Source organism: Motacilla alba, chromosome 1, assembly GCF_015832195.1.
Source record: "Motacilla alba alba isolate MOTALB_02 chromosome 1, Motacilla_alba_V1.0_pri, whole genome shotgun sequence".
NCBI classification, from domain to species: Eukaryota; Metazoa; Chordata; class Aves; order Passeriformes; family Motacillidae; genus Motacilla; species Motacilla alba.
The window spans coordinates 49126703-49198791 of record NC_052016.1 but is presented as its reverse complement, the minus strand read 5'-3'; the positions used below and the strand labels follow the sequence as shown (position 1 = coordinate 49198791).

Genomic DNA, 72089 nt, shown 5'->3' with positions numbered 1-72089 from the left:
CTCTGTGTACCAAAGCCAGGGAGTTGTTGATTTTCCTTACAAAGAGAGGGCAGAAATATATCACCACTATCTTTTCCCCACTTTTTCTTCTCTGAAAAAGGGTCACAATATTAGTCCTATATTTAAACATCTTCTTTTTGCATATTTTGTATCAGACTGCTGAAGTGCAGATGGTCCTCAGGAGTTCACTAATGTATACTCCTTGAGTGCTTATTCTGTTAATTATTCACCTTGATATTTCTTGGCTCTTCTTCTTACTGAATGGGACTTCACAGGGTTTCCATTTTTGGGGTATCAAACACAAAATTCAGTCAGTAACTGAGCATTTTACAGGGTGTAATACTGCATTTGAGGAGCTTATTAAAGGTTTCAAGGAGGGAAAAGGAAAGCTCAATTTCAGAAGGAAATTGTGTGTGCTTATCCAGAAGGATATATTGACCAATAATATTGTTGAGGTGACTTTGGAGGTGCATGGGTGCATGTGTTAAAATTAGCAATGAACAAGCAAAGGTTTGCCTGCAATTTTGATTTTACTCTGAGAGGGATGATCATGACAAATCTAAATGCAGTTTGACATAAATAGTTTGAAGTTAGGATATTTGGGACCCACAGAGACCTTGATTTCTGTTTTAGGTGTATATGAACATGTGTCGTGTATGTGAGCTACCCATCAATATATTTCACTTTGAAAATTTTGCCTAGTGAAAAATCAGGAGAAAAATTTGCCTGTTGTAAAAGTCAGGAATTTGAAGGGTTAAGCCTTACTGTGTGGGGTTTTTTCTCATGCAGACACTGAGGCTAAGGCAAGGAGGGAAGCTATTAATATGTAAGATTTAGAATTTAGCACTGTTGCCTATCAAGACCTCTGTTTTTGGCATTAAATTCAGTATTTTTTCAGGGCTGGCAGGCAAAGAAGTTCTGTTGCTCTCTTAAAAGCTGGGTAAGAGATCATGTGACTTTTGCTTTTGTAAAAATACCTTTTATTGCAAAATCAATTTCTTCCTTTGTCTGTTGTTTATACTGTTTATACAAAGCTTATGAAGTGCTGTAAAATAAGGTACCCAAATGTCATCTTCTATTCTGTCTGACAAGCATCCTTCATTGCATAATCATGGATCTTAACCTAGGCCATTTGAGAGACTGGCAATCTAAACCCTGATCCAGTCTGGAAGGGTGGAGAAACTGCTCTGGTTTTGGATTTGTTTACTAAATTTATGAGGCTTTTGCTGAACTGCAGTATTTGTTCTTTGACCTTTATGAAATGCCTTATTTGCTTGTGAACTTATTTTAAACCATTAAACTGGTCTAAAAATCCTATGCAGATTTTTTCTTGCTATTGTTTTTAATCATATAGGGAAATCTAGTCTATCCTGTTCTTCCTAGACAGGGGAGGAAAAGGTGGACTCTGCTGTGAATTTGCTTCTTCAGGACTTTGTAGAAGTGAAGTCAGTTCCCAATGGAATCACAAGCTTCTACTGCAATCTAAGTGAGTGATTTAACACTAGACCACAAAGGGCAGAGAAGGTAATGCTGTTGGGCTGAGGTGACCAAGATCCAGATTCTTAGTTGTATGTCTGAGCTGCCAATTTGGAAAGTCCCACTCTAAGCAGAAAGATACCTAAACTATCCAACAGGAAACAAAAGGACAAAAGGACTGACAAGAGGACAACTTCCATATGAATGCTGAGAACTGAGTCATGCCCTCAAATTGAAGTGTTCGTGATTTAAATTAAAAACTCTGGCTGCTAATTCTCTGGCAGAGCAATTTTATGCTCTTCAGCTCAACAAGTATGGCACTTCTACCCAAACACACACTTTCAACAGTGAGGCTGATGGACACCTGTCCTATACTGCCCTCTGATCTGGAGGTTGTAAAAAGCAATACATGAATGCATATTTCCCCTATAGGTAAAACCCACACAGATGAAAGGAGAAGGGTTACACAGCCACTGTGTCTTGTTTCATGCAGGATTCTCTCTACCAGGACACCTCACAAAATGCTTATTGAATTGAGCTTGGGAAGTCACATCAAAGAGGAAAGTCTACACTTTGAATCCTGATAGGTCTAGGACAGATATTCTGTGAAGTCAAGTTTAAGATTGTTTTAGACTTGTCCATAAAAATAAAGAAAATACCAAGAAAAGTCTTTTTCAGGAAAATTTTTCTCCCTTTAAATTTTCCAGCCAATTATCTTGCTGTTTCCCTTCACAATTATGATTTCTACAGCAGCCAATAGACTATCAGCCAAGACATTTTTTTTTCTCAAAGTGATGCCGGAACCTCCTGCAATGGAAAAGGCAGAGATGTTCCATGCGATTTGACTCAATTTTGTTCAATGTGAGATAAAGATTCTTCCAGAGACCAGGAGATAATGGGTTCCTTGCTAAGCATCAGGTGCTATGACTGTCCTAGTTCACCTCTACAAATTCAACTCCAGGACAGGCAAACATGTCTAGGGACCTAAGTATAATAAGTACAGGGGAACAGAATGTGCTCATGTAAATGTCTAAAGGAAAAGGTTCTTGTTATTCTACTTAACCTAAGAGACAGGCTGTAGCAATCAGGAGTAATTGAAGAGTGAGGATAGCCTTGCAAGGATATCTATTTTGAGAGTACCAAGGCAGCACAGCCTGAAGTCAAATACAGGGTCAATTTAGGAAAATGGAACAAATTTTGGAAATAGAAAAAACAACAAATTTTGTTTTGTTGTCAAAACAAAAATGTCACCTAATCTAATGAAAACTTGACATTTCTACATTTTCTATGGAAGAAACAGGAAACAGGTAAACTTTTTGGTTAAGTTCCAGGAATTCTGCGGTTAATTCAAATCTGTCAGTGGCTCTGGAACTTTTCTTCAGTGTTGCAAAAGGGTTTCCAGGAGACAGGGAAACCCAACATAGTCTCCCAGGGCAGAGATGAAAATCTAAAACTTGGACTCCACAGCTTATGATAGAGGCCACCAAGTGTCCAGGCTTCTCCCTCAGTGCAAGACTGAAGTTCTCATTAGTGTTAGAAATTTTAGGCTCTGAGGACAACAATATAGAGTTTAGAAATCCAGATCTATTTGCACAATAGAGCTATCTTGAATTCACAGAACAGGGATGACCCAGGTCCTTATTATTCTACCAAGCAGGAAACTAGGAGGGGTTTTAGTGAGAATTCAGTGTTTTGGTTTTGATTCATATAAATTGAGATTATATAATGCAAGTCTGCTTCTCCAGAACTTACAGTTACACAACAGAATAAAATAACATATCAGTCAATGTGATTGCTACATTATCTTTGCAAACTCCTCCTTCTGGATCAGCTGGTGTTTTTCTTCCCTACTTTCTATTCTAAGCGTCTGTGTGGTTGCTTTATAGTGTTAAATAGTAATCTTCTGACAGCATTGAGCTTCAGAATCCACGTTGGAGGAGGCAATTCCTCTCACCAGAGGCAGGTTCAAGGCTTGTTTATGGGCATGAAGTGTGTGGCCTACATCTTGTGTATGTCCTCTGGTAGGAGACCAAATCAGAGAGCTCATCACTTTGTCTACAGATGCCAGAAGATAAAAGGATATGTACAGTAGTTTGCTTCTGTAATTTATCTGGTGAGAATAAATTTGCACCTGCAAATTGAACAAAAAGGCTGCCACCGATCCACAGCGACTAGAGCAGGATAGTATTCTTGCAAGCGCAGAAGATTCTTCTAGAATCTGTCTTTACATTGTCTTCCCCACAAGGTGTTTGCATCTCCTTTCAGTCCTTGCTCTTACAAATCATGCTCTGTAGTTATGACATCGGCATCAATCTTGGCTTCCCTTTGACTCCATTCTGAAAGGATCAGTATGAATGAGAAGAGCATCCTCTTAGCTCTCCAGATGAGTGTGTACTTCTCAGTTACTAAAACAATATTGTCCCAATGAGGAAATGACAAACTCATTCTAAGATATGACTCAGTGAAGAGTCTCACTTGTGTTTTGTGCTGTACTGTTTCATTTGAATAAAATAATGTGAAAATGCTTTCTTAAAATGAAGAAGATATTCATTTTACTTGGAATAGCAAGAAGCCAAACTGAGCCACAAACTATGAAATTGAGGAAAGTAATCCATTCTATCCCCTGCAAAAGATACTGTTCAAATGTCCTTTCTGTTCAAATGACATGATAAAGAACTAATAGTCTGCTTTTATTCCTTAGCAATGAGTTTGAAAGAGAAATGGCAGCATTTTGCTTTTGATTTTAATACTTAGTGTATTTCAATGTCTAAATTAAAATTACCCTTGCTAGAGCTCAAGCTAAGAAACAATTCTAAAGTTTTCAACTTACAAACTTAATAATCAGAAGTCCTGGCAGAAGGATGTGAGGTTTTTCTTCTGAGGGGTGCATGATTTACAGTGCACAATCTGGCTCACAGCAGGAACAATGGGATCACTGCCATTTTCTTTAAAGCTGCAATTCTCTTCCTATTCATGTTGTAGTTCAGCTGAGGAATATTTAGACTAGAGTGGTAAATGTTTGGGTATTAAGGCCCTCTTAGGAAAAAAATGCATAAGGGACATTTAGAGAACATTTGGAGAACTAACATTTAAAGAAATTATTTATATAACAATAGACCAAGAGGTCCTTGCCAAAATATAGACTAATTGTGCCAGACATGTGCATACAATAAAAGAGTTTATAATCTGGAGGAGAGGTGTAAAGGGTTTTCAAGCTGTATCCAAGACACAGCAAGTAGGGAGAGGTTAACATGCTCTTAATAAAACCATAACTTCCTTCAGAGCTTAATCTATTAAATGCTCTCAGAATAGTACACAATCTGATACATCACAATTCTATTTAGAGATCTCCACACATTTCAGAAAGTGCTACTTAATTTTCTAGAGAGCTTGTAAGCATTTCCTTATTTCATAAGCACAAAGAAATACAATGATTTTTCCGAAAGGCTTGTGAGAGATCTTCATACGTGAATATCTTGAAATGCAAAATGATCCCTTTTTGTGGATACTTAGGTTTACAATCTTAATACAAAATGTTACAGAACAACCTTTTTAAAGTTAGATGTAGAACACATTGAGAGTTATTAAGAGAATATACAAGTGTTCAAGGAACAAACAAGGGATCTCAGGAAGCAATTTTTCATACTGATATATCTTTTTATTTGTCATCATACAATCATCATACAATTAGATCTCTGTTGTCAGATATCCTGAGAACTGTAATTTTAGCAAATCATCAGGCTCAAGATGCCATTACTGTTGCCATAACTGAAACTTGGTGGGTCAAATTCCATGACTAGAATGTGGCTGTTGATGGCTGCAGGTTGTCTAGGACAGACAGGCAAGGAAGGAGGATCAAAGAGGTTGCCCTCTACACCAAGAGGAGTGTGTGTGATAGAGCAGGAAGAGATCTCTCTGAAGACTAGCCATGAACAGATTGAAAGCTTATGGGTAAGAATCAAGACACTGAGACAACAGAAGGAACCTCATGGCTGGTCTCTCCTACAGCTTGCCTCATCAAGGGAAGCCCATTGGTGAAGCCTTCTTACTCCAGCTACAGGAGGTGTCACACAGGCTCTTGTCCTCCTGGGGGACAGTAACATAGACACCGGGATCAAGAACACCCCCAGCAAGTTTGCAGATGATACCAAACTGAGTGGCATTGTTGACATGCCTAAGGAATGTGACTCTCTCCAGAGGGACTCTAACAAGCTCAAGAAGTGGGCCCATATGAACCTCACAAAGATCAATGAGGCGACATGCAATGACCCAGCAATGTGCATTTGCAGCCTAAAAAGCCAATCATATCCTGGGCTGCATCCAAAGCAGTGTGTCCAGCAGGGTGAGGGAGGTGATTCTGCCCCTCTGCTCTGCTCTTTTGAAACTCCACCTGCAGTGCTGCATCCAGCTTAGTAGTCCTCAGCACAGGAAAGGTGTGGACCTGTTGGAGTGGGTCCAGAAAATGGTCACAAAACCAATCTGAGAACCACACAGCCACTCACTCATCCCATCCTAGTGGGATAGGGAGAGAATCAGAAGAATGCAATTGCAAAAACTCATAGGTTGAGACAAAGGCAGTTCAATATGAAAAGCAAAAGCCACACATAAAAGCAAAGCAAAACAAGGAATTAATTCACCATTTGCCATGGACAGGCAGGTGTTCAGTCATCTCCAGAAAAGCAGTAACAGTTGTGTGTAACAGTTACTTGGGAAGACAAACAACCTCACTCTGACATTCCACCCCTTCCTTCTTCTTCCCCCCACTTTGCTTACTGCCATTTGGTCTGGAATATCCCTTGGGGCAGTTGGAGTCAGCTGTTCTGATTGTGTCCTCTCAACCTCTTGTGCACCCCGAGCATCCTCATTGGTGGAATGGGCTGAGGAGCAGAAAAGGCCTTGACTCCATAAACCCTTCTCAACTATGATGAAAACATCTCTATGTTATCAACAGACTTTTCAGCAAAAAATCCAAAGCATAGCCCCATTCAAGCCACTATTAAAAAAAATAACTGTATCTCAGCCAAAACCAGCACAATGACCTTTAAAGGTCATGTGCAACCCAAACTATTCTATGAACCTGTAAAAGAAATTTGATTACATTGGAGCACTGAAGGTCATCATATATATGTAAGGTGGTCCCTGCATAAAAGTATTCAGATGTTAACAGAAAAACTTCTAAGTCATTGGCATCAAGTTCCCTAAGGTAATTGAAAACATAGTCAGAATTAGCTTATTCCTGTTCATTATTTGGTTAGCAACCAACTAAAAAGGCTGGCAAGCTACACCTCTTCCTCTCTGGGCAAAAATAAAGTGAATGCCCTTCCTAGGATCATGTTTATTTTTAGTGTCTTCCTTTATTCCAGACATTTATTTTAGCAAAATCAACATGTTGACTATGTCCTAGTGAAGCCTTGATAGTAAATGTGAACACTCTCTGCAACATTATCAGAACAGACAGATTTCTCAGACTCTCATCCTGTCATTGGACGAAAGCCCTCAGCTAGACAATACAACTGCTTGATTTGTGGGAAAGGCAATGTTAAGATCCGTAAATTGGCATTAAATGGAATCAGAATTGTTTGCTCCTTTTCATCTCATTGAACATACAGACTGTTTGGCTGTGTTTATACTGCTGAGTTGATTCAAGCCTTGAAGCTGAATAGCACTGACTGGCTTGTGTCCACACTCCACAGGGTCAGCTCCCTGTAAACTGGCTTCTCTCAGTGACTGCCGAAGGGCTCCAAAACAGAGTCAAGGAGAGCAGTAAGAATGAAGCCATGTAACAGTAAGTGTGAATGCCTGAGCTCATTACCTGCTCCCCTTTGGTTTGGTGGTATAGGTGGTATTTCCTACAGAAAATATATCCAGTTGCTGTGCAAACTTATGAGCAAGTGACTGGAGCACCAGTGATAATGCATCCATCTGACCAACTCCTTGTCCTGCACAGGACCATTCCCAGGAATCACACCATGTGCCTGAGAGCATTGTCCAAATGCTTCTTGAACTCTGTCAGGCTTGGTGCTGTGACCACTTTCCTGGGAAGCCTCTTCCAGGGAGTCTGTAGGAGTAGATGTCACAGCCTAGAAAGAAGGCTCCTCAGGGAGACTCTTCAGAGACTTTCAGGGGTATTCATGTCTGGAGAAATAAAGCAGAGACCTGCTTCTCAAGACCATGGTCACGGCAATCAGGAATCACAAAGAATTCTGATGAAAGCTGGGCTTTCAAGGATCACATGTACGTTGGTATAACCTAGGCAGCTGTGCCTGCTTGCACCCAAGGGTTGGTTGCCCCTCCTGCATGTATGCACACAAACACACAGCTGGGACACGAAATTCATATACATGGACATACAGATAGGTCTGTAAAATAAAACTGGCACTAGTCCTGTTTGAATAAAACCAGACTGTGCTATGACACTCAGCGTAATATTAAAGTGCTGCTAAGAAATCTTCCCAACAATGGAGACATTGATTTGCTGTGGTCCTTTTAAGATGTTGCCCTGGGCTGCTATTGGGAAGCTGCTTTGCAGGCTGCCAGATATGTCTTTTTGTTGTGTAACACCAAGGGTGGCTTAGGACATGAGGCCATCTGAAATACTGGTTAGTCTGGGAGAAGCCAAACCCGACATGAGTCACACTCACACTGCATCTTCATGCAGTATGGGGGTGGGACACTGGCACACACTATCTCCTCCTCTCTGGCTAGTTCTTACCAGCCCATAAACAACTAACCTTTTTCCAGATTTAAGCTTGGGGGTGAACTAACACTCAGGTAGCATGAACAATCAGGAGATAACAGGCACAAAAAATCCAGCAGATACCAACAAGATAGTATAGATGTACTTTGTGTTTACTAAATTTGAAATAATATTTTCCTTTGTGTTTAATCTTCCATCTAGAGTAACTCAAACTTTTGTAGTGGAATTGGTTAGGTTGGATTGGAATAATTATTTAGGTAATATTGAAAACTCTGCCTTGGAAGCTTGAGTCTAGAGAGTATAATATTAAAACTCCACCAATAGTGAATATTGAACATGCTACTGCAATATACTGATTTCTCTTGATATGCTCACAAGGTGATATGATATTGAAAACACAGCCAATTGTCCCTTACTGATGGCCAGATTATCTTTGTGGAGGTTAAACCATGTCCTAGACACACAGACATATGATTTGGCTGACTGATGGAAACTGTAATCCAAATTCACTGGACAGAATGTCTGAGCCTATGTATTTTATTAGACTCTTAAACTACCTCTATAGCTATCCTCTATAGAAAAAAAGTGGGATAAGAGGGAATGTGTTTGGGCAGTGACCTACTGACAGTCTGTACATTTTAACTGGTAGCACAGTCCTGGGACTCTTCCCCAATGCCACATTAATAAAGCTGCCTGCTCTAGGTGAAAGGAGAGTTTTGGCTGTGTGGTTGCAAGCTGTAGTGTGTCACTTGTTTTTTGGGGCCAGAGAATTGTCTCTGATCCATTTTATTTACCGACAAATATAGCCAACTGATCCATGCAAAGCCAGCTTAGTTTCTGAACACCTAGTGTCCCAGTTGCACGGGACAAATCAGGAATTTGGATGCAGATATCTCAAATTTTCTTGTTTTAGGTTTGGCAACACAATTTCTCATTTACTTTTGGAATTCCAATGCTTAAGTTACTTGGATGAAGGAGAATTGGCTACAAGTGAACAAAGTTTGTCTACAGGAAGGAATTCAGTTTGGCCCAAGATATGCCACAGGCCCATATGCATTGGTAGTCATCATGTTTGCGTGTTATATGTCCTTTTATAGCCAAATTTGGTCATCTCAGGTTGAGATCTATTTTTTTTCAAAACAAAGCACAATATACTAGGAGGGAAAAGTGAAGAAGTCAATAGACCACTTCTGGGTCTGCCTCCAATGGCATGCATGTCACCTAACTTCTACACAGTGCTTATGGCTGAGCTCATCTGTAACCCCTCTTTCAAGTCATTAGAAACAAATAAATATTTTTAGGGACTGATTCATCTGACCTATTTCAGATATATAGGAAGAGGTGGATCATACCTTAAAATTGCCTGTTTCTCTCCAGTTGTTATAAAGGAAGCACTTGGCAATATTTTCATGCATAATTTCTTCACATTTACAGGAGAAGTACATAGCTTCTAATTCCTCACTCTACAATGGTGCCATACAATTATTTGTTACATTTTCTTCACCCTTTCTAAATAAATTCATACACAGCAGAAGTAGTCTATCAAGGCATAGCTTTTGCTCATGTGCAGTTCTCCCCATGGTGGTAAGGCAGTGAAGGGTAGGAGCGCAGACCTCAGTGGGGTGTAGGTGACACGTGGTGGCCCGGGGAAGGGGGGCAGCTTGGGGGCCCTCCTCAGCACACAGCAAACACAGTGGCTGTGGACATGGTGGGACCTGGACTCTGCTACAGCTGCAGATTTACAGCGTGGTAAATCTCCGGCTTCTCAGCTGCCAAAGGAAACATGAGCAGCCACAGGAGTCGCGTTCTTTATAGGAAATGAATAAGCACAAAAGGGCCATCTGATACCCCACAGGCTAATGTGTGAGCACTGTCTTATTAAGGACAAAAGAGATCTGAGGAATTGGCAGAGATGTCAAATTTAGTACTCTGGCTTTTTAAAATATGTTAATAACTTTGTCTTCTCTAACCCTTCAGATTTTTTCTTCTCCAGAAGAAACAAAAAAAAACCCAAAAAACCAGTAACTTTTAGATTAATTTGGTTTAATATATCTTGCATTTTATAGTACCAGAAGGATTTTAAAATGCTGTATTAATTATGGGCCAGATGTTATATGCAGGGCCAAGCTAAATTGATAGGAATATTCAGGGCTGCCACAAAGCTGTGTGCTTGTTGTCAGCTCTCAGGAGAAGGGTAACATAGCTGACAGCTATGTATCACTGAACAAGAATTTTGACTGAGAAAATCTGTATGCTTTTGAGAGTTTTATTGTCTTTTAAAGTGTTTTCTGCAAAATTTCTATAAAGGATTTATACTTTGGTATTCAGAAACTGAACTAAGCATTGTCATTGGATTATTGGATTCACCTCAATTTGCTGCAATGTGCTCTGTGCATTTATTGCTCTTTTTGGGTGCCATTTAAATACTTGTGTGCTTGATAATAAATCATACCTGAGATATAAAAATCTTTCCAAAAAATGTGGACACATAATTTCCATTAAAATTACTGGGAACTTTGGATCCTGTCCCTAACTTGGACTGTTATAATGTACAAATAATTATTCATCTCAGTATATTGAATACTTTATTTCAGCTTCTCTCCTTTCAAAATTAGTAAGAAAAATAGAATAAAATAAGCACTGCTGATAAGGATTTAATTGTAACATATTTGTTTTGAATATGGATTTTTATCAATACCACAAAATCCAAATTAAAGTATTTTGCAGGAAGTAGTCCCACTTTTCAGAATCATCTTGCTTCTACATTCAAAAGAAAAGTAATCTCCTCCCATGTTTTCTATATTCCTAGCTCCATGCAGCAAGGCACAAAACTCAAGCTTTTCCTTGGCTTCTCATTTTGCAGCAGACTCCATATAAGTGTGCAATGATATTTTTAGCAACATATAATAATAGATATATACAATTTAGTATATATACACTATAGTACATATAGTGTATGTTACATTATGATTTAGTATATATACACTATATGACATATCTTGATATAATAATATAGGAGTATTGAAAAGTAGCTTTCATAATGCTCCCCTCCCTGTGATACACATCCCCAGTGTTTAAAAAACCTGTGAGTAACAGATTCTGAGCTATCAGCATGCTGAATTAGTAGGGACATCTGACTCCCCAAATGGGCTCTGATCTATTTTATCTGACTGTTTTAGAATATAATCATACTTACACAAATTGGATGTAGTGTCTCATGATAATATCCTTCATCAAAACTTTAAATCAAGAGATTTTGTCTTGCATATAGTTTAATTTACCAATCTTCGGTATGACCAATAAGAATCTTGAAATATGTTTCGGTGGAGTTGCCTGTTTGTGCAAATCCTACTAGCCAACAAAGGCCACTTGAAAAGATAGATGAAAGAATTTTAGTATTTACTTCTCTTGGAAAAACTGAGCCCAGATGACAGGACCTCAGAAAATAGAGCTGTTAAGTGTTCTGCAGGAAGATGGTACTGACTTTCTTCATGCTGTGCTGGTGTTGGGTGGAAAGGACGTTTTTCTTTTGTGTGGGGTCTCTGTTCCTCCGTTAATGGCAGATTCAGAACAAGTTAGAACTGCTCTCAACATTTTTTTGTATTGGATGAGGAATGGAAATGAACCACTCTCAAAACAATTTCAGTGCAATTTTCTGTATGATATTCAGGCAAAGCTTATCCTGATGATGTTCTCATCAGGAATATAATGCAAACTATGGAGACTTACAAGGTGTCTGGAGAGGAACTTTTCACAAGGCTATGCAGCCATGGGCAGCCATAAGAAAAAAAGAAATGGCCTTAAACTGAAGGAGTGTAATGTTTAGATTAAACATCAGGAAAAATATTCTCTACTGTGATGATGGTGAGGCACTTGCACAGGTTGTCTAGAGCGGTTGTGGACTCCCCATCCTTGGAAGTGTCAAATGCCACTTGGGATGGGGCTCTGAGTAACCTGGTCTAGTGGAAGGTTTCCTGCCCATGGTAGGAGGTTTGGAGCTAGGTGGTCTTTAAAGCTCCTTTCAATCCAAACTATTCCATGATTCTTGATTCTCTGATATTTGTACAGAATCTTTCAAATGACATGTACCCCACAGCATTCTTAGGTGAAAGAAGAGATGAGACTGAGTCTGCTACAAGTGCTGATAAAAAGTAAAACAAAACTAAGGGCATTATGCTCTCTCCAACTCATATGCACAAAGGACAGTTGCATTGGACCTATACGGTCAGTAAAGTAATACATTTAGGCTACAGCTGTGCTGGAGACAGTTCAGGAGATCTTGCTGTTCAAATTACCATGTGTACCCAAATGGCTTTTGCACCTTGCTGCAGGGTCTCCTGGGAGTGGTAATGCCATATTTAGCTGAGTTTGAAACTCTTTTCCCTTTCCTCTTCTCCTTTGCAGCCTGCCAAAGCTTGGATCCAGAAGCTTCTGGCCCTGCAACCATTTTCCTTAGGTATTGATATGGCAGTGGATTTTATAACACCAACAGAGCAAAAAAAAAATTAAAAATAGGCCTAAACTGAGAAGAAAACAGGAATATTTTAGTATTTTAGCTGCAATCATAAATCCCAGAGGCATTAATCTGTGTAGCCAGCATTTATGTATCTGTGTAGCCACTATGCAGTGCCAGGAGCAGTTTCCTTGTTGGAAATTATCACTGTGTAGTGTTTATTGTTATAGTGCCATTTCCTCTCCTTTCCTATCATGTGTTCATGGCCAGAAGAGCATAAAACATCTACCGGATCCCTGAAAACAGGAAAGGTGGGTGAGTACTAAAGCATACAGGGGGTCTCCCTTTTGCATGTATTTTCTGACCAACTATTTCTTCTTTGAATGTCCCCTATGTAACAGCCCTTGAGGATGGCCTGGAAAACACTTGTTTTGCTTCCAGTGCTGTCCATGACAAGGCTCATGAGTCAGAGCCCTGAGGTGTCTCAGGTCCCAGCCCTGGGTGTTCATTAATGTGTTTTGGGGCTGTGAAGTTCAGCTGACATGGGGATGCAAATGTCCAGAAAAGGGGAGGATGGACAGATCGTGTCTGTGACACTTTAAGTGACTCAATGGCTTGATTCAGGAATCTTAAGTGATTTTTTTAACCTAAATGACCCTGTGATTTTAACATGAGCTATCAGAGCTTGTGAGCAAGGAACCTAATAGGGGTTCAATGGCACCGAGATCGAACCATGTGGTTGTACCATTGCAAAAGCAGGAGACAGACTCAGGACACAGATATTCATTTATAGTATAATGTAACCTCAGCAGGGTTGGAGAAGTATTTCATATTCCTCTTCTCTCTCCTAATAATTGAGATAATGAGGCAGCACAACTGCTATAACTATTGGTCTACATAAGGTAAAAACACAGGTGCAGTACCTAATCCATATCCAAAGTTTGGTTCTCACCCATGAACCGAAATGCTACTGCCTTGAGTTAACAGAATACCTGGGCATCAGTCATTGGTTCAAGGCATTTGATACTCCAAATCTACTTGTCCCTGAGTGCTCTGAAAAATGAGGTACCTGTAGAGTACACGTAACAAATGCAGCTAATGGGGAACACACATTTCAGAGCAAGGTAAGAGGTGGCGGGCTGGCCCTGGTAGCCTATTGTGTAGGGGTCTAATCCTCAGACAGTGAGTTTGCCATAACGGTTTGCTCTTACCAGTAGAACCCTTTCCGTCAAGTTTACCTTTTTTCAAAATCAAAGTATGGGGATCTAATAACGTGTGTCTTTTCATATTGACTGAGTGTGTGAATACAAAATATGATTTAAGAAAACTCACTGTGGAGTTTGTTTCCAAAGCTGAGGACAGAAGCTTTCTCCTAGAGTTCTCCTGCTTGACCTCAGCCCTGTTTTCTTACTCTGGCACCAGGTCCCCAGAAACCTGGAAAGGGCAGTTTTCAGAGGGGAGGCTGGGTGATCCTGCAGTAAGCACTGCATTGGGTCTGAATGGCGATGAGACTAAGAAGGTAAACACAGAAGGCAATTGAAAACTTTTTTTCTGTTGTGAAGATTTAACATAAGATTCATTGTTTAAAGCACTGCCTTGTCAGATCATTGCCCTTTAACAGGGCTTTAATAACTGGAATAAAACAAACTGTTGGGATTGTCTCTCCACCTCTTCATAATAAAGTAAGCATAAATGCTTGAAAGCAATTGCACTTGGATAGGAAACTTGTAAAGGACAACTTTCTTTCTAGAAAGTAAGATTTATGGGATGTGTGGCTTTTGTGGGAGATAAAGAATAGTTAAAACATTTGGAGGGAAAAAAAAGAAGGAAAAGTTCACCTTTTTCTATCACTTAACACCAAGCATTCAGCCAAAGGAAAAAAGGTATGGATTAAACAGAAGACTGCCAGAGTTAGTTAAAGCTTATCATTCACACGTTGCCTAGAAAATGTCATTAATTCCTATCCTGATTATTTCAGATTTGGCCTGTCTGGCATTCAGTGACAAGTCACTAGCAAGCTAGACAAGCTGCTATTGCAGTGCAGTCTGAACTCTTCTGGAAAAACATGCAAAACATTGAAAGGCACAGAAAAAAGTGAGCAACATGTTCCTATTTCCCCAGGCTTATCAGAGAACAAGGAATAGGAAGGATAGGAAGCAAAACAAAGATCACCTGAATCCATTTCAAAATGTGTTGGAAAAATTACTCTTGTGTCACACTGAGTCCAGGAGTTGATTAGAGGATGTTGTATAGTTTCATTTAAACTCTACTGGGAGTTCAGGCAGAGGAGACCAAATGGAAGGTCTAGCTGTGGTTCCACTACAGGATTTAAGGAAGACTGTTGCTGTTCATTCGACATGCAAAGACTCAGCTGTTGTGCCTTTACTGGGTCCTATTGTCACAAACTGAACACACCAAAGGTGTGCTGTCAATCTGTACAACATCCACTGTCCTTCGTGCTCCTGTATTGCAGAGTGTTTCTCTATGCACAGTCTGGCCAATCCATGCTCTTTACAACAGGAGATACTATTTAGCAGCAGTTTTCTGTGATGTGGAGCTGGCTACTGTCTGAAGGTTGGCCTGACATGATTCTGATGCACTGTCTCCTCACCTACTCTCGGGTGCTTAATATGTGGAAACTTCCATCAAATTTGGGGTTGAGGGGCCTCTCATCTGACATGTGCATCAGCTGTCTGGGAGAACACAGCTCACGAGAGTATTACTACAGCACTTGATATTTGACAGGACCTTGAATAACAGGCTAATAGTGCTGTGTGTTTATTTATACCAGCAACAGCACAGTAGTCAATGCAGGTGAAATTGGGAAGTCACATGCCGTGATAATGATAAGCTGTCCATGTTTCACATGAGTATGAGAAAGTGGTGATGACAGCTGTGTGGCACTTTGAAGCCAGATGCCTCCTGTATTCCAGATACAGTGCCCTTTAATCTCCTAAGAGCCATGCTGGATTTTGCTGTGCTCTGCATGATTTCATGTCTTGCTGTGACACTCCAAGACAGCCTCCCGCTGAGGTTCTCTGAGCAGAATTGGTCTGCAGGCTTGAGAGCTGCATTGTGAGCACAAACGGACAGGTCAGTCTATTTTCTAGCACGGTGAGCGTGGTAAAGAACCTCCATTTTCTTTCTGCTGGTGATCAGGTCAAATTGCCTGGCAGCATTACTGACATATTAATTAATGTGCTGTACATCTTCTTCTGGATGCACAATGACTGCTTGGCTGTCAACGAAGAGCAGGTTCTCAGCACAGAGGCTCTGGGGCAGCAGGAGGGAAAGTAGCTCTCAAGATATTATTGTTATTTCACCTTCTGTTGGTTCTTCTGCACTGGAAGAACGTTCTTTTGGTAATTATGGATGATTTGCAAATATTAGTTATTTTAGAGTGACTCAACCATGAACAAACAGAAATATGTGAAAAGACATTTTAAACCATGTCTCCAGAAATCTTTACATGTAATAAGCTTGAGTATGATGTTTCAAGTAATCATTCTGAGACTTATTAAGGCCAGAAACATAAGCTTAGCTAAATGCTAAGACCACTCTGTATGTGACTAGTTATTTTCCTGAGAACTTTCTGACCTAACTGTGTGACAGAAGCTTTCTTTTTTAAATAACCTTATGAATGTTTGCTGGCATGGCAAAGCAAAAGAACAAGATACAATAGCCTCTTGGTATAAATCTCTGTTAATGAGATCAGGACTAGAAACCTCATTGTTCAACTCCCATTCTGTCTGAACACAATCTGCTTCTCAAATTATAAATCAGGGGCAAGACACTGTACCATTGTGTAACCCTACACTCTGGCTCTGGAATGTTTCCTAGTCATAAGAGGATTGTCATCATTTCATTTACAAGAGAGCTATCAAACAGGCCTGGGCCATATTTGGTCCACAACCCCCCCTCGAAAGAAGACAAATACCCCTGGTTGCAGCAGGGTATTTTTGCAGCAACAGCACAGAAGCATGCATTATAGTGTGCCACATCCTGGAGTCTAAAAACAAAAGAAAAAAGCACTGTCAGAAGCAGTGCTCATTACTAAGAAAACTTATTTGTTTATGCATACCCTATACATCTGTATGCGTCTTTAAAACAAACACACATATGTGTAATAAAATCATTGAGCTGGAAGGTTTAGTTCTGCCTGCAAAGGCGCATTGTGTGCATGAAGCCTCTGCCATCCGAGGAGACCTTACAGCACATTCTGCTTCAGAAAGAAAGAACGATCTCCTCTGACAATCTCAGACTGACAGAGAGAAGGACTTAGTCACAGGGTGTGGATGGTACAGTCATTTGAAGAGCTCTGAAGGACATAATTGCTTTCACATTTTCTTCCAGCTTTCTAACAATTCAAGAAAATGGGGAAAGACTTACTAATTTTTTACTGGCTTAGAAGCTGTCTAGGAAATCCCAAGCTCACTCATTAGCTCCACCAAATGTAGGTTGTTAAACAATTAACCTAAATGCACAACCTGCCAGCCAAGTCACCTCTTGTCTTTGGTAGGACTCACTCTACAGGAAGGGAAAGAGGTTCACCCTTAGCACCCTGTGTTCTGCCTCCCTAGTTCTGCCTGCTGTTAAGAACAATATCATGAAAAGTCTGTGTAAATATCATCCTACCCCCCATATCCCCACACAGCTCTGTTTGCCAAAGGGAGACTGTGGGCATGTGCTGACTGGACAACACAGAAATCAGTGCTGCACTGTGAATAACCACGAGAGAATAACACCAGCATTCTGACCAAACAACCTTTGAAGGCTGTGTTCCCCAGTGCCAAACCCTTTGCCTACAGCTGAGAACAGAATTCAGACCTCTTGAATAGATTGTGTAAGTTTTGCTTTTTATTAGGTGACCAAACTGAGAAATCAGAAAGGGAAATAATTTCCATTGGCAAGAAATTACCAAATATTCAAGTCAACCTGAAACAAAACACTTCACATAGCTTTTGACTAATCTTTTTAAGCTAGTCTCAAAATCTTATTTTGAAGTGAAAAGTCAAACTTTTAAATATAAACAGAAATATTTGAACTTTAGGTTTTTTTCTTTGATGAAAACTCTGAATATGAATTATTTCAGCAACATTTCCTTTTTTAGAAATATATGTTTTCACTTTTTCAGTTTGCTTTATAGCACAACACTTGAATGATCATTCAAGAGACATGTCAACTGACAGTGGTCCATTCTACTGGCATTTTTACCTAACTGCAGGATGGCCCAACCTTCAAGAGATTCAGCATCTTTTAGAGTCTTATCATGGAACAAGTAAGAAGATCAAATAAAAACATTGCTGAAAATTGAATAAAAAGCATAGAAATTGACCTGACCTTTCCTTTCCTCTCTTTTTTTAATTTTTCTTCCTCCTTTCCATTTTTCTTTCCTTCTTTTATCCTTTTTGTTTTTGTTTCTCTGATAGAGCACAAACTACTAAAGATACAGACTAAATAAAAATGTTAAACAATTGCTTCCTTCTCAAAAAAAGAACAAAATTAATATATACAATAATAGAAACTTTATATGTAGATTCGTGTCACCCACAGACACTTCTGTCACCCTTCTGATCACTGCTACCATTGCTGCTGGTTTGGGATTTATAGCCACTATTGAAGGAATCACGTAGCTATGATTTGAAATACAATTCCAAAAATATTGTGGAGTCATCTCTAGTTACAGGGGCCAAATTCAGTTTGGGTGAATTCTCTCTTATAAAAGCAATAGTATTAGAGAAGGAATCATTATGAGCCAGATGATTATGAATATTATGATGAGGATGAAAAATGGTATGACACCTCCTGTCTACTTGACGGAGCAGGTGTGTTTTAGTGTATTTGGTGAGAAGTCTGGTCATTCCCACACACCACCAGCCATGTTTTAGATGGCACTCTGCCCACCCATTTCTGGCTCCTTTTGTATTGTGCATTGTGATTTCTGTTGTGTCTGCAGAACTTGACACTATCAGTCAGGTTCTCCTCCCAGCAGGGCCTTTACCAAAGATGCTGCCACACAACTCAAGACTTGTGTACTCTATACTGGTCTAACACAGGCAAATGCATATTTTGAGGTAGCCCTTTTGTCTCAAATGCTTTGATGCACCCTCCTAGCAGCCTGTGGTTGTATAGCACAGTAGTGTTCACTGCTGCAATTTTACACACAAGTTGGCTGCCCCCAAACACTGTCATAAGGGTTTTCTTGTGCCTGTTTTGGCTGCAAAACAGAGTGTTCAAAATGCTTGAAAGATCATTTACAGGTGTCAGCAGTAGCTCTGCAAAGGCCTTCCCCCTTCACAGGGCTGCAGTTCTTTTAGCCTGTGAATCTGGTAGCTAATGAAAATAGTTTTTTCCCCATGAAAGCATACTGACCGTGAGCAGTGGCTGGAGGAGGAGGGTCTCTGACTTCTCCCAGTCCCCCTCTTCCCACCCATTACTGCTGCAGCTCTTGCCACTGCCAAGACCTTATCAATGAGCACAGGCAAGGACCTTGCAGTCTAATGACCATGGCTGGAAGAAAGTTCCAGAAGAGAAAGGAGAACCAGAGCCTTGTTCAGAACTCCCAGGCTGCTGTGGCAGCTCCAGCTGCAGCCCAGCCAGTCCCTGTCTCGCTGCCTGTCCCTGTCAGCGCTGAGGACTTGTTATAGTCCCCATGTGTCTCTAGCTGCACCTATCCCTCACATCCACAGCACTGTCATGCCTGTCACTTCTGCCTCCAATGCCAGTGCCAATGCCAGTGCCAGTTCTCAGGTACATTGGCTCCTGCCATCCTAAAGCCTAGCTGCAGGTGCTGGAGAGGATGGTGACTGTTTGCTGTGGTGCCCTCCCAGACACACAGGTAGATAATTTTCTTCCTGGCAGCATTGGAGGCTGATGCACAGGTGATGAAGGAAAAGGCAGACCTTGGGAGGGTAGGGGTGTTTTCACACCCTGTTAAGCCCTGATGGGGCATAAAGGTCGTGTTAACATCAGCCCATTTCTTCTAACCCTGGCATTCTCCTGGCCGTGTCTGCGCTCAGGAGGCTGTTTCTCAATGACACACTCATGAGGCTCTGCTCTGACTTTTCACAAGTGCTCAGAATCCAGCTGCTCCCCTGGGCCCACTCTCAATAGTGCACATTCCTGATGCCCAAGGGTCACCCTGTTTAGACACCTAAACCAAAATTATACTTCACTATTGTCATAAGAGCCAAAGTGACCTCAGAAACAAGGTTATTACCTTATTGAAGGTAGTATCGCCTTAGCTGAAGCCTGTAATGCTAAATCAAAAAACTAACTTGAAATTACTTTCCTGGAAATGTTAAATGCAGGCACCTGCTTTTGAAAGAATGTCTTCAGGTAATTGAGGAAGTTGACTCATGGGCTTTACTTTTGCCACCTAAACTCCCACCCAAGAGTAGAAACCTGGTTAAGCTGCTGCTCTGGCTTGCTGACTAGCACTACCATGGCCTCTGGTATTTGGATTATTTGCTTTCCTCTCTCTTAATCTCTGTTGGGAAACCTTCCCCCCGCTATTTAAATATGAAATCCTCACCATACTGGAATGTCACAGGGGACTGCTGACAAACAGAGATGTAAGGGCTCAGTATTTCAGGGCAAACCAATTTTGAGTTCCAACTCAAAATGCTCCTTGTCAGTTTGTTTCATGCCTTTTGCTGGGAATTCTACATTTATTTGAGACCAAAGACCAAGTAAGTACTGACACATATCAAAATCCTTTAGGCATGTGGACTTCAGCTATAGTTTCCCTTTTCTGACAGAACTGTCAGAACAGATGGCAACAGTGGTCATAAGAAATGAAGTTTCTGCAGTTTTGATGTTTAAGTAGAGTTTATCTTAACAGTCTCCAGACTGAAGTCAGCCCCTTTAAGCCAGATTTTTTCTCCAAAGATGTAGTAATGCCTAGCTAGAGGAGAAAAGGTATTTATTATTTATTATTCCATTCTTTAAAATATTTTCTTGAAAAAAAACAATCTTTCCCTAAACCTTCTTTGCAAAATTTAAGCTGCTATTTGCTGTGTGTAGCTCACCTTAATCTTGGCTGACACAATGCACCAGCAGGTAGCTCTAAAACCTGAGAAACTGTCCATTGTTACAATGGGCACATGTCCTCCTCTTCTCTTTTTCTTACAGCCTGGTTCCTTCCTAAGCAATGGCAACACTTTTTAAAGACAATGATATGATGATCTTGGTATGATAGGGAACAACCAAGTTTTTAAAATACTTTTGCCAAATGATCATTTAAGAGCTTCTTTTGGGAAGATGCATTCCATTTATAGAATACCAGTCTCTAAATGGGGGGAGATATTCCTGTGGTTGCACTCTTATAGCATTGAGTCCACCCCTGAAATAAGGCTCTCCTAAGCTTCCATACACTTTGTTTCAAAGACTAGCAGTAACACTGTGTGGGGATCAGGCACAGCTCTGGTGGAAGTACAGGAGTGCTTAGCCCCCAGACAAACCCTACAATTGTTACTGTGTAGGTATGAACAGAAAATCAGGCATCCAATACAGAGTTATAAATTGAGAGATTTTGTAAATTCTTTTTATTGCTTCTTGCAGCTAATTACAGCCTAAATTTGTTGACTGATTCTGCTTGTTTAACAAAAAAAAAAAAAAAAAAAAGAAAGAAAAAAAAAAGAAAAAAAATGTGGATGTGGCACCTGGGTACTTGGTTTAGTGGCAAACACTGCAGTGTCAGGTTGAACTCAATGATCTTCCAACTGAAATGATTTTGTGATTTTATGATTCTATGAATATTTATCTACTTTTTATCGAAACAGCAGAGGAAGTGAAAAAGAAGAAGTTAAAAACTCACCATTTCTTAGCAATTAACTAACTTCACAAATTGAAGTATCATGCTGGTTAACAAAAGGCCTTTAATCCAGAACTGGCATAACAATTCAGATGGGTTTTTTAAAACTGATTTTACAATAAAGTGCGGAATAAAATAGACTTACTTATCCTAAAAATGCCTACCAGTCAATTGACATTCATTATTTGAGTTTCTACTTTCTTCTTAATTTTGTTGCTAATTTTGTATTGTCAAACATTATACACACTGCATATAAAATACATAAAGCCACAAGATCCTGTAGCAGATAATGTCACTGTCTCCTGTACAATTGCAGTGGATTGCCAGCTGGAGGTACTCTGGTACTGCTGTGAGGCCATTGCATGGCTCACCCAAGGGGAGGACATGCATTGCTGAATACTCCAGTTTAAAACAGACTACAATGAGATATGCATGTATATCTACAGAAATGTGATTATGTATAACATTCAAGAAACATCATTTGATGGCATCATGTGATCTGTTTTCCATTCTATAAACAACTACATACCTTCATCTGGATTTAGAGGTTGGTATTACAGAGTACAAGGTCCTTCACAGAAAATACTGGGTAAATATCCATGTTTTATCTGGACGCTCTGAAACAAGGAGAGCTGAAACAGGTTGTTCTCTTGGTGAAGTAAAAATTTTAAACCCCATTGTTTCTCCCAGTAGATTTGATCTCATTCATCTGTACTTTTTTCTGCAGCTGGATACTTGCATGACAGTTCATTCTTATCATCAAGAAGAATTCCAAGCCAGTGGCTGAGATTTGAATGTATATCTATAGCTGGACACCTGTTTCAATGTGTAAGTATATACTCGTAGTGAAAGAAGGGTTTTAAATGACCAGCAGAGAACTTAAAGTTCCAGAGACTGGACAGCCTGAGCAATATCTAGTGTTTGAATGTTATTCATGAAATAAAAATCTTGTAGATGAATTAGTGGGAGAAAGCTTTGTCACAGACCAGTCAGCCAAGAAAGAATTCTGTCTACTGAAAGCCAGAGAAATGCACTAGTGAGGAAAACAGTTTTTGGTTTTGTTTTTGGGTTTTTTTCGTTTGGTTGGTTTTTTGTTTTTATTTTTGTTTTTAATGTAGGACAGACCATGAAGGACCAGAGAAAAAGCTCAAAAACGCATTATTAAAACACACTTAGATCCAATAAAGGTAACTGTGCAGAAAATAAACATTACAAGTTTTTTAGCCATAAACATCTGCATTTATAAGATAGGAGGCAGAAGAAATGAAACTGAGGTTCCAAGTCACACCTATTACTGAGATTCACAAGAAGAAAGGCACTGATGCACAGTTGTCTTTTCAGAGTCTCACTTCAAAACCAGGCAATCATTTTGAATTTAGGAGCTGGGATGCTTCCTGGGGTGTTTCAGTCTCAAATTCACAGAGCTGCAAAAGTCTAATGAATAAAGAATACTTTCTTTAACATTTTTGGTAACGGCTTATCCAGTAAAGTATATGCAATATGCAAAGCAAATCATCTTGAGTGTGATCACACAGCATGTACAGGACCACCAGGGTATCAGGCTCAGCCAGCATAGCTATAGGAAAGGCAGGTCCTCTTTGACCAACCTGACCTTCTTTTATGACCAGGTGACCCACTCAGTGGATGCAGGAAAGGCTGTGCATATTCTTTGTCTGGACTTCAGTAAAGTCTTTGGCACAGTTCCCCACATCAATCTCCTGGAAAACTGGCTGCCTAAAAAACTGTCTAGTTGGCTGAGCCCAGAAAGTGGTGGTGCCTGGAGTTACATTCAGCTGGCACCCAGTCACAAGTGGTTTTCCCAAGGGCTCAGTGCTGGGGCCAGTTCTTTACCACTGATCCTTATTAGGGGATGAATACACTCTCAGTCACTTTGCAGCTGACATCAAGTTGGGTGGGAGTGTTGATCTGCTGGTGGCTCTGCAGGGCAATCTGGACAGGCTGGATCAATGATGAAAGTTGGTCAAGGCCAACTGTATGAGGTTCCACAAGGCCAAGTGCTGGGTCCTGCACCTAGGTCACTGCAACCCCAGGCAGTGCTGCAGGCTGGGGGCAGTGGCTGGGAAGCTGCCGGGTGGAAAAAGAACCTGGCTGTGCTGGTTGACAGCAGCTGAACATGATCCAGTGTGTGCCCAGGTGGCCAAGAAGGCCAATGGCATCCTGGCCTGGATCAGCCAGGGTGTGGCCAGCAGGAGCAGGGCAGTGACCGTCCCCCTGTACTCAGCACTGCTGAGGCCACACCTGCAATCCTGTGCTCAGTTCTGGGCCCCTCACTGCAAGAAAGGCATTGAGGGGCTGGAGCGTGTCCAGAGAAGGGCAACGGAGCTGGGGAAGGGGCCAGTACATGAATCCTGTGAGGAGCAGCTGAGGGAGCTGGGGTTGTTTAGCCTGGAGAAAAGGAGGCTTAGGGGAGACCTTACTGCTCTCTACAACTGCCTGAAAGGAGGGTGCTGCCACATGGGAGTAGGTCTCTTCTCCCAGGTAACAAGAGAAGAGGAAACAGCCTCCAATTGTGTCAGGGGAGATTTAGACTGGATATTAGGATGATTTTTATCATGGAAAAGGTTGTCAGTCATTGAAACATGCTCCAGGGTGGTGTCCACATCCCTGGAGGTATTTAAAAGACATGCAGATAAGGCACTTAAAGATGTGGGCTAGGGATGCACTGGGCATTGCTGGGTTAATGGTTGGACTTGATGATCTGAGAGAACTTTTTCAACCAAAACAATTGTGTGATTCTATGTTTTTATGTCTATGGTCATAGCTATAATTTTTCTTCAGTGTAAATTTAGAGTATAGAAGAAGACTGATGATACAGTGTTATGAATACTAGCTCCTGCATCATACACTGAACTTTTGAAAGGTAAATTTTATACTTCAGAAATAGAAATATTCATTTCTTTACATTCCAGGTATCATATTTTGTTTCCAGCTGACAAGATCGCCAATACATGAAACAAAATACAAAAAGGTATGTCTTCAGGTCAAAGTAGGAATTCATTGCATTAGCAATTATTTTATGAACTACTATGCATAATTATCACTTTTCTCTCTATGTTGCTAAGAACTACAAATTATTTATGAGTTACATATTCTTCAAATGGACCCTGCTAAATGACTGTTCCTTAAAAGTTCTTGGGACTTCCTGGACTTAGCAAATGTCTTCAAATACCAAAATGGAAATGAAGCCAGAGGATGAGGCAGTCTGATATAAACTGTTAAAGCCTGTTTATAGTAAGACAAAGTTCATGTCTGTTGGGGCTTTTTTTTTACATAAACAGAAAATAGGGCAAGCCAGCTGAACAGATTGATATCAGTATTTTCAAATATACTTTTACACTAAAATAAGCCATAAGGTTAGTTTGTAGAAATTAAAGCTGAGCACATTTAAATTAAATACTTACTAAGGGTTGCTTATCTGCAAAACATGTGAAGCAAATGGGTTTCTGGTAATGGCTTTTTGAATATCTGAAAAAAGCATGAAATTATATAATGAATATTAAATAAACAAAATACTTCAATAAAAATAAGATTCACAGTCAAATATTCAACTAAAAACTTTCTGAAGATTGTGAAAATGTAATTTAGTAACACTGGCTTTATTTCCCCTACCAACAGCTGCTGAAGTATAGGCCATACCTCTATTTTTAAAATTTGCATCTAAATAGTATATGAACAAAAAATTTAGTACCAATAAAAATATCTAAAGCTAGAGAAAAGAATGCCACCTACTCTCCAGCAACCAATATTCCAAATGTAAATTGGCTAGTGATTGACTGCTATTCATTAAAAAGACCAATATAAAGCTACAGGATTTTTCAATTTGGTAACACGTGAAAACAAAGCCAAAAGAAGGGATGCAAAAAGATAACAGTTTAGAAAAGCAATGTACTTGTATGATGTGTAAATACCTGTGACACTTAGTTACTTACAAGTACATACATGATAGTCTACCTGTAAAATTTCCCAGCTTCCTATTACCAATATGAATGCCCAAATAATTAGGCATGCTAATTAAATTTCTGAGATACATGCGTATGTTTATGTATTACAATAACTTTCACAGTTACTTAATTTGCAATCTGTCAATTCCAATGATTCTTTCACTGTTTCTTCCATATTGCTATGTACTTTTCTTACAGTTTTCCTTTTCACATTTTGAAAATTTCAGTGTTCTTGCTCCTAGTTCTTTTGCTGAACTCACCTTTCCCTTCTTTGTAGTTTCTCTGTTACTTACACAGAAATTTAGTTTTATACGCTCATATTTCTCTTTTCATATCTACTTTCTTAACCTGAGCACATCATACTGAAACAGTTTTCTGGTAAAAAATGGATTTTTTAATGTCAATTTGCCGGGAAGCAATAACCACAGGTTATGATAAAATGAAATTCTGAACAACTGTTCGACAGAGCAAGAACTGTAAGCTACAGCTGCCCAAAGTTTCTAAACAATTGCAAAGATCTTTTATTCTGTTGTTGCAGTCTATAGGAAACTGAAGCCTTTTTCCTCAAAGTCAGACTATTCACCATGTAATGTAGAAATACATGGATAGTGTGCAGAAGTTTAATAAGCCCTGGTTTAATTTGATTCCAGTCAATAAGGGGGTAAACTTGGGTAACCTGACCATACATGATGCAGTCCAGAAGGAACAGCAGTGGAATAGTAATGTGAAATCAATGGACTTTAAGCAAACACATTCTAATAAACTCAAATAATTGGCATGTAAAATTTTATATGAAAAAATGCAAGGAAAATGTAAAATTCAGGAGAGCTGGCAATTCCATGCAGAGCACAAATGTCAAGCAGTTATTCCAATCATATAAAAAGCCAATCAGCCAAGCAGAAGAGACTAGGTCATAAGGTTCCTACTGATTTCAAGTACAGGACGGAGCACACAAAATACCAAAACTATGCCAAACTGATGTGAATTTTTAATGGAAGACCTGTATGATCACATCAGTCAAAGCAAATCCTAAAGTCACAAGAGACTCAAGAAGTAAGTTTGTTCTTCAAGTGCAATATCATAGGAGGACTAATGAAAATGTTAGCTGATTAATCACTAGGGAAAAAATTATTAAGAACAAGTACAGACTTTTTCTCCACATTCTTCAGCAAAATGGAAGCTGTGACTGGAGAGTTCATATAAAGAGCACCAGTATAAAGCTAGTAAGAAATATAAGGTAAGAAATCCACCTGGCATAAAGGAAGAACAAGGTAGAGAACACTTAGGTAAGTCTGCCATTTTTTAAATGGTTGCAAAAGTAATATTCATTTATACATTTAGATTTATCTGCAGCAATGTTAGAACTCCTTATTTATTATTTCTAGCCTTTCAGAATTCATGGAGAAGAGGAACATTCTAAAATATTAGGGGTAAGAAAATGAAAAGTCCATTCATTATAAAGGGCTACATTTGCAAAACTATATGACAAAGAGGGCAATAATTTGCAAAAAGAATTGCAAAAAATGAAGATGGATAAGCTTTGGAACAGATTTCCAAGTGAGGCTGATGTACCTGATGCACATTGACAGAACAGTTTTGACAAACATCTCTTACAATCAACAGGTATTTGAAGGTCTCCTCCCATCACATTTAGAGTTATTTTTTACAAAGAAAAAGTCATCATTATTTTAAATTAATTTCATTGACTTAAAGAAGGGTTTCCTGATTTTTGATACACTGTTTGCTACATTTAGTAAATAATAATAATAAAAATAAAAATGACAACAACAGAAAATATTTCTATTACAGGATTCCTGGTTTTAATAAAAAAAATCTATGGCAACAAAACATGAAGTTATTTAATCAATTGATGTAGCGTTATATTTATTAGACCAACTTACTTTGTAGCTTTTGATCCAGACAATCCAGAGACTGGAAAATCTTCTGTTCTTCTATGGAAAGAGTACTCCTGCCTGGACACTGAGCCCTTTTAAGCAGTGAGAGCTGTTTGGTTGGCTTCACAAGGTCCATGGCTGCCAGGATTTCACCGTCTGCAATTGGTGTACTTGCTAGTTTTTCTGCCACTAGAAACTGAGCAGTGCTTTCTGAAACTGAAGAGATTACAGGGGGAACTTCAAATGACAAGGGCTCATTTGAATAAACATTTAAATAAACTGCTCTTTTTCATAACCATAGGTCTGTGAAACACACAAAATTGACTTTAAAAGAAGAAAAAGGTGGGAAAATCAAGAAACATGATATGTTAGAAAATGAAATAATTAAGGACACTAATTCGTCTTACAAATAGCACCAGAGTAGGCACTACTGAGTTGGGAAATATGTAATGATAGAGAGCAATACCTGTTCACATCATACAGTTATATGTTACACATACAGTTAAAAAACCCCAGGAATTGAATAAAAATGGAATATATGTTGTAATGCATTTATAAAACCATTAATATCATCCTATAGGATGCTATAACTTATCTTTACAGGAAAAAAATTGCTGTATAGAATTACCCTTTCTTACTTAGAATCACTGATGTCAAAAGACACAAGCCGTGTTACATAGTGGGTATATTCTGCCATTCTACTTTATGTATAACAAAGAACTGAAGTGATTGTGTTACTATACCTTCCTCAGATTCAGAGATGTTTTTCATCTTTTGTACTGGATCAAATGCAGATTGAATGGGACTCAGCTGGACAGCACATAATGAATTCTATCAAAAATATTGTAAGAGTATTTTAAGTATAATTTACAGTAACTATACTACCTTCTGAACATGTTTTAGTACTTTGCATTACCAAATGTTTTCAAGTGAAAAAAATATTATGGTGCACAACTATAGAGATGTATTCTAGCTGGTTTTATTCTTTTCATTAGCAGTGACAGCAAGCTGACTATGAGCATCGATTCAAAATCACGTGACGATGAACAAATCTTTGATATTCCTGAAACTCTTTCCATTTTGAACATAAATAACATTTTAAAATTTTTATGGTATTTTATATTAACCTGTGCATGATGAGCAGGCTTCCATATTTTAGAGATGACACTTTGTCTTCTGCATTCTGAAAAACCTCGGTGTTTGTTTTCATAGTTACCAAAAACCTGATTTTGTCTTGTAACAGGAACACCACCTTAAATGACATGCAGACAAAAGTAAACCAAAATGTGTAAACAACATGATAAATATAGCAGTAGCAGAACTACCAATGGGGAGTAAATGTCTCTGTCCACATTTAGATATTTACATCTGATCTCCCTAAATTGTCTTGGATGTGGACATAAGCAGCCTAAGTGAAGCCCCTCGTTGAGTCCCAGAAAATAAAGACAGTCTGTACAGGGGTACAAGGTGTTACCAAGTAAAAAGGAGAATGAAAGATGAGCTGTGATATAAAAAAAAAAAAAATCAAATTAGTAATGTTTTAGAAAATAAACTGCATTTAGAAAATAATCTTAAAGCCTAACTGTCCGGCACAATAAAGCACTGTTGATAAATTGTTCTATCTATATATTAATTGATTCAACTTTCATTAAGATTCCATAGTAGTGTGCAGAAAACATGTAATAGTTCACAAAGTTTATTTGATTCACAAAATCACAGAATGGTAGATGTGGGAAGGGACCTTCTGAGGCCATCTGGTCCAATGCCTGCACTCTAGGAGAGTCAAATAGAGCTCATTGCCCAGGACCATGCCCAGATGGCTTTTGAGTGACTCCAAGGATGGAGACTCAAGACAGTCTCTGGGCAATTTATGCCAGTGCTCAGTCACTCTCGCAATAAAAGAAGAGTTTCCTGATGTTCAGAGGGAAATTCCTGTGTTTCACTTTGTATCCACTGCTCGGTGGGCACCATAAGTCTAATAAGCCTCTCTCTAAAAGTCCTCTTTGCACCTTCCTCCCAGGTATTTACAGACGTTGGTAAGACTCCCCATGACTCAGCCTTCTCTTCTCCAGGCTGAACACTCCAAGCTCTCTCAGCCTTTCCTCATAGGACAGGTGCTCCTGTTCCTTTACCATCTTTGTGGCTCTTCACTAGACTCTCTCCAGCATGTCCATGTCTCTCTTGTACTGAGGAGCCCAGAACTGAACACAGCATTCCAGGTGTGGCCTCACAGGTGTTCTGAGGTTTAAAAGTCATGGATTTAAACCTTATTTCTATCGCTTGGCATTTTGTAGTTAATCTTATTAATTCATACATGTTTGTGCTAATTTTTAAAAGGCAGTACTGCTGTGCAGCATATTCTCTCAGCCAGAGAGGTCTAATCTAGATACTGTACCTCAAATTTATCTCAGTTTTGTCTGGTGTAGCAATACATTTTCAAAATGGAAACTTCAAGTTTCAAAATTAAAATTATGTTCTTAATTAAACTTTCATGCATACAAACTGGAGATGCAAATTAGTATTTTCATGTGCAGCTCAGTAATCTACATACTAAGGAAATACTATAGTCTTATTTGTAAACACACTTACAAGATTTGTAAATGGAGTTACTTGATTTAAACTTGGGAACACAAATTACCTATTTATTTACACAATAAATACTTACATGTGCAGTTTAATGAGCAGTTCATAATTTGACCAAGAGTTGCATTACTGATTCTAACACAATTTTATTTATTTTCTGGTTATTGCAGTGACATTAAAGCATAATTCTTATCACTCATAGAAAAAGAAAAGAACTGATCCTAGAAACATATTTGAAAGTAGTCATCTGGCTGCTGTCATCAATAGTAACATGGGACACATTAGCTTTGAAACATTGCCATTTTGTTATATGCAAATTATCGTAACACAATACATGGTGCTGAATAACATCTAAAAAAGAAAAGGAAATGTGATAATGTTATATTAAATATGAGAAAAAAATTTTAAAAAAAGAAAAAGAAAAAAGAACCCCCTTGTTATATTAGTAATCACATAATGTTTTTCTGAAAAAAATAGAATTCAAAGTTGCTCTATATCTATGCCTCAATACTTAATTTATTTGCAAGACTAGATCAATGCCAAGGAGAACATTCCTTTGAGATATATAAGACAAAATAATAATAATCAATAGTATCTTTAGGGAATGAGATTTTGAGCAGTCTACTGCTATTTAACTTTAAGCATGTTACTCAGCCCCATGTCACAGGCTAAAGGTTAAACATTTTTTAAGCCTTTACTGACTGAAAAAGAAAGGTGTTAAAGATTCTAATATCCAGCCAGAATAATATGCTATAATATGTGTCAGGCAGAAGATATACAGCTTGAAGCTTGGAAGCCAAACTAAATTAAGATCCTCATGGACAACAATTGTATTCATCTGGTTCTTACTTTCTGTACATTCAGTAAAGAATTGCAACAGATCACATTTTCTACAGTGTCTTCACAGACCTCATGGAACTCTGCAGATATTTTACTAGGCAGCAGTGCAGTATTCAGTCTCACTGCAAGCACTTTAGGACAAGACTATAGTGTCTACGTGCATTTGCAGGCAATTCAACAAATAACAGCAAGTCAGTAAGAGTTATCTAGAGTATTTAAAGCAAAGAAGACTTTCAAAATACAAAATATAAGCAGATACTGAGAGAGGGCAACCCACATAAATTTTAAAAGGTGGTTACTCAGTCTTTCTCTAAAAGAGCTGGAGGTATGTGACACGGGGGATGTAGCATTTAAAGCTGCAGTGAAGACTCTGTTAGTAGTGCACAACTTGGACCCAGGACATTTCCTGATTCATTGACCTGATGCACAGATAAGGACATTAAGAAACAAAAATCTCTGCTGGAGGCAAGGCGTGGTAAAGCAAGTATTCATTAATTTCCAATGTAAAATCAAATAGGTTAAGTCACACAGATCTTAAACTCATCTGTTTGACTTTGAACTGGAACAGACAAGCACATAGTACTTTCTGTTCCCACCCCTGCTTTAGGCCAAGAATATTCACCTGCTTGCATCTGCTCTTACACAACAGAGCTGTTCTGAATCACTCCATTAAAACTGTAAAAACTGTTAAAACTGTATTACTGTAGATAAAACTAAAAATGTGGGAGGTTTAAAGTTAAGGATAGTCATCATTTTGTTAGAAAGTATCTTTGAATTCCATGGCCAGTCCTTGAGGTGATCCCAGGATGTGAAGCAGTTTGGAGTACTGCTTGTACCTGAAGCAGGGACTACAGCTCTCAGGAGCTCCAGCTGCAGCCCTCAGAAGGAAGCAAATCAGCATACTACATAGAAATTACAAGCACAAGGATGTCTTCAGTGCCCAAGGCACAGAATATAGCTGGGCTGCACAGGCAAATCAAAAAGCCTTCAAATGAAATGTCAATTGAAATGTAAACTCCAGGAGATTAAGGTTTATTCTCCCAAAAATTTCTCACCCATCTTTCCTGTATCTTATCAACCAATTTGTGCCTCATATTGTTCCCAAGGTTAATTTTTAATAAAATGCAGGATTGTTCCTCAAGTTTCTTAAAATTCTTTATAAATCAGATATACCTTGCAGAGAGCAATGTTTGTCTGGCAGAAGCTCTTTAATTTTAACTAATCTTTAATTTTTGCTCAGCTTTAATAGTATTATTGGGATTAAGTCTCAGTAACTGTAGGCATTTAGAGTGTCAGCATTTTAAAAACACAGTAGAACTAAACTTCTTTCACTCTCATGTGGCAGTGACTGTTGGACAAGAAGCTATCACTCTTAGTTACCTTGTAAAACTCACTTGTATAAACTTAGTCACTTCCTCCTATATCATTATTCAAGACCACCTGTCACACCTGCTCATTAGTCATGAATATAATCTCAGGGAAAATACTTCCTTTTCATTTAATATTGCAGAGAGCTATTAGAAATGAGGATTGACGTTTGAGAGGCCTCTGGGCATCACTAGAATAGATATGAGAATGACAAATGGTGAAAGCTTGTTAAAACTGGCTGTGTTAAAACTGGCTGTGAATGGATGAACAGGTTGGATGTTTTAACTGAAAACACATCTGTGATGTATTTGAAGAAGACTTTTGTCTGAACATTCCCCCACCCCAGACCCAGAAACATGACTCTTACCAGTAGCAGCATCTTTTTGAGCTTGGGTAGAATGTGCTCTGTGAGAGAAGGTGCTTGTTTTTCCAGCTGCTGGGATATGATGGAGATGTAATCTGTTTTCTGTGTTAAAAGGTCTTCTCTCAGAGCAAGTTACTGAATGATCTTGACAGGCGCTTGCCTTAACATTATTTACAGAACAAGTATTTTTTGCCCAAGGTTTGTATTTGGCTGTGCTGCAGTCAGGTGTAGAGATGGCAGTAGCCACACCAGCACAACCAGCAATATTCTCACTGTTTTCTGCACTGTTCCTATTTAAAACCTGACTGGCTGGCACAACATGCCTGTCATTGAAATCACTGCTACTAGCACTGGTAGCTTGCAGGCTGGCAGGTGGCAGTGACTGACACCCAGGGCTGGCTGTGTTCTCAACACTTCTGTTTCCTGGCAGAGGTGTGGAAGGTGGGTGAGGTACGAGGTATTTCCCTGGAGCTTTTTGAGTTTTGTTGGCTGCAGTGGCTGACTGCAGTTGCATCATAGTGCCTCTTCTCTTCTTGGGCATAAAACGTGACTGGACTCTTACAGATGTTGCTCTTCTGGTTATTTTTGCCTTATTTTTGAGTTGATCACCTTCTTTAATTTTAGCATTATTGCTACATACTGAGGGTTTACTTGCTTCATCTTTTGATACCATCCAAGCTTTCTTAGCAGAAAAGGATCCTGTAGATGTAAATATATTCTGAGATGGGTATTCTTTATTTGATTTTTCAGTATTAATGTTTGGTTTTGACATATATGAATTTTTCTGATGATTTTTTATGAACATGGGGTTTGAAGACTGAGCAACAATACTTAAATTATTCTTAGGAGCGTTATTTGCAGTTTGAACACATTGCAGTTTTGAAGAACATATTTCACTGATGCTTTTTTCACAGCATTTTTCATTATTTTCTATTATTATCTGGTCAATTTCATCACACCATTTTAGCTTCCTATTGCATTTTTCATTTCCTGCACTCTTCTTTTTTATTTTTGCCAGTTCTAAACTGTCTCTGATAGATGACATGAGTTGAGTTCCAAAACTGATCGCATGGTCTGTAACCACAGCTTTAGAATTACTAGGTTCATAATTAGAACCCTTCTTTAGGATACTTCTGAATAACTTCACTCTTTTTCTTTCAAGAATATTATTTTTCAGGATTTTGTCCTGTGCAGGAGTGTCAGAATTGAACTCTGTATCAGGTAACAGTGACATATATTCAATTATATTTCCCTTTCCTTCTTTATTATTCTGTTGCTTAACTTCCAAAAGAACTGAAGCATTTGGTAGGTCCTGAAATAAAGATGTTTCTGAAATACTATCATTCATACATTTAATATTTTCTTCTTTTGTTTCAGTCATTTTTCCTAAGGTATTTTTTAAAAAGCCTGTACTGACGTTGTTTTCCTTTGGTAATACATCAGCTGTGCTGGGAATGCCAGTGGAACATCCCTGATTAGGCAATAAGATTTCAGATGTTGCAATAGGTTGACTGGATGCTTGCATAGATTTAGTTCTCTCCTGTGGGGTCATTTTAAAACTCTGATCTTGCATCAGATCCTGAATTCTTTCTCCTGGAATAGAATCAGGGCTGTCCCAAGCTCTGCTAGGATTGCAAACAGGATGACCAGTGGCAAATGTGCTGGCTGTTCCAGAAGATGGCTTGCTTCTGCCTTTTATGTTTTGCAGAAAACGAAATGCATTACTTACAGAGCTCTTTTGCTTACCAGAGGCAGAGAATTCTGCAGGTTGTTTTCCAGATCTGTGAGAAGCAGATGATTCCTCTTCTGAAGTGTTTACATGTTCAGCAGGAGTTAGAACATTATGTTTAGCTAAAAGATCATGAATAGGTATGTTGTGGTAGTGTAGCAAATCTACATTTCTCAGACAATTATTTAGATGCACATTTTTAGAAGTACTTTGATCTGTGTGAAGTATACCATTATTCCTAGTCTGGCATTTTTCTGGATCATACAGGGCACAGTCACACTGTGTGGTAAAAGATGATTCATTTTGTGTTGTGCAATTTCCATTTTGTTCTCCAGCCTCAAGACTGTCAAGGCTCATCAGGCTTTCTGAATCATCTGTTTCTTTGACTTCTTGATGAAAATTCTGAAATACAGGCATAAAACCAAACTCTCAGATTTATCAGAAATGTGGTTTTGCTGAAAATAATTTTTCATTAATGAGAGATTAGATGAAATAAATATTGAGCCTAGTGTTTTTATGACTTGGGGTCATATGTCCATGAGTGTTTCCATCAAGTCAAAATTTACCTGTGTTAAATTGTGAAAGAAAATGACATAGTTTGGGAAGAAATCCAGAGGAGAGAGCAGCATGGTTCAACAAATTTAATCTTAAATTATATATAAATCTGCAATATTAAAAAAGGAACTAAATTTATCTGAACTACAGTACTGTTTCTGAATTTCCCTATGAGACTGGGTGGATTTCATCCTCTAAGGGTAGTTGAGTTATAAATTGAAAGAAAATCCATTGAAATGAAGGTTTGATAGGGGATCTACCCCAAACTGCAACTTTTCCATATTACTAGACTGAGTTTATTTATTTTCATACAAAGTGCCACAAGCGATGAGGAGTTAAGCCTTGTCATGGCAAACACAGAAAAGTCTCTTGGTTTTCATAACCACAGTGATTAACAACTCCCCCCAGTGAAACTCCTTCAAATCTTTCAGAAGGAAGAAAATATCTCCTATTCTATGAGGACAGATCCAGTCCCAGGGCATAAGGGACTCTCATCCACTCCCCCAACCTTTTCATTGAATTTTAATGGAGTCATGAATAACAGCAACTGGCACCATCTGAAACATCAGTGGGACAGCTGTGTGCATGTACTATACAAATGTTTTCTTCATTATTACTCCTCTAACCAAACACTGAGAGGCTGACATATTTGAAAATACATACTTTGTTAAGTACAAGACTTCAAAATACACATGAACATAAAGGAAAACAAGCATGTTGAAAATTTTCAGTCTCATACACTCTTGCCTGGAAGTTCACTTTCACACAGCTCAGTAGCAAAATAAGTTTATATCTTATGTTGGACAAAATTGGTGTGAAAAATTAAGAGAAGCTGAATTAGATATGCACTCTTGTGCAATAAATGGAAAATATTTCAACTAGCAAAATCTGTTAACCTAGGGTGAGTGACTATATATCCCCTAGCAATGACATTGAATTAACATTTTGAAAACTCACCAAACACACACAGAATTCTTTAGTGAATGATAACACATTTTTGTAGTAAACATTTTTTATTCCAATAAAATTGTTATATCTAAATATTGTATATTTTATAGCTGTATAAATATATTAAACTGCAGAAGAAAAAGCTTAATAAGTCCTGAAAGACTTTTTATTATTGAATTAAATCTTATCTTGCACTAAATGTTTAAAGGGTGGTGCAGTCTTTCGTTATAATTATGATCTGAGATAAAGATACTAAATAGAAGATCAAAGAAGGAAGTGTAGGGAAAGATCCCTTTAGGTAACATTTTCAAACTAAACCTATTCAAACCAGTGTCCTTCTAATAAAAAAGAATAAGTGGCACTTTGTTATTTATTAACCTTTATTTTTGCCAAAATTATATTGTTAACCTCTGCTTGAACTTCCCAAACACAGAAAAAGCATATACTCAGAGTTTTTCGTACCAGGACAAATTTAAGAACTAATTTTGAAATTTTCAGAAGGGGAAAAAAACAGTGAAAAGAAATTACAGCTGTCAGGCTTACTTCTTGTCTAATTTGGAAACTGCACCTGTATACCAAAACATGTGTTTTTCAAATGACAGAAGAAAAATTTTGTAAAGATAGATTTTAAAAAAACCTTCTCTTGATAGCAGGTTAACTTAAGTAGATAAATATGGAGGGTGCAAGAAAATTTCCAACTTCCAAAAATTAAAATAAAAAAATCTAAGTAGCTGTGCTCCAGAGGTTGAAAATAGACTTGTTCCTACATTATATAAATAAGTATGCGCCTTATAAAGCAAAGCCCCATGGAAAACAAAATCTCAGTTGAGGTAACATCCAGAAATGTTAGGAACTAAAGAACAAAGAAGGAGTTCTGATTTAAACACACACTCACTCTTATTTAGTTCATGCAAATTTAGTTAATTTACATTTATTTTGTTGCATCATACAATTTCATCCTTTCACACATTAAAGATGCTTAACATTCTCATGAAAATATTTACATATTTCCCATTTTAAAGTACTGTGTAATGCAAATGAATGTCCTATTTCCTTGTAAAAATGTGTAATTAGAAGTACTTCTGCAGAAATAAAAAAGCATTCAACAATTATCCTTTTTTAGTGATCAATAAGTGCAGGGAAATAAACCTAGAAATCCCAATGACTTAATTTTATTTAATCTGTGAGAATTTTATAGGATGATAAGAAAACAAAATGTTCATAGAGTACTGTATTAGTGTTTACTGGATTTACATTTTTCCTGTTATATAAGTACAATTTATTGTATGGCCTATAGCCTGCATTATCTTATGTTATAATGCATGAAATCTAGCACCCACACATATCCACATTCCTAGGAAAGGAATACTTCCAAGGAGTTAAAGAGGTCACTTGCATGTCTTGGGATTTAAAACAGCTGTGTCAAGCAAGTTCATTTTAGTAAAGCACTAAAACAAAGGGAAAACATGAGCCTAAGAGATCTTTCAGAAGGCCAGTGAAAGAACAACATAGCAACAAGTAAGATTTTAACTGAACCTGACAAGTGAATTTTCTGGCAAAGGACTCTGTCAGAATGCTATTACACTAAAGAGCTGCTACATGCATATTTGACATTTTCTGCAAAAGAAGTGCTGACTGTTCATAATTCCAAGACGTGAATAGGAACACTCTTCTGAAGATAAAATCCTGAAAAATTGCTACCTATTCTAAAAACTGAGGCCCCCTCACACCTCTCACACTATTTGCTATTTTTGATAATTTCAACTGGTTTCTTTACAGAAATTGTTTGCTTTTCATACGTGTATATTTATCATGTTACACTTTATATTGACTGTGAAGTAAAAGACACCACTGTACTTATTTAGATGCAAAACTAACTTTCAAAGCCAGTGAGGTACCTAAATAACTCGTTTCAAATTTACCAACTATGGAATGGGAAAGTCCATTCAAAATTAATAGTATCATTTCTATATGAGTTTGAAAAACATCACATACATAGCACTACACAATACTTATTTCTCAGAAGATCTGGATAGACTCAAGAGAGCAAGTGACAATTTGAAAGGATTTTGGTGCTTACCTTATCATTCTATTGTGCCAAAACCACCAATGATCTGAAGGTATAGGATGACCAGAGAAAAGCTAACCATCAACACTGCTGTCTTTCCCAGTCTGATGCCTATGTGACTGATCTTCTCCCAGGCTAAGAATACAGAAACTACCTATCTATGAATCTATGAGTTTTTGAAAGGACCTATTTGAAATATCATCATAGGATGCTAGAAATCCATGTTCAAACTTCTCAGTATAAAAAGAACTTGTTTCTAATTTCATAGGCATACAGGCAATATCAGTAAGCCATACCATCAGAAGATTTTGAAAGAAAGGTGATATGAACACCAAATACCAATGTTTCATTCTGATTTTCAGTTTTAATAAACCCTGAGGTACAAAATGTACATAATTGTGTAGGAAATAGATTTTCAGCTGAACTTGTCTCTCTGTTGCTTTAGCATCTCAGAACTCAAGAGTGCTGTTTCTCAGGTACCCTGTCCCAGGTGTCTAACTCTCACACACTAATCTGGTCATTCAGTTCCAGGAGTGCAATTTATAATACTAAGTAAAAGTACTATTAAAATTGTTAAATGATTAAATGGTGAGGCAGTGTGCACCATAATGCATTGTTCCCTTTTTTTTTGTTTCTAACCCATTAATAAATTCAGTTTGAGCAGGCATCATCTATCCCACAAATTTGTTATACAACAATAGCATGGTATTGCATAATTAAAAACCATGATAAGGCAGATACTCATATAGAAATACTGAGCATGGATACAAACTATGAACTCTAGAAGTTCTTCTGTGTTTAACTAATAATCATTTTAATGATTACAGTTAACAGTTCGAATGATCTGGAGCCACAACATCAGTAAAAAAGAATAGATAAATACTATTTGACCAGTACACAGTTCCTGAATGAAAGAGTGTGTGAATATAATTTTTAAAATAATCTCTTGTTCAACTGAAGAACCCTACCAGAGCTCTTTATTTTCTAAAAAAATAGTATACATTTTTTTAGTCAATGAAAAAGAATTGCTTTTTCTTTTAGCAGTATACTTTGTAAAGATGGAAGAGTTTTTAATATGGTCTCATTGTTGTTCACTGCACAGCACCAGCCAGGGCAGAAGGTGGATTTATGTAAGGAAATCCAAAAGGTCAGATACAGAAATACTTTTAGAATCATGAAATATCCTGAGTTGAAAGGGATCCACAAGGATCACTGAGTACAAAGTTAACTGGGCAACCTGAAGGCTAAACAATATATCTAAGAGCATTTTATAATAATTATATTTATATCTTTCTAGAAATAAATTTACCTAATAAGGCAATTTCATGTAATTTCCAAAATTCATAGCATGCTTCATTAATATAATAACTTGAAAAAAATTCTGTGACTTACATGTTACCTCTTTTACAAATTCAACTTTTTGCAATCAGATATGTTTCAAGACACACATTCTTCTTAAGAACTTCACAGATTTGATTTTTAAGAATTTGTACAAGCTTTCAGCATCTACCTTATCCTAAATAGCCTACCGAATTTAAAGGTTAATTTTTTTAAATCTTGCCACTGTTTGAAATAGTGAAATTCCTTGTTTATTACAAGAACTTCCATTCTTCTAAAAGAGGTCCCAGTTACTCTCTGCTTATCTCTGTCTTCTGAATTTTGCATGTTTGGTTTGATGCTTTATTTTGTACTTTATTTATGGTGAACCACACTTCCTTATGGAGATATGCAAGTATTAATAACTGCCTGGCAAAGCTCAAGCTACTAAATACCACAGAAGTGCTGCTGCACGTTTATAATAATTAACATTAGAAATAATGAAATAATTGATTTGGCTCCTGGTTACCCAGGCCACTATTAAAATACTAAGATATCAACAGAATGCTAGGATACTACAAACTAGCTGAATTATGCGTAGCTTTAAAATTCACAAAAGTTTTGTGTTTTTAAAAAAACCTAAAACACAGCTCTGCTATCTTCAAAAGGACAAAATTACTTTTGAGATTGATACTTTAATCTTCATGAGAAATCAACAGATTTTCCAACATCCCCTTGAGACACCAGTATATACTACCATGGATAATACCACATTAGTATAATGCAGCATCCTGGTAGACCCATATGCACAAACTTTGTATCTTCCAGTCCCTTCCTGCAAGCAAACATCTTACTGTAACTGTAGTACACTGAAGATTTGACATTGCTATTTTTTACTCTGTTCCTTTCTTTCAGCTACATTTATGAGCATCTTACCATGTTGCAGTAAAACAAATCTCTCCAAAATTAGTCATGAAGTATGGTAAAAACACTTTAGTGCATATCTGTACATAAATATATATATATCAGTATACACATATAGAGATATATAAATGTATGTATATGAATGTAAACCAAAAAACAAAGTCATGCTAGTATGTATGGCAATTCTTTTGAAAAAGCTACATGCGTGTAAAAAAGGAACAGGTATATATTAAAGGACAGTATCAATTTCCTTGTTCCTGTGGTTTTTGAGCTATGCTGTATATGTAGCAATCAGACAATTACAAACAATCATGTATCCACAAGCAAAACCCTATCCGTGTATAAGTCTTACTCTGAAACAACCTCTTTTGTACTGAAAATTTGTTTCAGCTTCAATCCTACATTATTATCCATTCAAGAAGGGCTTTGAACTGAGGAAAGACACTGTTGAATGAACTCCAGATGGTCAGGTATGAAGATTGTCATGTGATTTCATACAGCACAAGCTTAGAATAAGTAATTTTATGAAAAACCACCCCCAAAACCTCAAAACTGACTCTTGAGGAATACACAATCAAAACAAGTTGGAGTGTTTGGGTAAAATAATTTAGTCTGGAGATATATTTCAATTTGTCTTTATAGCACATGTGAATTTTGGATTACTGAAATAATGTGGAAGATAGATGTTAGTCACAATATTGGTCAAAAGCCAATGAAAACTGAACACCTCTCCTCCTGCCAAGAGGAAAATAAGTAAGGAAATCACTCAGGCCTCTCATATAATTTAAATGATCAACATAAAAATGTTAACACTCACATTTACAAGTAAAAAAATGGCCAACATTTCTAGATTTAAGGTGACCATAGAAACCTATTTCAAATTGTTGAATGATCTCTACAAAATTGAGTTTGACTTCTGCTTCAAGGCCTTTTTATCCTAAGCCTCCTTGTCGGAGTTTGTTTTCCCACTAACTAGCCTTGAGCACTCTAAAAGTTTTTGATGCTTGGGAGAGACTGTACACAGCACTCCTTTTTTCCATGCTGGTCTTGCCTATGGCTCTGAAGAATTAGACTGGCAACACCCCTTGCAGAAAGAACTTTTGGTTAACTCAATCCAGTCATACTACAATTTTTTCATCAGTTATCTGAAACATCTCCAATTCACAGACACTGTGAAACTCAAAAGCACAATAACACCAACAGCTATCAGCCTTACAAGTGAACTCCTGCAAGGCAGGTGATGTTCAGACCATTCAGTGGAACATCACTTAGAGAATATTCATTGTTTCTCAGAGGCTTATGTGATTTTACATGTAACATGTATAAACACACACAGTACAGTAAGATACAATTTTTTCCTGTATTAGACACAATATAATTTGGGTTGCAAATTCTGAGAAATGATACTGGTGTTCCATTCCTATTCCAATAAATATTGAAGTATTTTATTCCAAGGAGAATTATATCCATAGAAAGAATGGTGCTGAGTACTTCAATGGCTGCACAATATTCTCAGAAAAAACAGCAAATCAAGGTTAAAATCTTACTTTAAATCAGTCTGAAAGGAATTTAAATTTAGATTTCACAGATACCACTTGAGCAACCTAATTATGGTCATATAAAGGAGGAAAGAGGAAAATACAATCTCCATGTGATAATCTACACCTATTTTGTCTTGAATTAGCTCTTGCTTCCAAGTATTTTGTTTAAAAAATGAAACTATAGACATAAAATGTAATGCTATCAGTATAATTCAGGCATAATGTATTTTTCTGGTAGACCCTAGAAATATTGTGCTGACCAAATTAATGTTGGGTGGCCATAAAATTGAATAGGTGACAAAAACAAAAAGACAAAAAATACCTGAAAAATAGTCTTCCTTGTCACATTTGAGCCATTTAATGGAAATTTTCTAAATTATTCAGTCCAAGGCAGGTATCAGAAATGGAAAATTTCAACATAAGGAGTTAACAGTTTGAAAAAATGTTAAGCACCTCTCATTTGGTTAAAACCTGCATGCACCTTTAGCTAAAGACCATGGTACTAGCTCCACCTTAAATAATTAATTTATGCATGCAATAAAACCAGGAAAGGATGGAGAGACAAAACCTTTATTTTTGAATGAAATTAGCAATATTAAATTCTTCAAAATGGAACATATTCATGAACATAAAACAGTAACTTGATGTAGTGGCTTGGATGAAACTACTGCACAAAATAAAATCTACTGCTCTCAATGCTTAACACAAAATAATTTTGGAAAACGGTAGAAGCCACTAAAACCCTTGGCTTACCGATGAATCTGTACAAATATTTAGAGATGTAAAGCAGGCAACACAACAAATCTACTGGTAAAGGTTCACATAGAACTTTATTGCCCTGTAGGAAAGTAAAGAATTTTAGGAATCTTTATAATCCTGTTGGGCCTGTAAAAACAGAAACAAAGAGAGGTCAAAGGATCTCAATGGATGGCTAGGTTGCAAAGCATGTGCACAGCGAAATACTTTAATTTCAGAAATTACTTTGGACAACAGATAGTATCAAGACCACTGAAGAAGTCTATTGATTTCAGTAAGAGTATTCTAAATCATTATAAATTATAAATTTTATTATTAAGGATATTGTAAATACTATTTCACAATACAGGACGTCACAATGCACATGCACACCCACCATCAGCACAATCCAAGTATTAAACTTCCAAAACTCAGGCCTTAGAACAAGATCAATAGCTTTCTCGACTACTTTTCTAATCAGAGTCCATAGCATGCAATTTCAAGAAAGCAAGTCCAAATGTCTGATGTACAAATATTTACATTTTGAAACTATTCATCAGAGGAAAGAAGCTGAGCAACCCCTAGTGGTAGCAGAAAAATTCCTTCTGGGAAAAAAGCAAAATTTTTACAGGTATTTTCAAAAATACATTAATTTGTAAACACAAATTCCTGTATTATATGCACTGTCTAAAGCTGATGATAACATTTAGAAAAAACTAAAAGCAAAAAAGTATGCATGACTTATAGCTGTTTTCCCATAGAATTCAATTAGGAAGTGATAATTCTGCTTGATAAAACACTTCAATACAGAAGTCTTAAAATACATTTAGAATAATATTTTAATGGTTTTTTCTCAAAGAGAACATGTTTTGTTTTCTAATTCTAAGATGTTCTAATGCAGCTACTGCCAAATTCAGCATCATCATTTAGGGATGGATTTGCAAACTCTCTACCAGTGAAATGCAAATGTGATATTATTAAAAGAAAGCAAATACTTTTCTGTATTTTTTAAAGTGGTTATCTAGAATTCAGTTTTATCAGCTCTCTTCTATAAATTGTCACTTTCTCTTCCTTCTTTTATGCTTGGAAATAAGAAAGAACACTGCCAGTACAAACTATACTTTCTCTCCATTCAACTTTTTTGAACCTCACTCCAATTGAGTGAGATTTCCTGTGTTAGCCATCTGCTGCTCAAGATTTTCATGTATATAACCATCAGAACAAAGTAGATACAAAGGCAGAGATGAATGCTCCTAGAAATATCAATATCAAACCATATCTGAACTCTGAAGTCTTTTACTAGTTATCCATACACTTGTATAAAAAGGAAAAGCCCTTGCTCTATGGCCACCAACGATTCCATGCCTCCAGCCATGACCAAAATAGAGGGATGGGCTTCATGGAGTCCAGGTCATTTCAGATACCATGAGTCTAGATACCAATAGATATTATAGAAATCAAAGAATGAGCCCCAAACTATGCCCTCCTTTTTCCCCAGAAAATGTAATGTTGAAGACAGTATTTCCAAAATAAAAGACAACACTGAGTCATAAAATCACACTTAAAGGTGCATAACTAAAAATCACGTTAGAGCTCAGTTCTTGATTTTCACTCTTTCTAAGGTGACTTTTAAAACTTATTTTCAGTCTAAAAATTAGTTTAGGCAGAAAAAGCTCATTACTGGAACACCTGCAGCTATTCCAAAGATGATAAAAAAGGATCTCAAGAGACTTGAACATATCTCTAACGTATCACCAAACACTGGGAAAAAAACAACCAAACAAAAAAAAAATCCCCCAAAATTTCACATGCCATCATAATACTGCTATAGCATTTTGTGCTGTCACAATCAGCACAACAGAAACTTGGGTGTGCACTGAAAATCATCAATTTAAGTTTAGAGACTTAAATCACAAGATCACAAGACTTCTGTGATCAGCTAATGGCTACCACTGTCAGATACAAGAATCTGACATACAAATCTTACATTAACAGGAAAAAAGGACAACATAACAGGTATCTTGGATGAATTTGTGAAAACATTCTTATAAGTATTTCTAAAGATCTTTGACTTCTTATTGGAAAATATGTATAATTTTACTAAAAATAATCTATAGATAAGGCATAGTATAGTCTGCCCTCCCATGTTGTCTAATTGATAAAGACAGCTGAACAGAACTTTCATTTTTTTCACATTTAAGAAACTTTCTGTCACACTTAAAACCATCTTGCAATGAATCACATGAAAATGAAAATATCATACCTCCAAGTTGTTGAGATGCTGTTTTTCAAGGAGCTCTTGCATTTCTTTCAGATTTTTCTGGAAGTGAAGTTGGTGACTGTCCATGTCTGTTTTACTGCTCTCCTGTGTTGTTTTGTCACAGCCAAACATTGCTGAATTCTGCTTCTGACAGAAAGAATCACTCCTACATGCTGATGAGCATGAAGTGTCATCTGTGGTTCTTGATACAAACAAGCAAATTATTACCCTGTCTTATTTCTATGCATCAACTGTACATTTTTAAATATGTTCCTTAGCAAAAGTATACAACATCAATAAATGTGAAAAGCCTGACAAATGATGTTAGTACTATCTAAATGTGTCCAACACTTTCCATTTTAAAAATTCTCTCCTGTTTATTTATAAATAGAATTTTCTGATTGGGTTGTTGGGCGACTGCTTCAAGCTACATTAATATGGAAAATGTCAGCCATCAGTTTGGCATACTGAAATGGAACATGGAGGGTTTTTTTTAAAAAAAAAAAAAAGAAAAAAAAAAGAACAGGAAAATGGGCTTTATTTTTCCATAAAGTTGGCTTATGCAGAGTGTAATTATATTGATGCTGTCAGGTATCCTTACTTCAAAGAGCAAGAAGGCTTTCTAGTATCCAGAGAGCCCAAATCTACCAATGATGTGTAATGTCAGTATTGTGGTATGTTAAAGAATTGGTATTTGCTGCCTGACAAAAAAAAAAAAATCTTTAGAGTAGCAAGTGTAATTGGGCCCTCTGACCAGCTCTTAGTTGAAGATATATGTTTCACATATGTACAGAAATTCAATAACTTCTTTCCTTCATTTCTATCCATTTCTTCAGCTTAAGGTTTTTTTCTGAGCCTTCTCTTCCTGCACTTAAAATTATCCCTTTTCTTTTTAGTGAATCTGTTTCAAGTGGGTAAATAATCTAATAAGACCTTTTTTATTTTGTATTTATCACAACACTTATAATTTTAGGGCAGTGGAAAATGGAAACTTTCAAACCCTTAAGATTATTGTTATTTTTCAGGAGATTTTATACAAGACTACAAAAAACATTGGCTGAATTGCAGTGACATAAGGAGTGCGTAAAATGGAATTTATTATTTCTGATGAGATGGGTGACAGCAAAAAGGGAGAACAAATTCACATATTTATTTACTGAACTTAGAAAACTATATACTGTTTTCGTTTGAATGGCAGATATTCTCCCTATCCTAAATAATTTTTGTTATTGTGGACCAGACTGACTGACACCTGGCCCCCAAAAATGTAGTATTTTGGTTTTTTTGACACACACAGCTTTCTTTATATTTATTTGAGAGCTTAGACCATTCAAATTTATAAAAATTTCTACACTCTTGGACCATTTATATTTACAAAAGTTTCAATGTTCCAACTTTTCTATAGACCATTTTTAATTTGTCATATTAAAGTTTATATTCCCAAGGCTCAACTTCCTCAAACATATCAATTTTAAACACCAAAAGGGAAATAAATCCTGTAAAAAGAGCAGCATGCCATTTACACACCTAATGTACAAACATCCCTGTGTCTGTTGGCTAATGATTTCTCCAAAATCTTTGCTTTAGCATTCAATAACTAAACCCTATTAGAAGCAAAATGGCTGTACTGTAGCATGGAATTCACTTATTAGGTGTTTCAGGACTTTTGCTTTCTCCAAGAGGAGTTAATATGTCTCCATTGCTTAATTAATTTTTTTACACCTTTTAAAAGACAGACATTATGAATCCTAGAATCTTTTAAAATTCAGATATTCACTTGGGTCTGAAGCTACATTTATCTTGCATACTTAATACAGTATTCATTTCTTCCTTTAAGAGAAGATTGTCAATTAATTCTAGCCATTCTCTTTCTGAGGAAGGGTAAATTCTAAAGATGACACAAGATTTTTGGCTTCAGCATTTATAAAATTTTAAGAAGCAACAGAAATAGAGAAAGGTATCTATTACTTCATATGAGTTAGTTATTACCTGTCCCAAAATCTCCAATTAATGATTCTAAGAAACATTTAAAGATTTACAGCTCAGAACTGGTGACTTTTTAAGAACCTTCACAGTTCAGAACCTTCTCAAAATGCTCATCTGTTTTATCTGTACTAGGTGTCCTGCGACCTCCCAATAGGTCATAGCAGACTCAACTTTTAAACGTTTCAGATGCTGGGGTCACTTATTTTCATTTTTTTTTCCTTGAGAAATTTCCAATTTCAAACTTACAGAAATATAATTAACCTCAAGATTCTTAGCTTTCTCTCAAATTGGTTACTAAGGGAAAACAAACTGTAAAAGAATATGAACATACAAATATAATTTCCTTAGGAAAATAGGTTAAGAAAATGAAAACCAGAAAAAGAAAACACTATCATTATTAAAGGATAGTGAGTTTTTTATATTATACAAATAAAAATGGAGTGACAGCACTCTAAGAAATGGTAAGAAGTTTTGTGCAATGCGTTGCACAAGAAGCAGCTTGAAAAAAACTGAAAAATAAGGAAAGAAATTATTATGGCAGTGAGATGCTGTCCTTAATCAAGCCTATGAGTGAAATGAGACATGATCAGGAAACTTGAGATAGGGTTCAGAAACACTATGTTTTTTGCCATAAATTAAACTTAGATTTAACAGGTAGATTTCTTGTTTGTTTCTTTGGTTTTGTTGCTGCAATCTTCCTATGAATGTTGACTAGAAAACAGGATGAGTGTTAAGCTCTATGAGTTATAAAATATTTTCTCAACTGACTAGTTTATCACCTGAAAATGTGTTAATCAGGGCAGAGATATGTAAACAAGTTGAGTATCAATGTCAAACTGAAGAACACACTGAAGCCCAAAAGTAGGGAGACCCCTTTCAGGCAGAATTTATCTCTGTTCTGAACATCTGCACAATTTATATCATGCAGAAAATAACTGAAATGCAGAAAGGAATAATATAAGAAGCAACAACAAAAACAACCCCCTGAGCTGAAATGTTAAAGAAATGAGAGGTTTGGAAAGAGATAATCAGGAACTAGTAAGAAATACAGCAGATAAATAAGTATATATGAAAGAACATTCTGTTATCAGTCAAGGTATCTTAGAAACAGTGCTTGGGTAGAATGAAAAGTATGCAAATAAAATTTTATGTGATATAAAATGAAATTTCAGGTCAAATTGTTACCAGAACACTCTTGATTCACATAGAGAATGAGAAATCTAAAGGAATGATAGCTGGAAAGAAGATCCTTGGATGAACATATAAACTAGCGTATCCTTCAATGTCAAAATGAGAAAAATCTGGATAAAAAAATCACCTAGACAGAATAATTCTGAGAACAGCAAATGGTAACCATGATAACCACGGCAATCTTAGTTGGGCTATAACTGACTGGAGATTGGGTTAGTCTTGACTATTCCCAGAATTTGACTGAGGGGAAAAGGTTTGTGTCATCTCCTCTGCTGCCTCACCAACTGGACGCAAACAACTCAATGAAATTGCACAATGTTTCATTGGAAAAGTCCATAGAAGTGCTCCCTTTGACACAAGAGAAATACCCTACAATTTCTTAAAGCTAATTGTCTGGTCTTTATTGAATACAGTAAGAAATTTACTTCCTTTGATCATCAGAATGAACAGGAATGCTTACCTGAAGTTGATTTTGTTTATGTTTTGCAAGCACAGTCCTGGTGTTAAAACAGATCCTTTAATTTGTTCAAGAGCTTCTTCTAACTGAAAAGCTGCTTTTGTCTGGACTGGAGGGATCAGAGCTAAAAACACACAATGGGGAAAGAGTTTTTTAAAATTGGAATATTTTACCATAAATGGTTTGGTTAGGTTGCTGAAGTTTGGAAGCCTAAATCCAGACAGTGACAATAAACACAGTAGTTTAGCATTATTAGACATGCAAGAGCACCTTGAGTTCCTCTGTAACAAAATCCCAGTCTATTTAAGTGTTTACAGTCATACAAATATTCAACAGTTTTGCTATTTGCTTTTAAACCGCACTATTGAAAAAATACAAGGTTAAAAAAAATCTAACTTTGTTTTTACATCATGACTATTCCACTCATGCACTAAGCCAAAGTTATGGCTTGCAGATATTTTACAGAGGCCAAATTGTAACTTAATAATTGAACCAATGGGGAAAGAAGTCCAGACAGGCACAATGTGTTGCCACTTTCAAGTGAGTAGAAGTAGGACAGAGAGTAGCAGAGGCAGGATTTCTATAAAGGAAAACCAAGAGAAAAAACTGTGATTCCTTCTATTGCTACAGTCTAGGCTGTCAGTAGAGCTATGAAGAAGCCCTAAACCAGTACTGTTCTATTTTGTTATTTTAATCTGACATTTGATCTTGAAGTCAGAGACATTACCTCACAGCTGGCACAACTGCAGTTGGGAGAGTAAATCTGTTAAAGAATACCTAAGTAATAGACCATATCTTAAGCATTTGAACACTGGAAAGTTGACGGGAAATCAGACTTGGCCAATGCTGCTACAAACTCCTGCCAATCTGCACTGTTTCCAAGAAAGCAGGAACTGAGCTGAAGTGATCATTGCTTCCCAGCAAGAGAACAGCTTAGAAAGTGGACTAATTCAGAAAAAAAAAAAGTTATGTACCATATTAATATATGCTAGGACTGCATTTACTCAAGGACAAACAAAATGCACATTTTGGAATATTTCATATCCAAAGGTTCAAAGAGGGGATCATTACACTATCCTAGTAACTGTCAGTGGCCTTTGTAACACCTCTCACCCAGCTGTGAAAGCACAGTATTGCAACCAATAAGCACACTGCTACAGTCCAAAAAGTGGGGAAAACCCAGGAAGCCACAATACCTCAAGGAGTTCATGTACTTACTGTGACTGGAATATAGTGAAATATCTTACAATACAGTTTTTAGAAAAAAAATCTGTTTTTATTTTCCTTACCCAATTGTAATATCTATCAGATCTGAGCTTCTTGTCAGTTGTTTTGCTTTTGTGAATTCAATTACTTTGAGTGAAGTTAATTGTTCTGTTTATTAACAGAAAAGATTAATGGCCTCCAGAGGTCCCTTCCAACCTTAACTATTCGCTGTGATTATAAAAACACTTGTATTGTGAATAACAGTTAATTGACAAACCTGTTTGTTTCTGCTGAGAAAAGGACTGATGAGCATGTCGGACCTTAGCAGTTGCCTCCTGAAATTTAATTTTCCTCTGCTGCAGAACTTGTTCTCTAAATCTTTGTTCTTTTGCTTCTTCTTCCTTCTGTCTTTCTTCAAAGGCTCTGTATTTAAGAAGGAAAAGTAGATAATTCCTATGATTATGAATGACATTTACTGAAATACTAGTAACTTGCTTACCAACTTGCCATTTTAGTACAAAAGCTTGTTTGTTCATAAATTAATTGCTATTAACTTCAGCACAGCTGGATTTTTAGTTTGTTGGAACATAAACAGGTAAGCTGGTGATGAAGAAGTCACAACATATTTTAATTTCTTAGCCTCAACCAGGGATTTGATTCTTTTTTATATGTGAATTAACATGCAGACTCGACCAGTTCTTGTCACCAATGTGACTTGTACAACAGCCTTTACAGTACCACATAGGTGTATCATAGTGAGCAGATCAGTAGAAAGGTTAACTGCAAATGCTTTGTGTGTGCTTTTTATAAGCTGTTGGGAAAATAATAAAAGTTTGAAAGTTGTTATTTCGAAATAACACAAAGAAACTACAGCTTTTATCTATAAATATGTAAGAGTAAGTATCAAGTTGTAGTTGTTAAAAAGCTTCCTGAAAGACAATTAGTTGAGCAGCACAAAATGGGATAAAACAGTGACACAAAACTATAATTGAAAGAATCTGTTATTATTTAAAAAATACATTAAATGTGTTCTCTCACTCGTGGGAAAGCAAAGCAGACTCTTGTCAAAAACAACTATCATCACAAAAGTTTCCTTCAATAGGCATGAGTTTCATGAAGCTATGTAGAATCTTTTCTCCTGCTGACAGAATCATCAACTTTTACTGACAAATTAGCTCCCTGACTGAAATATACCCAGAATACTTATTACATTAATATTTATACAGAATACTATACAGTGCCTACGTAGGCAAGTCATATTTAATGGTTTTAAACTAAAAGAGGGTAGATTCAGACTAGATATACAGAAGAAATTTTTTACAGTGAGGGTGATGAAACACTGGAGCAGGTTACTCAGAGAGGTTGTAGATGTCCCCATCCCTGGAAACATTCTATTCTAAAAGCAGTAATACTGAAAAAGTAATGGTCTTCACATGAAACTTCCAAAGCCTGCCATGCAAAGATCACTAGAGCTGGGAGCTTCCCATCTGTGTATTAGAAATGTGATTTAACAGGTCACTAGTATACTTAGTAGGGTCCCCCTCTAGCCAGCATTAGTGGAAAGTTTAGCCAAATGTTCTTTGTTTTTTCATCACAATAAGATACCTTCCCATAACGCTGATCACTAGCAGTTGCTTCATAGTTCTTCTTGCTTAATGGAGCAAAGCTGCTACTTCACAGAGCTCCTCCTTAACTCAAGCTATTTTAATTATTCTTCCCTTTGCTTTTCAGGAAAAAAGTTCAAACTGAAATAATCAACTTGACCCTTTCTAGTATCTCTTCAAAGTGATGACTGATCTCCCATGAAAACAAACGCAAAAATAATTTGAAATAGGAACTTTTTTTATTTTATAAAGCTGAAAGGCTGTAATTGCACAATAGTAGAAAAATAGAAAAACTGCCAACTAATTCCCAAGTACACACTTATACAGGAATATCCACTTTAATCCACTTGGAAGCCAAAGTGTAGCAGAAAGAGAGACAAAGAACTTTCACTATTTTGAAAACTCATATATACATAGCTGTCAAAAAATGTTAGAACTAAAAAGTAGAACTAGAGTTCATTTTCCACATTCAGTATTCCTGAATTTCACTCACCGTAAAATCTAATACAGAAATATGCAATGTTATCTTGACTAAATGAAATTCACAGGAGAAGAAACAGACTTGCTTATCCTCATAAGTACTTTAAACACATTCTTCTTGAGGCCCTTTAATATCTCTAGAAGCTGATCAAGGCCTTTAGTTGAACTGTAGTTGTTAAATTCAGACATGTGGGAAATTCTACAACTTTACACTTGCAGTAATTTCAGTGTATAACTCCAAAAAGGAAAAAAGTCAATTCTGACAGAGTACTTTTTTTCAGATTATTTTGAATATGGCTTAGCTACACTCTTCCACACTCCTAATAATGAGTATTAAAAAAGGACTGTTGTTTCATATACCTGGGAATGAGAAAGTCCAAATGCTGATGCAAGAGGTCTTTTTCAGCACAGCTCATCACGATCAATATTTGGTTTGGATTAAGACAAGAAGGAGAAAAAAGGATCTTACATCAGTGTAAGAAAATACATTAAAGTTATTCTGTGAAGCCTTATTAACTTTTTAACCTTGCAGAATGTAAATTGTAACACCCAGGTTCATTACATAAAATAAATAATATTAAAAATGCACATGTACATCTTACAGAAAAACTTTTAAAGCAAATGTTTGTTCATGCACTCTCCTTAAGTCACCAGCTTAGGTTCATATCACAGATGTAACATTGGCAAAAGAGTATGGCTTTAAGATGGATAGCTAGCAGAAGAATTTCCTGACTGGTGTTTTTTTAACCCAACTTTTCTGTCTACTATAAACAACCCAGTGGTGCAGCAATTTTTGAAATGGCTGCCAAAATATTTATGGAGAATTTGGAATACAAAACTTAAAACACTTAGCTGTCTCACAAATACAGACATTATATGGAAGGCATTTTTATGTTAAAAACAGTGTGACTAGATGGTAGAACTATTTCCTGGGTAATTTTGTTAAATTCTCTTCACAATGAAGCGATAGATGCTACATTCCCAGGTGGACTAAATGCTTACGACTGCATTGGATGAAAATGATAAATAAAAAGGAATATATGTGTGTATGGAGTGCTATGAAATGAATGTTTTGATACTGAGTTGATATTATTCTTCCATTGCTGCATCATGTTGCAAACCAGTGCACAGTAATTTTAAAATTTAGGTAGGGAGATATTTGTATGGTCAATGACTACAGTAGGATGAAGAAAAGGCTAGAATGCAGTCACACTCAAAATTCCCTTCATGGGCAAACAGGAAGCTATCTTACATCCTTAAAAAGATCTGTGGACATTACCCAAAAATCAACTTTTTTTATCTAAGACACTTCCCAAGACCAGGAGCAGACATTAAATCTATTCCTTCATCTTTGATCATCGTATGCTGAATACAAAAAGACAGCCTGAAATTGCTGCGAGAGCTTCAGAAGGACCAACCCTTCCAATATTGTATGGGCTCAAAGAGGCTGTCCTGCAATATGCCCCAGCAATCCACAGGCGGGCTGCCTGCACTATGTACCAATTGTCATATTCCAAGGCTTGTTCATAGGCAACACCCAAGCACACCTCATATAGTCAAGTTCTTAGCATAATTCAAATCTTAGGAGTCCAATTCTCATTAATCCAGAATTGTTACTGAAAAATAATAATACTGTTAGAATACTTCCATACAGAAAAAGGCTCAGTAATACTGATATACCAGTTTGAACTGTTATTCACACATTGAGTTTCTATCCCCTTTCCTGATGTTCATTCTTGCATCACCTCTTTTACATCCCAAGGCTAGTAGTCTCATTCTGGTTGTGCTGGAGTGTTAAGGTGAACTGGCAGCATCTGGAGTCCCTTCAGCAAGACCAACAGGATCTTCATGCGCACACTTTCTTCTTCCTCACCTTAAGACCCACTTGGAGTAATTTTTATATTTGCTAATACACTTTTACACCTCTGCTCTATCATCGTCAATCTGTAGCTCCACAGTACCCCCAAATATTCCATACATGGTGCCTTCTATGTATGTTATAGACTATTCTTTTCTTCTCTTCATTACCTTTAAAGCCAGGTTTGTCAGATCTAGTTCTGCACTTCTTTAGCTGACTATTGATGAATATAGCCATGGGGTCTCCATTGCCAAGCCTGTGTGCCATCTATTACCATTCCCTGCCTGCACTCCTCCATGACACATCCTGTACCTCCAGTTTTCAAAGCCTCTGCTACCATACCAGGCCTGCATTTCTCTATACTTGTTCATGACTTTGGAGTCATAAATATCTTATTCCCTGCATATAATAACTGCTTCTTACTGCTACCTATATAAAACTACTATAAAAAGATAAACAAAGGCAAAATTATACACAGACACCTGGTCTTTTAGAGAAATTGCTGTTACAGCTAAACCAAGCAAAACAAAGCTGCTGTCAGGTCAAGAAAGTTCGGAGAGCAAGTTCAGCAAGCATCTGTTCCAAGGCCTTGCAAATTCAGCACACTCCTGTGGCCCATTATCAGAAATGGCAATAGTGCATTTCAAGTCCACATCACAGTGACTACAGCAATCACCTACTTTTCACAGTTCCATTCTGATGCAGAAAGAAATACAAAAATCTTAACACTGTCCTCTCTGGTTACCAAGTGCTGACATTGTTGTTGTATTTCTGGCCACAGACTGCTTTTCATTCTCTATCAACAAAACTGGTGAATTATTTAAAGAGCTTTTATTAAATAATCAATGTAATCAGCCAGTAGGTGGGGCACAAAGCTTGTGCATATGTTGAAAACAAAGTATTATGGAAAGAACAATAGATTGGGAATAAATTGGAAATGGATATAGATTTCCTTCCCCAGATTCAATAAACAGATTAGCTATTTCAAGGTAATTCAAAATGCTGAACCAAGAGAAATGACTGTAAGGTTTATTTTAGAATGCACATAAACAACTGCATTTCCAGAATGAACCAGCTACCTGCAGACAGTAACATCACAGTAAAATGGGAAACACATTTTGCACTGAGCAGTAACAGCACGAAGTCTATAGTCCCCAGCAAAACTGACCGCGCGTATTTAGAAAGCAGTGTGTTATAGAAACATAAAATATGATATCCTATTCATTTGCATTAAGTATGTGCTTAGTCAGTAGCTCTTATTTCCAGAATACTGTTATTTAAACAAAATATCTGCCAGCTACTGCCCCAGAGAATACTTGATGCTTAATCTGATGTTAAAATTGCAACTTCATGTATCAGTGAGATGATAAAGAAATTGCTTTCTTGATACTCAGGCAACTTGTAAAAACTGTAGGCTATGTTTGTTTGCTGTGTTAAGTACTGTTGTTAACACAAAACTAAGGAGCTTGGTCAGTACAAGAGATGTAAAGAAACAGACCACATCAGAGGGATTGAAAAAGATCTGAGATTTAAGTTACTGAGACTTTTCTTTCCAAAGCTATCCTTGCTCTTTCTGAGCAAGTGATGTTTTTGTCTTTTACTACTAAACCAATTAACTGTGTAGAGCTTGTAGAAGATGAGTATTTTTAATGCTGAAGGTGCTGCATTTTAGAAGCATTGACAACAAATCAACAGTAGACTGTCAGGGAAAATTTTATTTCAAGTACATATAGAAAAGGTTGAAAACAGAAGACCTCAATCTGCAAGAACCTTGCATATGGAGGTCTCATTAGCTTAAAAAGTGCTTTGGTACAACCTCTTTTAAAGGAGGCATGCTGGCAGTCCCTGAAAAAAAAAAAAAAACACAAAGAAAAACCCATAGAAAAGTTTTCCTCCACAAAGCAACATGAAGAGAATGAACCTAAACGACACAAGATTAAAGAGAGAGCAGAAACTCTTCTGTATTTTCACTAGTGCTTCTTCCTAAAGGGAATTCACTGCTTTTACTTTTTTAGTAGAAAATTTATAAACTTAGGGTTGACACAAAATTTGCTTAGGCTTGATCAACTTCATAAAATTCTGCAACGAAATGACAGTCCTGTAGATGAGAGGAGAGCTGTAGATATTGTCTATTTGGACTTTACTAAGGCTGCTGGACTCCAACAACAAGCCCAGCATGGCCAAGTCCACCACTAAACCACATCTTGAAGTATACCACATGCAACCACTCCAACAGGCAGCCTTTTCTAGTGCTTGACAACCATCTTTATGAAGAAAATTTTCCTAGTATCCAATCGAAACCCTCCCCCCCCCGGTGCAATTTGAGGCCATTTCCTCTCATGCTTTAGCACTTGTTGCTTGAGAGAAAGGACCAACCTTGCTGCCAAGAAGGTCAGTGGTATCTTGTTGTGCAAAGCCTAGCCAGCATGTAGAGGAAAGTGATCCTTCCCCTCTGCTCAGCACTAAGCAGGCCACAGCTGAAGGACTGTGCCCAGCTCTGGGCTCCTTATTTACAAGACAGACATGGACAGACTAGAGACAGTTCAATGAAGGGCCACAGAAATGATGAAGGGACTGGAGAATCTCTCTAGGAAGGCTGAAAGATCTGGGACTGTTCAGCCTGGACAAGAGAAGGCTCAAAGGAATCTTCTTAATGTCTATAAATACTTGGAAGGAAGGTGCAAAGAGGAGAGTGCCAGGCTGTCTTCAGTGATGCCTACTGACAGGACCAAACTGAAACACAGAAGTTTCCTTTGGAATATCAGGAAACACTTTTTTTTTTTTTTTTTGTAAGGATGATAGCACTGACACAGATTGCCCTGAGAGGTTGTTGAGTGTCCATTCTTGGAGAAGCTCAAAAGCGATTCCTGGGCAACAAATTCTAGGTGGCCCTTCCTGAGCGGAGGTGTTCAACCAGATCAAGACGTCCCTTCCAACCTCGACCATTTTGTGTGAAGGTCAGAGGTAGAAAATGGACTGTCACACTCCACATGCACTCATTCCTAGTCTCCATATAAAAAATGTAAAAGATACAAATTTTCTTTTGAAATAGGACACTAGCAATGCCAAGAATACCTCCTTATACATGCCTGTAAGCATTGGCAGGGAGAATTTTGGGCGCTGCTGGATGAGAATGTGGAGCTTAAGAACATCATGCTACACTTGAGAAGCCATCATCATATCTAACATCTTAACATGTGTAAGAAAGTTAATGGAACTTGGTTCATATAGACTTGAGACATGACCTGAGGGTTGATCAATCAATTTCTACCTGCATAACTGCCAGGAAAAAATATTTAGATTCAAGGAACTTTATTTACAATTTACTTTCCTGCACATATGCAGTGACCCTTGATTTTTACTTATATTTGTCACAGCTTATAACATTGTATGCACTTACTACCTTTCTAACATTAAACAACTCACTTCTTTTCACTTATTAGGAGAAAACTTGCTACCACAGACTTCTAATTGAACTGCTGATTGTGATAATAATTATGCCATTCTCAATTATCACAAATTGAAACATCTTCATTTTATGAATACCATACCTAAGTTTTTAAGTGGCTCACCTGAGTAACTTGGATTTATACTGTTTTTTTAAGGCTACAATGAAATATATATGGAAATGTATTTATGTATCATGAGTATTACTTTAACTACACCAGTCTGTCAAAAATATGCAGGCTGTCTGGTACTTGCTTTTACATTAGAGTATAATATTTCAAGACCAGTAATACAATAAACAGTGTTCATCTGAGATGTCTAGCACTACAGTCGTTCTGTTCCAGAAAAAGAAATTAGGTATTTAATTTTTCAACTGAGACTCAGTCTATTATCTGAAAAGGCTGAGGATCACACTCTGTCTTTAATTACCCACAGGTGATTATATCTCATCTTCCATTTTTCTTTTTATTTCAAAACCTAGTTGATAGCACATACTGTCAGGCTAAAATGGCAATATAAACAAACAATATATACCACCTCTCTTATGAGTTATGAACGTATGCAATAAGTAAACATTGTACAACGGAAGCCAGCAGATAAGGGAACTGTGGGGTACAAGCATTCATGAGTTAAGAAGAGGCAGAGGAAGCTGGTCTGAGGCTGGGGCCTTGCAAGGAGGAACCCACCTGCCTCTCCAGTACACACAGCTGAGCCCCCTGCACATGTGAGCAGCATCTCAGTGCGAGGGAAAAAACCTCTATGCCCATTAAACTACTCACAGCACTCCACTGAGACATTTCAGTGCATAATTTACTTAATCCATTTGCCACAGAATATTTCATGGCTTTGAACTCTCATGTATGCAAAAGACAGACTTTGCAAAGCTCTGTTTAAAACGTCAGTACAAAATAAGTTTATTATAAGTATAACCCTGTACAAGAAAAATGTTGCTTTGTGTTTATTGGGAAGTGGGAGCACAAAGCCTCGGCATGAAGGGCAGGCTGTGCAGCTGTTATGCCATGCAGACAGAAAAGCACACACTTCAGAAGGCAACAACTGCCTTCTGCCAGCCCACACTGTACAGCTGAGTGCCTTTTTCATACCTCCATTGAAGCTAATAAAACCCAGAACACTAGAAATGCAGATCAGAGCCACAAGATGAAAGTGCTACTTACCTTTAATTTATATGAGATGTGACTACAGTGAGTTTCCAAAAGTTAGCGAGTAAATCAGAATATTGCTCTTTTTATTTTATTTGTCCTATAGTAAGAAACTGGATTGGTTAAACTTTTCAGCTTAGATTCCTCTAGGCCAAAGCAGTGGGCTATTTATCAAAGTGAACATGAAAATAGCAGAGATATATTGAACTGTCTCAAGCTTTTGACTCTTTTTGCTTTGGTTTCCTCTTTTTTTTGTTGTTGTTGTTTTTTTTTTGTTTTTGTTTTTGTTTGTTTTTGTTTTTGTTTTTTTTTGTTTTACAATCCTCCACTAAAGGAACCCTAGTTACTTGCCTTCTTCTTCTGTTTGTCTCCATCAAATATTTCATTGCCTTGCTCCGATGCATTTTTTGATCCTCTTTCAATGCCCGACGTTCTTCTTGTAAATCCTGTTCAAAATGAAATATTAAATCTCTACCCCTAAGACTGTGTTAAGGACAATAGAAACTGGGCAGAACAGCTCATTAAATGATATAATAGCCTGTGTGATTTGCTTTATATAGAGTAGGTCCCATAACTGTATGTTAACAGTCATAACTAACTTTATGCTCATCTAGAAAAAAATTTAATTGCATTTCAGTTTTTAAAGGGATTTTAGGAGAGGCTTTGCACTTATCTTTCATGATACCACCAGCTGAAAAATCCCACCCTTATTATGTTCATTTTGCGTAGTTATCTAAATCTGTATGCAGGTATGACAGGGAAAATGTAAAATACTAAACACCCCCCCCCCCCCCACACACACACCCTAAAGGATTAGTTGTTTACACTGAAATTGATTAATATCATTAAATAAAAGCTCTCCACAGAGACAGATCAGTCCTGCATCATGCCAGTAATTATTTAAGTAGCACTGTGCAGACGGATCTTACCAGTTTGTGTCAGTAGTTTTTACTACTAAAATTCAAAAAAAAAGAACCCACAAGTTAGGATGGAAAACACTATTCCTAGTGGCATAATCTCCTAGAAAAGGGAAAACAAGAAAACTCCGAAGTTCCTCGAGAAGTCAGCTTTCCCACGGCAGTTTAAAACCCGCAATGTACAAGTTTTAATTTGAAGACACCCCCGAGGCGGTCCCTGACCACGGAGCAGGGCGGAGGCTGGGACATCACCGCCCCGGCCCCGCCACCGCCCCACACGGGCCCCACGCAGCCCCGGCCCCCCCTTCGCAGGGCTCGGCCAGCCCGAGAAACGCCCACCCCGGCGGCCGGGGGCCGCCTCAGGAAGGATACACAGGGACGCTCTGCCGCCCTTCCGCGCGGTCCTGCGCTCCCCCGGCGAGGAGCTGCCCCCGCGCCGCCCCGCCGCCCTTCCCGCCGAGCTCCATGCAGCGCCCGGGTCAGCGCCGGGCCGGGCCCCGCCGCGCCGCTCTGCGCCTCCTGCCCGGCCTCGTAGCAACCGGCCACGCCGCTGCCTTCGCAACGGGGCGGGGCCGCGGCGCGGGGGCAGCGGCGCTGGGGGACGGGGTTCGGCTGCCGCAGCATTTGCTGCCTTCGAGGCTGGCGCAGGGCACAGGGCTCTCGGCCGGCGGGTCCTGCCGGTGCCCGTGCCAGGATGGGAGCCACGCGTGGGAATGGCTCCGCACTCTCCCCGAGGCCCGGCCCTCCCGTCCGGGAGAGCGGTGCCGGACACCCTGCCAGGGACGGTGCTTGGCTCTCGCTGGGCTTTCCATCCTCTGCAGCGCTGTAAACCGCGGGATGACCTTTAAAAGCCCCAAACACACACGGAGTCCGAGCGAACGCGTTCTGGTGGGCAGACGCCGCCCCGGCCCCGCGTGAGGGTTTGCCGAGCTCTGCGGGGGCCTCTTAGGCCTGCTGAAAACTTGGAGTTAACCCCATAAACCTCTTTTTTTTTAAAACACAGGATGCAGAAATAACTGCAATAACAACAACCACCAAAAGATGTTTTGTGCATCAGTTGATGGACAAAATAATGAATATTATAGAAAAATATTAAAAAGTCCATAAATATAGTTACAAAAAGAAAAGAAAAGAAAAAGAAAAAGACCCCCCCCCAGTTTGTTCTTAAGACTGCAAAACTTTTTTTTTTTTTTTTTTTTTTTTTTTTTTTTTTTTTTTAAGCAAAGCAGGGTGTGTAGTCTTGGGATATTGCCCTGCCTTGGATGAGCTGTCAGCAACAGGCTAAATGCCTTGGTGGTTTCCTGGCGAGACACTTCTTGGCTGATGTATTTGAGCTTAAACCAATTCTTCCTTTTTTTTTTTCTTTTTTTTTTTTTCAGTGTGCAGCTGTTCTATGTCTTTGACTAGGAAGGTAAAAACCAGAAAAACAGTGCTCTGCATTTGTAAAATACTTTTCCGCACAGACCCTCCCCCATATGCGTAGCACAGTTTGGGAAGTGGGTGTTGCTGTTACCATTTTACAGTCAAGACCAGTGGTGGTCAGGTTGCCAAATGTGGTGTGCCAACAGTGTCACTATTTATAGTATCCCAGTTACTGCTATAGAGAAGATGACCCTAAAGTGGAAATCTTTCACCTCTAGTTCAGAAAATCAACCCTAAATTCACCATTTCTTTGCCCCATCTGCTCTGTTATGTTGCAGAAGGGGGAAAAGCAGTTGTCAATTTACCACTGCGTGCTTTTCAACTCCCATACATATTTACAATCCCAGTTTGCCTGATAAAATTCACTGTTCATTTAGGATGTAATAGAAGGCTTTTTCAGATTGGAGAGCTGAGTCACCCAAGCAGAACTGAGGCAGAGCTGGGAAACTGCAGAATTTGGGCCCATGTCACATCTTGGAATATTGAAGGTCATGGTCAACTCATGCCAGAGACAGATTTTGAGCTTCCTCAGATTTACTGAAAATTTTCATCTAATACAGCACAACTTGCAGCTTCACCTGAAGGTACCTTCTGAGATTCAGAACATACTCTGTGTTTATATATATTTCTGTCATTCTCTTATTTACTTTTTTATTAATTCTTCATAATCCTCCTTTACGGTTATTGGATAATTTTTCCTCATGAGTAATCTCACATCCTTCAGACTGGGGGACAAGAAGGTGACAAGCTGAGGCCCATGTAATTCAGAAGTGTATGATTATTCTGGGGCAGCAAGAAACCTGATCTTAAGTAGTTACAGAATGGAAGGTCCTGCTCTGGCAGCTGGTTTGAAAGAAGTTTTGTAAGTTTTACTTTGGGCTGGACACTGATATTCCAGTGAAGGATAAAGATCAGATCTTACAACTTTATGGGATGGATTCTGAATTTATTACAAGTCTTATTTGAAGGCTGGAGCATAGCTGTGCTGTTGCAGAAACACATTTTTCTTTCCTTCTTGTTCCAGTGGAGGATTAATCTCCTGATGCCTTACAGATTTTCTCCAAGCTGTGTAGGCAACTGCATGGGAGAAGTTAATGTTCTGACTGTTTTAACCTTTCCTACCTGAAATTTGTCACTCTGCCTATTGATGTACATAGAAAGAGGAAGAAAAACTGCCCTTAATGTGATTATATAGAGAGCCATGGAAATCTTTTCACCTTTTTCCTGAGACTGAACTAATGATCACAATCTGCATCTTCTTGAGAGAGCATCAAATGATGCACTAATTAAACACTAGTAAGCCTCATATTGGAAAACTATTGTGTACCATGGGGTACTTTGGAAAAAATTAAAAATTTGATTTTGAGAGATACATAGGAGCCAAAGTTGTTCAGAATTTCACAGGCAGTTGAATATACTCATCTCAGTTACAGGTTCTTAGTACCATTTAGGTGTTAATTTTTAAAGAAAACATTGGATTAAAAAGTGTACTAATCCCCACTGCCAACAAATGTTGGTTGCTCCCAACAAATCTTAGTAGCAAAAGCTATTTCCAGTATATTCCAGCTTTAGATAGAGGTGGAAATTACCCACATTATCAAGCCAAATTTGGAACATTGTCTTCTTGAACCAATACAAGGTGCAGTTGAACAGTGTATTCTGAAGTGCATTTCCCAGTGGTACATTGGAAGCTGAGGTTTCATTTATTCAGCCAGATCACAAACAATTTAAATACTCTAATGTGTCTAAATTCTCTAAATATGTTGGACCTTTCTGAACTTTTTTTTCTGCTTAGACTATCAGATCCAGTTTTAAGATACAAAAGTAGTGGAATTGAGTGAAATTTTAAGTGCCTCATAGTTTTAATTAAGCTTCTGTGGACTACATTTAATTTTCTTCTTTTTCATGCCATTCTCTTGTACTTTTGACTTTTTTTCAGGGATAAAAATCATTGTTCTGAATGATAGTCTCAGTACCTGTGTTACGATGGGTGGGCTATTAGTGAGAACAAAATACTGGTACTATTCTCCTGGTAAAAGATTTTCTATTTAATACGAAGCACTAATTTAAAATAACGTTTATTCAGTTTTTTATTTTTAAATTACTTTCATGACATATTCCAAAATTGCCTTCACAGCCTGTTCCAGTGCACTACCACCACAGCAATACAGATTCCTTAATTTTAATGATAAAAAAAACTTGACAAAAAATTGAAAACATCAAGTAATACTAGTTTTCTTTCAAGTAGCCCAGAACACCTATGCCAAATATACACAAATGCTCAAAAATAGCGTATAAGAAAATCTGTCAGAGTTTATCACAATGAAAATATGTATGTTTGATGTGTCATGTAAAGGTGATAAGCAGTAATTTTCCTGCAGGATGCAAGTAGTAATACATAAAATCTACTGTGCAGTTGAAATGTGGTTTATTAAATCCAGGCAGTAAAGGAGTGATGTGTTGGCTGCCCTTTGTGCTGTAGACATTCCCAAATAGTTAGATCAGGCCTTCATAGTGTACAATTCTTTCCACAGAAATTTGAAACCCATCAAAACATTTGCATTTCTTCAAGTAAAAGATGAACCACCACTTTAGGGTAACTTCATTTATTTGTCTTAATATTTTTTTGTTTGGTTTAGGACAGACTGTCATAAATAATGGCGAACCTTGCTCACTTAAGGTAAGATTTTCTATTACTTTGTTCAGATAAGATAATGAATGTAGCTGAATGATTTCTCAGAAAAGTGACAGATGTTTTAAAAATATGGATTGCCTTATTCAAGACTGATATGAAAATACAGAAGCATCGGGTATTTTCAGATAGAGAAAAGAAACTACATTGAAATTGTAGGAATTCAGTATATTAGAACATTTTTGAGTTAATGTCCCGTATCACAGCTCAGTTGTTATGTCATATTTTTACTCTCATCTGCATGACTTTAAATGCAGAGTTACTATTGGTTTTGGCAGAGTCAGTTTTTTGCTTGAATTGCTGAGATCAGACTTAATTGCTTGTTTCATGTTGGCTTTTGTTAAAGATAAATATTGATTAAAAATATTTGCTTAACAGTGTTTAATTGAACATCTGGTGAGTAACTGTGATAGCCCTGGAACAAGCCATACTTTCAAGTGTTCTATTTATAAGTTTCTAGAGATCTGTTTATAACTCTTGCATAATTTTTCTTTCTTTATTTTGTGCTTATTTCAAAATTAAAGCAACACATTCTTTTACTTCTCTATCATTCTCCAGGCACAAAATGCAATTATACTAGTAATTCAGAAACCTTTTTCTGTAAAATTCCTTTGGTAACAGTTTTTTGTAATTTTTACTTTCACTTTTTAAGAGCAAAAATCAGGGGAAAACCCCTGTTCAGTGTTTGCTGATGTAGTACTAATTGCAGAAAGAGAAAATTGGAGCAGGAAAGAACAACTACGATGAAGATGTATTCAAGTCTAAATAACTTTTGTTTTCATTAAAATTTGACATTTCTAAGGATCCTATTTACATTTGAAAACACAATATATGAACATACTACAAATGATTTGCTGAGATGATGAAATAATCAAGCAAAGACTCATATGAAAATATGTTGCTTAGTCTTTTGACAATGACACATATTTTGGGAATTACTTTTAGTAATTTCTTTAAGTGATGATTCAGAGGCATTCCCTTATTTTATGTCATATGGCACCATGGAAAAAAACTATTAAATATGAAAATATAATTTTAAAATAACAGTAATAGGTGGAACTACTTTTAATAATGCTTATTGTTATTGTTACTGTTTCAGATAACAGTTATTAACAGTTATTGTTACTGTTTCAGATAATTATGTGCCCATGAATACTGTCCCTTTATTCTTTCCCTATAAGATCATTTAAAATATTTTTTTTACTGCTGAATTGGTCTGCAAATCTTCTCATGACTGCTTGTGTGTGTAAGTTAAAAACTTATGCAAGTACTTCCTTGGCCAGTGTCTAAATAATGAATTTAGAGATTTTCAAGAGTAAAAGTACTTTGCTAATATCTGGTAAATTCAAAAGCCTGCTCCTTTCCAGTGAAAATAAGTTCATTAGCATTTGACATGTCTATTGGGTGTGGTGATTCCAAAAATGCAAGGTTTGCAAGTTCTTGCCTCCCACTTACAGTGCTTAAAAGTAGAATACCTCACTAGAAATGGTGGTGGTATTTTTTTAATTTATAGAAGTTATTCTTCACCTCTGACACTACTTTCTTCTTGTGAGGCATGCCTAAGCAGAGAACATCTAATCGGTTTTGGTCTCAGCTCTGTCAATTATTGCTTGATAAAGCTTTTAACAAACAGGTTTTGAAATAAATTCTGTGAAGCAATATACTTCATTTTGACAGACTGAGCTATTTTATATGTGCTTTATGTTCAATTTATTTCCCCCTCCATTGTTTGGTACAATAGGACACAAGGAATGTTGGAGCTGTGGAGGAACCACTCCAGGCAGAAGAGAAAAATAAATCTGCAGATATTTCAAAACAAAAAGAACAATGCCTTGTACCATGTGATGCTCAAGCTAAAATTTTACGAGAGGACAAACATTACATGTGCAGTATGTATTCATAAAGAATACTTTTAGTGATGAGCTGTGCAATGCCATGCTATGCAATTCTCTCCTCTGCTACGCTATGCTGTGCAAATTTATTTTTTAATCTTCTTGAGCTCACGTGACAGCCTTGTGACCCTGCTGCCCAAACTGTGTGTTGACCAGAAAATCTGGGGTACCCTGTTTTAGGGATGCAGCTGGTGTGAGAAAGTATAAACATTGGTGAAGACAGGCAAATCCAAGCAGCCACACAACCCACCTAGATCTGTTATGCTTTGAATATCAGTATCTCGCTCAATTAGGAATAGGAGGATGTCTGTTCCTCATTTAAACATCATAACTGGATGTGGGAGTGTAAGTGGGAGGTAATTCATTAATTAGTCAGTTACATGGGAGTAAATGTGTACTTCACCTTACTTTTATGGAGGCTTACACAGGATATCCTCCATGCACTAGCTTGACAAACTACACAGCAAATTATACAATCAGCCTCTGAAAATAATTGTGCAAATTCTTTGTTTTCACATATGATTTCAAAATATATATTATTAATTATATGCCTTTATTATGATGATCATGATTTTTAGCATCAGGGCAAAAACCAGGAGTATTACAATGAATGAGCTAATGTAAGGTGACAAGAAACCTTATATATATCTGTCATTTATCATATGCATTTATATTTTTGTGATATCCATTTACCCAAGGATAAGACTAATTTATTCTTCAAAACATGAGAAGAACCATCACTTCTTAAGATGTCTGTACTGCAATCAGAAAGCCTGAAGTTTTTAGCACCTTTGACTTTAATCTGTGGTCTCTGTATTACTTTCATTTCACTTTTAGGTGCTGTAAGGTAAAACACCTTCAGTATTCACTTAGATGTCATAAATAAGTATGTTGCCATTTAGTCAAGAATATTTCTAGAGTTATGAAAACAAAGTGGATGAACATATTTCTTTCTGAAGGAAATTTGCAGAACTCTCTTGCTGAATATGCCAGAAGTACAAAAAAACTGGTAAGAGACATGATGGATGATCAACAGTCTTCGCTGGATTACCTTTCTAATCAGGTACTTTTTTTCTTTATTTTAAAGAGTTGTATTTGTTATTTCTCACAGCAGGTGTTGTCTTTCTGAGGAAAAATAGGGCTCATTAAACAATTAAATTGTAATTAAACCAGTAGGATTAGAGTGTTTTATCACCAGTCTTTGTACGTCAGGTAGGGTGTGAGTTCCATTTCTGTGAGGAGTGGTAAGCACCCCCTTTCACAACTTAGTGTCATACATTGCAGTAGAGAAAGTGGAGGACCATTCCTTCACATTGGTACAAATTACATATCACAAAGATTAACTTCAGGTTATGTTTACTAGGAGTCAGAAAAAAAATCTTTAGAATGTAAAATTTCTCATTGCAACCTAATTAAAGATCTTTTATTTGAATTTGCAGGTAAATGAACTTATGAACAAACTTGTTCTTTTGAACACAGTAATTTTGAGAAAACATCTAGATCCACTTCCTTATAAAGCAGTTCAATCTCATGGTAAGTATTTTTCAGATGTAGTCTTGATGCCTTCCCTTTTTATCTTTGTATCTTGAAAAGGAGCTAATTAAAGCAAAGGTAAGCAATTGTAACATTGATATTTATCCTTTGTCAGCAACATATAAACTCTGGAAACTTAATAAACTGTTTAAAAGTATTATCATAAATACTACTTTAAATCATTTGCAACTGACAAATCTGGGTATCCCATTTAGCATGCTGATTTTTTATGTAAAATACCAAGTATGATTATTAGCTAGTAAGTGATCTGAGGCTGCTGAATGGTACATTCTTTTGCAGTGAAATAAGGTGTGCTCTGCATCTGCAGTATCCTTCTTCAAATGAAATGTTTTTCATGTATACTTTAAGATGAAAAGGCTTTCATAAGTATAAATATAAATACCTGTAGGAAAACTACTTCATTTCTCAGATAGTATGTCTTTTTCACAGAACAGGTGTTAAAAATAAAATGAAAAAAGTAATGGACCCAGGTTCATAATCTTTAATACCAAATAGACATGTATCTTATCTATTAAGATTAGAAAGAACTTTGTCAATACAGTGTCATTTGTACTTAGAAGCTCAGTGGTGTTTAGAGAATTTTAATTTACAAGATAAATTCATGATAAAGCATGATTTTAAAGTTTGCATGAGAAGAAAATTATATTTTAAATACTTAATGCCACGAAGAAAAGTACTATTCCCGTATTAATCTGTATTTTTTAAAACATATTTTGCTCATGAATTTCCTTGAGTACCTTTTTTCTCTAGGTTTGGACTGCACTCATATTAAAGATACTGTTGGTTCAGTTTCAAAAACTCCAAGTGGTCTGTACATTATCCATCCAGAAGGATCAAATTATCCTTTTGAGGTAATAAGTTTATTATTATAGTCATAATTTGCTTGAGAATATGCATTTAGAATATTTTTAATAGGCTTAAGTGTTTTCCATGACAGTTCCTCAACAGATGAATGAAAAGTGTATTAAATCATCTGCACATATCTGCTTTTACTATAATTTTGACAAGTTTCTTATTTTCTACAAAGAAATTTAATCTCTGTCATAAGAGCCCATTGTCAGTTTTCATATGCAGTGAAAAATACCAAAGAGGAAAACCCAAGGTGTTTTCCAGCACCTCTTTTGGATATGGAGAAGACCTGTTCTTTTCTGTTTTAGAGATGGAAAACTGAAGAGCAATTGACTGATCCATTTGGCTTTTAAGATAGGACTTCTAGATTTTGAGTGATTCTGCTGTATAACATTGTCTTCCCTTGTGATGGGACTCCATGGATGCAGAGTCATCCAAGTGTAGGTGCAGATGTTGGTTTGAGGAATAGAAATCTTGTCTGAGTATCAATATAATCCAGTCTCGAGACACAGAGGCATTTAAAATTGTGGTTTTGCTATCCAGTTTGCAGGATTTATATTCATGAGAGAAGGATATGTATCCCTAGAACAAACTGCAGGAATCATACTTCCTATCACTGCCTGCACTTTATGTAATTGCTCATATTAATACTGCTCATCTAGAAGAAGGGAATTTTGGGTTAATTTCCTCAAACTCAGAATATAAAGATCCTTGCAAACACAAGGGATATTTTGTTTTATGTGTTTCTTTCCATTTCAGGTTGTTCTATTTAGAGAAGGCGTTATGCATTGTGGAAAGGCAGATATGGCACTTTCAAACCTTCAACTTTGCCATACAGGTCAAGGTCATTATTTTTTGAAGAAAAAACAAGGAATTTAGGCTAACTAATAACTAGCAAAGTTTAATATCTAACTTTATAGTGTTCCTTTATATGTAACAAAGGAAGGATGAATCCCTTTTTCCCTAGCCAAGTGGAGCCCTCCAAAATGCTACAAAAAGGATTTTATACTGGTTAAGAGAAGGTTTCAGAACTATGCTGGCGTCTCAAAAGAAAAAATGAATTTGATTCTGCAACTTTTGATATAAAAACCTGTCATTCTCTCCATAAAATGCAGTGAGCTCAGGAAAAAGATCTGTAACTCATCAGTAAGTCCCTTCCATGTAAAAGAAAGGCAAAGATGTTGCAGTGTTCACAGAACAACCATATTTGTAATATGAGCAAAATGTTACCACAGCAAAAATTGCATCCGTTTCAGATATTCTTCTGGATTGAAGGTGGTTCCAGAAATACAAAGGAAAAATCATAGCAATTTTATTAAAAGAACAAGGTAACAATAAATAATGAGAAGAATGTTTGCAGTCATGAGCGTCTCATTTCTTGTCTGGTAAATGTTGCACAGAACTTGAAAGACAATGCCAAAAAGCTCTCAGAGAAAAAATTTCTAAAATATGTGTTCCATAAAGAATGTTATTTTAAGGAAAACTATTTAATGTGAATTCTTTCATGTGTTGAAGCATAAAAGGAGTACAAGAGAAATGGTAGATGGACAAAAATATCAAGACATTCAAATGTAAACAAGAAATCATAAAGCATCTTTTAGAGGCTAATAGCCAAGAGTTCTAAATGTTCTGCAGACCTGCAAAATAAGAAAAAAATACAGTGGCAGAAAACCATAGTAAAAAACTAGAAAACAGGAAACAAACCCAACATGAAACAATTTATTTCAATGAGGACCTTTGCAGCAATAAGGGGCCTTTTTATGCAATAGAGCCTAAATGAAAATGTGTTTAGGATAATATGCATAAAAGTATCAGTTAAATGAAAACTATTTGGAAAACGTGATCCCATTCTTATTTTTCATGTTTGATCCCTCATGTTTCCAAAAGTGAGTATAGATTTTGGTGCTTGACTTGGGCTAACTGAACTCCAGATGCCAGGGGCAATAAAAATACCTAGCTTTAGTGATAGTGGCAGGTTTCTGTCACCTCAGAAAGTTACTCTCAACTAGTCTTTTTCCTGAGCATTTCATCATGAGGTGATTAAAACCAATTTTACTTTTGGAAAAATGAACCATGACCAGTTTCTGATACGTTTTTCAATTGCTAAATTTAGATCAATGGTATTTCTCAGTTGAATCAGACAAATTAAACAGTTGTTTAGAATATACCTCTTATACACACTGCAGGTGGAAAGGGAAGAAATATTCATTAGAAGTGTCTCCTTCTCATTTAATTACGTTGTACCTGGTACAATCATGTCCTTCATACCTTTCATGATATGAGACAGAGCAAACTTTAAAGCAGATTAACTATGATAAGGCTTTACAATTGCAACATTTCCATAAGGGATTAAGAAAACTACAAAGCCATAATTGTATTTTTCTGTATCTATCTAAGATTTTTATTTAGCTGGTGTATGTATTGGTGCTGTATCTAACTGGCTGATGACTTCTCATGTAGAACCATATCTGCTCCTTCTGTGAATTATCAACACTCACACTGATTTATATTGGACCAAAGATTGATGTTGTGACCAAGTGGGCTCCTTATAGTATTTCTGACCCATAGTCAGAGGAGTAGCCAAGCATGCAATTATCTTCTCAAGACAGTGGATGCGGCAATGGGATTATTTTGAATGAGGTTTAGGTATTTTCATCTAAATATTCATTTTGGAATTGTCTGTATTTCTTTTTATTCCAGTTCTATCCTCCTTGAGTGACTGAAATAAGCATGTGATTCTCCAGGGAATAAAGGTCACAATTTTTTTATGCACAAGGACCTTAGAAAATATCTGGCTACTACAGGCAATGGTGGTGCAACATATAATGCTCAGTCTGTCACAAATATTTTTGAGGGTTAAACGGACTTAGACCTAGTTTCCACTTTTATCAGTGGGCTAAGACTGCAAATCTCTCTTTTCTGAAACATGTTTCATTTTGTACATTTCCTGTAACGTCAAAAAAATTTCTTACTTTACTCCATCACTTGCGCATTGGCTTAGTGTTATCACAGCCAACATTATGTTCTGAACTTATTTTTGGTACCACAAGAAGCTTACTGGCTCACTACCTATAAGCATTTTCTAGGTTAATTCTCCTGATATTCGTCACCTTTGGAGACAAAAATCAACCCATGTTTTCAAACATTAATTATGGATATTATCCCTTAGAACTGTATTGAACAGCTTAGGTAGTGCAGTGTATAAATGTGCAATATGATATTTCTAAATTAGATTCCCAGACTTTATAATCCCAGTTAGAACTGATCAAGATTTGGCACTGTGGATATACTTAGTAAAGTCAATTACAAATCTTAAGTTAGATGGGCTGACAAGAAAACATGCCACATAATGTGATATTCCAAAGCAGAGCAGATGGCAGCTGGACCACTGCCATTTGACATACTGCTGGGCACAAGCTTTAGGAAAGACTCATAAAGAATCATAAATTTGAGAGCTGATCTTACGTATTCAGTGGTACTGCTCAGTTGCAGGCAGTTATATGTTTGCATTGGGACTTCCCTGGATCGGGGCCACTTCTTATGTAGAGGTTTTTGCTGCTGCAAATTATTGTTGTATGCTGGGTTATTGCTGTCACTGTTTTCCATTTCCTCACCCTTATTACAGGCTCTAAATTTCCCAGGCACCACAAACACAGTATTCTCTGGAAGAAGGCACAGTGGTGACAGAGAACATATAAGAAGTTATGTTTATTTTGCTTTGCTGAAATAAAAGTTTATTCGGTGCAAAACAGCAACTAAATAAACTATTTAGTGCAATACAACACCTACCTGTATCCATGATATGTTGCCTGATTAATAAATGACATTGCAAGTTGCTTCCCTTTCATGCTATAAATGTTAGAATGACATTTATCAAAGCTTATTTATTATATCTGCTATGAGCAGACTGTTACACACAGCAGTTTCTACTGGTTGAAGAAATATCCAAATCAAACAGTTCAACAAGTACATATAAGAAAAAACTGCAGCTTCATTTTTAAATTTTTAGAGCTTTTTTAAAGATATTTGAAAAATATGTTACTTAGCAAAACCCTGAATAGTCCCCCTTTATTCAATTAAACTGTGTTTTTCATAAAAGCTGCTTCAGGAATGCAAAATCATGTCTATGTTTATTTTAGGTTTTGTGTGACATGGATTTTCGAGGAGGTGGATGGACTGTGCTTCAGAAAAGAACTGATGGAATTGTTCAGTTTCAGAGAACATGGTCTGAATATCTGGATGGATTTGGTGACCTTACTGGTATTAATTTTAAATACTCTAAAGTGCTTTGGATCCCACATTTCTCCTGCTTTTATGTGAGCTACATTCCATTAAATTGCATGGTAGTTTTAGCAGTATGAAGTTTCTTAAAAGTCTTGTTTTTACTCAAGGATTTTTTAAATCAAATCTGTTGTGTGATCTTCCCAATAATGACTATTACCCCACTAGAGTCTTTAGCTATTGCAGTCTTCCAAGAGTGTTTGAAATATTATATTTTCTGCTTGAAATAATAGATTGTATTTCCTTTCTTTTCAGATTAAAAAAAAAGGTGTCTTTGTTGGTTTGAATCACTCATTTCCTTAGAGCAGAGAAAAATCAATAATATTTCACCATAGGGCCTGCAAAGTTATTAATAATGGAAATATTTCAGTAGCTTATACCAACACAACTGTGATATTAATTTTTTATTGCCACCTTTAATCCCACCAGTCTAAACCCATTCGCTTTTTTCAGAAGTTTACCTGGGATTGCAATGGAAGCATGCAGCTTTTCTGTACAAAGAAGTGAAGCTCACATGAGGCTACAAGTGTGATTTATGGAGGCAGCAAATCTTGAGAACAGGA

The 72089-nt window shown here is 37.1% G+C and overlaps 2 protein-coding genes across 2 annotated transcripts in view; one reads left to right on the top strand and one right to left on the bottom strand.

Annotated features, from left to right (window-relative positions):
• Positions 1-21294: 21294 nt before the first annotated feature.
• On the bottom strand, positions 21295-59367 carry CEP126 (centrosomal protein 126). The gene is made up of 11 exons (XM_038143516.1): positions 59209-59367; positions 58271-58396; positions 49648-49793; positions 48168-48288; positions 44534-44732; positions 32457-34584; positions 28426-28550; positions 28042-28129; positions 27305-27514; positions 24864-24927; positions 21295-22875 (listed from the first exon to the last, which is right to left on the bottom strand). Coding segments are annotated over exons 1-11 (3303 nt in total). The 5' UTR covers positions 59304-59367; the 3' UTR covers positions 21295-22874.
• A 3338-nt stretch (positions 59368-62705) lies between these two features.
• ANGPTL5 (angiopoietin like 5) overlaps positions 62706-72089 on the top strand; it is a 12402-nt gene continuing 3018 nt past the window's right edge. The window contains exons 1-6 of the mRNA XM_038140624.1: positions 62706-62938; positions 64692-64839; positions 65802-65905; positions 66282-66375; positions 67147-67247; positions 71385-71505. Coding sequence (XP_037996552.1) covers positions 62837-62938; positions 64692-64839; positions 65802-65905; positions 66282-66375; positions 67147-67247; positions 71385-71505 — 670 coding nt within the window. The 5' untranslated portion in view covers positions 62706-62836. The remainder of the gene's footprint in view (positions 62939-64691; positions 64840-65801; positions 65906-66281; positions 66376-67146; positions 67248-71384; positions 71506-72089) is intronic.

What these genes read in the sequence shown, in the direction of transcription:
- CEP126 (XM_038143516.1), bottom strand. Translation starts at nt 59,303, where the DNA reads ATGGAGCTCGGCGGGAAGGGCGGCGGGGCGGCGCGGGGGCAGCTCCTC. An exon ending in GAGACAAACAGAAGAAGAAG is followed by an intron (nt 49,794 to 58,270) that starts GCAAGTAACTAG and finishes TCTTAAATACAG; the next exon opens with AGCCTTTGAAGAAAGACAGA. An exon ending in CATCTCTGAATCTGAGGAAG is followed by an intron (nt 27,515 to 28,041) that starts GTATAGTAACAC and finishes TAATCTCTTCAG; the next exon opens with TTTCAGAAAGCACTGCTCAG.